We start from the raw sequence: 64,235 nt of genomic DNA on the forward strand, positions 1-64,235 counted from the left end.
AATTATACACTAGCTTATGCATCAACATGATATTTTTTGAAATCAAGTGCCCTTTGAGAAATACATTCTGGTTTTGACCAATCAAACTAGGTAAGACCCTTTTCAAATGACCAGTGAGGACCTTTGAGGAGACCTTATAGAGCACATTGCAACATGCAATGGGCCTACAAATCTTTCATTTAGAAGCTTATTAGGTCTTTGGTAACAAAGTAATAAGAGTACTATTTAGTGGTTGATATATGTAATAATTAGCAACACAGAATCTCATAGCACGACATACCTCTTCGCCCATGAGTGATCAATTCTATATGTAGAACTCTATGGTATAGCCATCTGTCCCTGGTGCAATATCACTTTTCATGCTAAATATGGTTGCTTTAATCTCATCATTTGTCATTTCCCTGCTCAGCAATTTTGCCTGACCTTTAGTAATATTTTTCTTTATAATTAGCTTCAACTTGTAAATAAGAGCATGCTGACTAGCAAACAACCTTTTGGAAAACTACATAGCTTCATATTTCACTTCTTCACCGTCAACATTGCACAGTCTTCAGTTAACAAAGAAAGCAGTCTGCTCTTTGCCTGATGTTTCACTACTTTCCTGGGGAAATATTCTTTCTTGTCACTATCATTGTTCCACCTCACCCTTGACTTATCCTTAAAGAACTATTCTTTAGAAATCAAGAAGTCTCTACAGGATAGGAGATACTTCCTTTCAAAATTCTGCAAATCACTATTATGAGGTTGTTGTTGCAAGTATGCAACAAGGACTAGGTAGCTATTGAAAGATCCATAGCTTAGTTTACTCTGACACTTAGATTATTGTAAAACGTCTTGTTAAAAGCTTTAAGATCACCTTTCAATGTTTAAAGAAAAAGTTCTCATGGGATTACTATTTTCTTGAGTCACCTATGCACAAGCTAAAGTACTCTGAAACCCTCTATGCTGCATCCAGAACCCATGAAACTTGAACGGTTTTGAACCATAATCTACTCCATCTGCAAGTTTCACTAGTGATAGGCAATGATCAGGATATGATAGTGGAAGAAATTCCACAGTCATATGTATAAAATGCTAGAATTACTTTCATTCTCCAAAACCCTGTCTAGCTTACTATATTGCATGTCCTCTCCATCATGCTTAGTGCATCATGTAAGAAAATAGCCAGATGTAGAGCAGTCTTCTACATCAATCTCCTATAGACCTATATTTAATTCATCCATGGCACCATAATCAAATGTCTCATTGCTTAGTTTTTCTAAACATTTTCTAAATTATGTTGAAATCTCCAAGAATTATCCAAGGCATGTCAACAAAGTTTGCAGTAGTCTCTCTCAAGTAACTCCATAATTCCCATCATCAACTCTTGGGAGGTAAAGATCCTACTCCGACTGTTATAAAATGAACAAATGGTGATCAAAACTTGCAAAAATGCAAGACAAAAATAGAATTAATAACAACAAATTTAATGATAACTCAAATTTTCCTAGAAATTTAATTGATTAGGTCATACTTGGAACTGAAAAAAAAAAGAAAAACCAAAAATTAAAAAATCCTCGATGAATAGAAAACAATTAGTCTCTACGAAAAAGATGTTTTGTGAAAACTTTGGTAATTGATGTTTTGTTACAGGTTGCTTCCTTTATATTCTGGTCCTTCCTTTAGTTCTGTGCACATTCTACTTGTCTTACATCCAATTTTGGCAAGGTTTTTGTTGGCGCGTTGTAGTTGTATATAGTTCTTAATTTTTTGTTTCCTTTGAATGGGCTAATTGTAGTTTTGCCTTTTATAGCTTGAGAGATGAGTGGACTAATGCTAATTTCCTTCGTAATTGTGCAGTGCTCTTTTGTTCCTTTCTTTTTATTTTTTTAAGGCCATTGAACTAGATAGTAGTAGTATGTACTGACCCCTGGTTGTACAATGGGATTAATCTCTGAAATAAAAAAGTTATTATGTATAATTATGAGAACTTAATATAGATTAATTTTACGAAATGATTAAAATTCTAAAAATACTCCAACAAATAACTACAGTAATAATTTTTTGCTATGCACTATTACAGTAAAATTTATATAAAAAAAAACTCCAAACACCTGATACATACAGAGCCGAGGCGTCATTCATTGTTGCATTTTTCAAGCATAGCATGTACTTCTTGCCTGGCTTCACCCTCAACTCAAATGTATCTGGAAAGCAAACACACTAAAAATGGATTTAATTTCAAATAAGTCATATGTCTTTAAGAAAGTAAACGGATATGGAAGAAGACAAAATGCAAAAACTTCCTAGTGTAAAGTTGAAAGAATTAGTAGAACATCAAGTTGTAAGACTTAAATTGTTCTTTAGACTCGTATGAAATTTTAAATGGTAGTCTTCCCCATTGATTTAGGTATGAGGAAGCTGTCAAACTTGATTTGATTTAATTAAGCTCTTCATCTTCCACTTTTGTTTCAACCTAGTTTTCATTGTGCTTTTAGGGGTAAAATACCAATACTAAATATAAGGGTTTAGAAATGAAGGATTAATTTTTCAATACACTGACAGTGTATACACTATTATTATTAGATGCACGATAACTAATTTCAAATTTAAATTTTGTATATATGTCATATATTCAACAACGATCCACCTTTAGTATATCCATTAAGATTAATCTTTCCAACACTGAGAGTGTATATAAGATTTACTCTATGTATTATTACCTCTAGAAATGAGATGAATTTTAGAGTTGGAGTATAACTCAAAAAAAATTTCACTAACATCTGTGACTTTTGCCAAATTTATTTGAAAAACAGCTAACATTTGTGACTTCTCTCATAATAAATGCCAATTGGTCACCTGTTAACCAAACTATTAATTAAAAACTAATTACACAACAAATGACTTTTATTCATCCATCAAACACGGATTTTCCTAACTCCATTAAACCTATGTCAAGCACTAATTTCTCTTTAACTCTATTGAACCTATTTTGCCCCCCTACGCGCCCTCCTCCCAAAACTAGCATTTTGGGTCTATCCCTGGCTACCTAGTGTTAGTCCCCTTGCCATCTCTTGACTCGTGGTTGGTGTGGATAGCATAGTGCATTAATAGTTATTTCGGAGTAGTTATTTGAAAGAATAAGCAACTGTATCCTCCTCTCTTTTCCCTTTTCTTAATTAATCTTTTTGGATTTTAATTTTTTTAATTTTTTTAGAAGAATATATTGTAGCAAAATGATGTATGTTTAGTTTAAAAAAAAGTGATTAAAAAAAGTGTCAAAAATATTCTAAATTTTTCTACCAAAACTTGCAATCCAAATAGTTTTCTTTTTCCTTAGGAGATGTATGAGAACTACAATTGCTAGAATCTCGACTCAATATTGTGGTATTTCATGAAGTGCTTCATAAATCCCTTTGTCTATGCTTGGCCACAAGTCACACTCTGCATTTACTTTTCTTTTCGACAAACCAAATGAGGCCTAGTAGAAATACTAACGTTTTGAGGGGTCAATTGGTTATTTCGTTAATCCACAACTGCCTTTGTCACGTATTCCCCCATTGCGAAGGCGGGAAATATTTCTATCAAATTCAGACACTCCCTCTGCCTCTCCTCTTTCAATGCATAAATTTCTAGGGTTTAATAATTCACACTAAGATTAATCGTCGAAGATCAGAAAACTTGGGAACAGAGCAATGGCTGCAGCCGAGTCTGAGGCCGAGGCGCAACAGCTCATTTCCCGACTTGGCAAACAACTCAAAGCATCCAAAACTTGCCCAAACAAAGACTCCCTTGTCAAATTGCTAAAAGTAATTACCTGTCCTCGAATACTCTTTATTCATTTTAGCTGTTGGGCAGATTGATTTTATTTTATTTTTTGTGGTATATTTTACATTTTGAAGTTAATTATCGCTTTTACGGTTGTGGGTTTCTCTGGGTTTTGTTGCAATTTTATTGAGGCGGTTTCATTTGGGTTAACGTTGTTGTGATTTAAGGGGTAATTAGTTGATTGTATTTAATTTTTTTGCTGTATATTTTACATTTCGAAGTCAATTATCGCTTTTACGGTTGTCGGTTTCTCTGGGTTTTGTTGAATTTTTTTGGGGCGGTTTTATTGGGTGAACTTTGTTGTGATTTAAGGGGTAATTAATTGATTTTAGGTTTCTTAGCTTCTATTTGTTTAGGGAATCATGGGAGAAAGTGAGGGAGATCATGTATAATTCTGGACTCTAGAACACTGCGCTCAACTTAAATTGGTGAAACTCAGTGTGCCTAAAACATGTTTAAGCGTATTTACTTGGGGGATGTGGGTTTTGATGTTTACCCTAATTGAATTGAATTCATTGCAGGAAGCTGTTATTGCTTTGGGAAAATTTAAACAGTTGAAATCACTGAATTCAGTAATACAACCTCTGAGTGATTCTCTTGTTAAGCATGGCATGCTTCAGCACAAGGATAAAGATATTAGAATTTTGGTGGCGACCTGCTTCTGTGAGATTATCCGGGTCTTGGCTCCAGATCCTGGTTTCAGTGATGATGTTTTCAGGGTAACAGTTACATTCCTGTGATTTGTTTACCATGTTCCCTTCACTTGTCTCCATTTTAATTTGTTAAGATCCCATGTATTTTCTTCCCATTTGATGGGAAATCTTTCATATGTTAATGGGCAACTGATTCTCGTTGCAGGATATATTTAAACTTCTTCAAAGCATATTTGCGGAGACTGGTGATTACAAAAGCCCATATTTTTCAAGAAGGGTGAAACTGCTGGAGACAGTTGCTAAGCTGAACTTTTGTGTGCTAATGCTGGATGTTGGATGCGAGGATTTAATTCTCAAAATGTTCAAAATCTTTTTCAGTGCTGTGAGGTTATATTTTCTTGTTTCATCTGTGTTTGCTCATGCCCTTCTTTTACCTGGAATCAGTGAGAACTATGTTGCTCTGCCTTTTGGGATGGGTACGAATTTTATGCTCATAATTTTTGTTTAGGCTTCAACAGTCTGTCGCTAAAGAGTTCATGGAGCACAACCAACTATATTGCACTCACAATACCACAAAGGAAAACAAATAAGTCAATAATTTCTACAAAAAATGACAAAAAAAAAAATATTTAGGCTTGCACACAAAGGTTAGAAAATAAGTTCGGTAAGACATGCTAAGATTGGATTGTGCAGGAATCAGAGAAGCCCCTTCACAAATTAGAAAAATGAAACTAACATGAAACAATCACATAACAAGTTTCGGTACCCTAAACCAAAGTTTTGTTGCTTTTATGGGTTCTGCTTCGAGATTTAAGAATTCCTTACTGAAAGAAGAGTTGGGCCATGAGGGTTGGCTGGATACGATTTCTTAAGGAAAGAATGGCCGGATGAGCTTTCTTAAGGAAAGAAAACTCAAATTGGTAGATAAGATTTAAACTTACTGACGGATACAAAGTGTGCGAGGCTCTTAATAAGCTTGGCAGATTGGGGAAAATGTTACACAACTGCAGACTAAATAAGGTGAGACAGGATTGATGTAAAGAGGGTTTCAAGTATCTGTGCAGAGTATAGCAAACTTGAAGTATGATTCTTGAAGTTGACTAGGAGACTTCAAAAAGAGTGATATCAGCTAGTCTGCATGCAGGAAACGGTTAGAGTAACCGGAATGGTAAAAATTTGAGAAGAGGATACACAGTATGTCATAGGCTATACTGTTTAAATTGATGGATTGTGCTTGTAATCAGGTGATGAAAAGACTTTTACTGGTGTATGATTGTTTACCTACCAAAAAGCTTCAAGGTGCAGTGGAAAAAATAAGATCTGAAGAACTTTTCTGTTACTATTCTTTCTTATCCCATTAGTTTCGTGTCCCAATCAAGGCCCTTTTTTGTGTTAACCAGAAAGAGAAAATCGAAAGTTATGGTGCTGTATTGAACTTGTTGATGCCATAGTTAAGTGCTATAGATTCTTTATAGCTGAAATTATTTTGGAATGTGCACCATTCAGCAGTCTTGAAAAAGGAAACATGTATCTGCTGTCATGTTTAATATATGCTTGAGATAGAGTTAGCTAAGAGAAGCATATGCTTATGGGTTTACCAAAGTGCCTTCACTTGTCATGTTTATATATATATGCTTGAGATAGAGTTAGTTAAGAGAAGCATATGCTTATGAGTTTACCAAAGTGCCTTCGCGAAAGCTTTGGTACTAGAAACCTATTTTTCAAGCTTTCTTATTGTAAAAATTTCCATTGGAAGAATATAATTCTCCAACCTATCATGACAGTTTATCTTTGTTATCATCTAATCACAATTTTGAACACTTACGCATAATATAATTATTTTTTGTTTTTGTAAAGGCTATATCTAATTATTAAGCTATTCTTTGACAATAGTTCAACTATTCCCTGCAGAGAGCAGCATCCTCAGAGTGTGATTAATGCAATGTCCTCTATAATGGCTCGCATTTTGGAAGATAAATTGGAAGAGAAAGATCTTGAGCCACTCATTTTTCAGGAAAAATTTTCTGAGCCACTTTTGGATGTGATTTTACAAAATCTGTTGAAAGAATCAAAGGCAAGTGTTAGCTACAGGCTTTGCTTGTGCAAAATAGCATGATCAATGTGTTGTTGCAGTTTTGCTTTTTATATTTATGGCAATTGATTATATTTAGCACCTAATTTCAGATGATTTTGTTATTTTTTTAGTTGTAGTTGCATGTGAAAATGGATTAAAAAATAGAGGTTTATACCAACATAATATTGGCAGTTATCATATGCTTAGCATGCTTAAAGACATAATGGATATTCTCTGCTTATCCTTGAAAACTGATACCTTTTCTGCTCATGGTTGTTTTACTTAAGCATGAGAGGACTTAAGATGATCATAGATATTATGAGGTCTGGGCACCTGCTGCAGCATATTGAGAACTTTATGAATTACTAATTGAGTCTAATATCTACTCGTGGACGAAAAGAGTAGGTGTATACCTGTATGATACGTGCAAGCTTTTTTATTAAAACATTTTGGGAGGGTTCTTGATGGTTAGACTGTTCAATCAGGTATACTGGAGGTACCTTGTGGGGTTCTTTAGTGGATTATTTCCAAATCTCTGGCATAGAGTTTCTGGATTGTCTCCCTTTTGTCCTCTTCTTTTAAGTTGTCTACTTTTATTCTTTTTAAGGACTTTCCTTTCTTGCAGTTTTAAAGTTCAGCATTTTAGCAGTCTTTGAACATTTTTTCTATTCTATCTTTGACTTTCAAATCAGGACCCTTAGTTTGACATCTCTCCCTTGGTCCAGCCAATGATGATCCTTTTGTGGACATATCAATAGCTATTAATTTGTTGAAACAGTTCTTTTTCAGAGCCATCATTAATTATTAATTAATGAAGAGCTGCTTTACCATGATTCTTCCCTTGCTCTGTGGCTGCTTTGTCATTTGTGATTGAACTTAAAAAATTTTGCTCTTGAAGCATTTGGTGACAAGTAATGTTTAATTGCTAGTTCATTGGCTCATTTGGTGTTTGAATATTAAAGGCTTATTACTAGTCTTATCAGTACTTCAGATACATGGTTAAAAAGGGATTCCTTGCTTTAGTCTTGTTGCAGTTGCTTTTTAAATCAAATGGATAAATTGTCTGATAATTTGACTAATTCTCATGTTTAGCTGTACAAAAGTTACTCAGAAGGTTATTAGATGGTCGTTACAATAACGAGTCACTGTAGAATTTGTTTATTGCAATATTTCCTGTCTTGTAGTATGGATTAATACCTTTTCTCTTTGGTGATTTATTTATGTCTCTTGCAGGGTGGATCTGGTGGCTTTGCTCGGCTTGCTGTTTCTGTCATTCAGAACTGCAATGAAAAGCTTGAACGCTGTATATGTACATTTTTAAGATCTTGTATTTTGAACAGAGAAAGTATTGGGAGTGAACTTAAAGAGTGGTACCATGACATTCTCTATGAAATTTTCCAGAGTGCTCCTCAAATGCTTGTTTCTGTAATCCCTAGCTTAAGCCATGAATTACTTGTGAGTCATTTTCCTTTCTGAGTAGCACCTTTCACTATGCAAATGGGATAGATTTTGCTGGTAACTGGTATCCTACTAGAGATTACTAAGTCATCATATTATGACTGCATCATCTTTCAGAATCATTTACCAATCTGTATATCATGATAATATCTTTTGTCATTCCTCTTGATGCTTTAATTAATCATTTGTGCAATATGATTTGCAGACAGATCAGGTTGATGTCCGGATAAAAGCTCTTAATTTACTTAGAAAATGTTTTTCTTTGCCTGGCCACAAGATTGCTGAGGAGTATCACAACCTTTTCATGGATTTTCTGAATAGATTCACGGATAAGTCTGCTGAAGTAAGGTTATGTGCTCTTTCATGTGGTAAAGCTTTGTATGCTAACAATCCATCTGGGACAGGATCATCACAAATTCTCAGTAAGCTTTGAAAATTTGATTGTTCTGCTGCATTTCATGAACATTGTTCTGCTATCTGAGATAATCTTAAACCTTTTTTTTTGGTCTTTTTTTTTTTTTATACATTCTTTGAAATGAGCAGCAGAGCTGGAGAGTCGACTCTTAGATTTTGACGATAGAGTTCGAATGCAGGCTGTGAGTATTGTGTGTGATGTATCAAGATTACAAATAGGCTCTGTTACTAATGAACTAATAAGTCAAGTGGCTGATAGGCTTCGTGATAAGAAGGTTACATCTATTCCTGCCTTTTCAGTTTCTGTTTAGGGTGGCGATTCTGATTATCAAAGAAAGAAGGAGAATAGAGCTGATGATTTCTTTTTTTTTTTGAAAAAAAAAAAAGAACAGGTATCTGTCAGAAAGAAAGCTTTGCAAAAGTTGCTGGAACTATATCAGGATTATTGTACAAAGTGTGTTGGAGATATCAAGATGCATTTTGAGCAAATACCTTGCAAAATTTTAATGCTTTGTTATGACAAAGACTGCAAGGAGTTCAGGTAAAGTCTATTCCCTCATCAATCTTTGTTAGATAAAAACTCATTGCTGTTTCAATACACATTTTTTTGACTAAATTTTTTTAACTTTCAGGCCACAAAGCCTGGAGTATGTACTAGCAGAAGATCTATTTCCTGTTTCACTTTCAGTGGAGGAAAGAACAAATCACTGGATTTTTTTGTCCTCTCTTTTTACACCATTGCATGTAAAGGCATTGAATGCCATTCTATCACAAAAAAGAAGGTATTGGTCCCAAGTTGCTGGCTTAACCTAATGAAAGAGTATTTTCTCTATTCATGTCTTTTATACTTTCAGGTTACGGAATGCACTGCAAGCTTACCTACATCTCCGGGTCAACGAGGAGGTATGATAGAATATTTAACTTTAAGCTAGCTAATTAGCAGGCTGTTAGTTCCTGTGTCATCCTGCAAAATTCCTTTAGTGGGCCCTCATGACTTGAAGATTAATTACTTTTGAAGCTGTTCTCCTTAATTTTCTTTTCATGGGTTATACGTAAGTTTGTGTGGCGATGAGGTTTATTTACTTTGCCTGGATAATTCTTGTTAATTACTTGATGACAAGCTCTGGATAATTGTTATTATTTACTAGACGACAAGCGATTAGGATTATTTTGCATGTAGAGATGAAGATCTTTCCAGTGGATAAGAGCCTCTTTGAATCTTGAGGTTGTATCTATGAATCTCACTCTGCAAGCAGCCCTCCCCTCGTGCAGGGTTCTCCAACAGACAAATTTCCATATGCATACCAATTTGTGAATGCATCATACTCACAATTTATGGCACTGATTGCACATGAGAATCTGACACTATAGTCAAAATAATAATGCTTTCAAGACTTTGACATTTCTTGTGAAATTTGTGAAAACTTATGCCTCGTTTTGGACATGAGTAGTATTGAATGTATAATCCTCCAGTGTCATAGTTTACTCCAGATTCTAGATTGAAGTATTGTAATTGTGGATTTAAATACTTCATTCCACTGCATATATTACATCTGTAAATCAGATTGACCAATTTTACAAAAGTTATAGATTGCTCAAATTTCCAATGATTTATAAGCAGAGTTAAAGTATATAAGCGCATGACAATGTAATAGTAATGTCAAAAGAGCAATGATTCTAAAACTTTGGAGATTTCAAATGAAGTATGTATGTAGCTAGTGTTTTTGGATATGAATAATAGTGGATACATAACTCCCCTGTGCCGCAGTTCACTCCAGATTCTAGATAGAGGCTACCTAGTTATGAATTTAAGCACTTCAGTCCAGTGTGTTTGTGCACCTATAAAGCAGATCTTACAGATTAATATTACATTGCTGAAATTCCCCATGATTATACTCAGAATTAGAAGTTTTCATTGGAAAATGTTTAATGATAATTTCCTTAGACCAGAAATATGCTTCACCATGTTTAGATTGATATATCATGAGTGTGTGCCTCTTGAAGGATGCAGTTTCAAATGAATTCATCAGTTTTTATTTGTTTGGATCAATGTTTCCATGTGTTAAGTTCATTTTAGTTTAGTGAGTTGGACAATTGGTCATTAATTCAACTACTGAGTGTTGATGTGAGCCTACCAGGTGATGACTTGCTTTGGAGCATACTTATATGAAGCTTAATTTTCTTTAATTCTGCAATTGCAATGTGCTGTGCATGTGATTTTGGTTACAGCTGTTTAAGAAGGGTGTATAGGTATGATTGCAATCCTGGACCACGCATTTTGAAGCCAACATTCAGTATTAGCTCTCCAGATGCTGATGCTAACTTTCAGAATATATTAAAATTCTATTTGAGATTGAATTGCTGATGTTTCTCTTAATTGTTGCTGAAATAGTTTCTCCTTTCCTAAATTGGAACGATATCTTTCAAAAGGCATTAGGAACAGTTGATCAGGGTCCATTAGTAATCTTTAAATAGTTTTAAAATCAATAAACTAAGCTGTAGACCCATTGCTCTTCTCCTGTAGCCGTCGTGTTCCACACTTGTATCTTTAGAGAATTTATTCTCCATCTATTAGTTCGGCTGATTATGAAACAAAATTTGGAAGATGACTAGAAAAAATTGCAAATAGGTTAACAGTAAAAACGTGCAAAAATCAACATAAGAAGAGGACATTATTAGTTGGTATAACTGGTCTGATAATGTTTTACTTTCTTAAATTACAATTGGCACACCAATTACATTTTCTTAATTTGACTACTGCTAATAGCAGTTAGCACTTTTATCCTTTTTTTGGCAAAATGGTACTTGTTTTTACTTCTTTTCTCTATGAATCACAAACATGAGAGCAAGGGTTTTATTGTTTGCACTATATTTTTCATATATCAACCCAATATATTCATTTTCTAATAGTTGTCTAAAATCTTATGCTTTTACAGGAGATAGGCTCTGACGAAATGGAAAGGAATACTAAAGCTCTATTTAAAAAAATGTCAGCTTTGTTTCCTGATCCTGCAGAAGCAGAAGAGTGCTTTTATGAGCTGAATCAAATCAATGATGATGATATTTTCAAAATGCTGGCAGACTTGATAAACGTCGGAGACGCTCTTTCTACTAGAGTAAGTATGTCATCCTTGCCATTGGTTTTCTACTTTGCTTCTACTTGACTCTGTTTAATAGAGATCATGTCCACTTACTCATCCATAGAGCATAAAGTCAGTGCTGTTGTGAGAATGGAGTTTTGTTTTTTAATAGGAGCTTTAGTATTCCAGAACTTGCATTGGCTTAAGAATACTCTGCTATTTTATTTTTCATTGCTATCTTTCCATAAAGTTTAAGAGAATTGGTTATTTGACCATCTTGTCGAATAATTTTTCCATGATTGCTCCTAAATTTAAGTCAGATTTTGTTGCTTTCGGAGTTCTAATTTTTGAAATGATATTTTATTGTAATTGATGTTGGAAAATGCCTTTGATTTGTGTTTTCAGGAATTGTATGAATGATGCAAATGGGTTAAACCATGAGAAAAATCAGGAGATAAGAAAATAGAATTCATTACTATTAAAATGGGATGGAAACATTGCAGACAAGTTTATTGCTGTACAGGATATCTTCTATTTCGAGCATAAATTTGATTCTTACAATACAAAGAGATGATATATCTGCTTAACTATTGCTGCTCAACATTTGCTTATCTTCTTAAGCACTGATCTTGAAACGGCTACTGTTAGCTTCTGAACATTTTTAGTCTTCCATATAACAACTATTACTGGTAGGCAAATGATGAGAGTAGTTAAAATTTTCAACTGGTCCTTATTTTTTTATTTTGTGTTAGCTTGTTTTATTTTTTTGACCTCTTTGTTTGTTTTTGTTCACTTTGTGTTCTGGAGTCTTTTTTTATCAACCTGTTCATTGGAGTAGATGTCAGGTATGGTACATAGCAGATCCGGTACAAATACCAACTGAAATGACATTCTCCTGCCATATGTTGGTTTGTTCCAGTGAAATGAATGGTCTAGGCAGAAAATGAGGATGTCTACACAGATTTCAGATGTTGCATGCTTTGTCTTACATTTACATGCTTTTCTTTTCTGTGACCAATCCTAATTTTGTTTTATTCACTGAAATTAAGAGAAGAGGACTTCCCTGTTGATTTATTACCAGACTTTAAAAGGCTTGAACTATCCAAAATCGAAGCAACATGTTGCAGTTAAAGAGCTTTTCAATAATGTGGCCATTATTTTGCCTGGACGTAGGATTTAATCTGCATTGCAATCATGAACATGGCTACTAATGTTTGTTGTTCTCAGAGCAGATCACTTTTGTCTATTAGCATTTAGAAACATGAATGTATTATTGAACAGTCTCCTGTAGCTAGTAGAGGCAAAACTGCAGTCAAGATTTTTTTGGGGATATATCAAATAGGGTAAAAGTTTATGGTTTTCTGACTTTGAGATAATTAAAGCATGAAACTTTGAAAGACTGCTTATATGCAAGGTCAAAGTCTGTTAGTATGCTGCACCATGATATCCGAGGCTAAGGCCAATCAAGCTGCTACACTTGAATCTGAATGTTTTTCAGTAATGTGTGATTGCTACTCTACAAATTAGTATAAAAGGAAAGAATTAATGTTATACACACTCTGAGTGTAAAGATTTTTTATGCTAATAGGTATAGATGTATGATACATGGACAAAAAGTGAATTTAAAATTTGAACAGTAATGATGTGGTGTTCATCTAAACCTGCTTGTGTAAAAAAATCTTTACACTGACAATGTATAAAAATTAATCCCAAAAAGAAAACAAAGAGAAACAAAAAGGAAGAAAGAGAAAATTGTAGTGGAAAATGTTTTCGTAAAAGAAGCATGCAAAAATAGATTCAAGACTCCTCGAAAAATACTGGCGTACTTTAAAGCAACCAAAGTTCCAAAGCAAACAGCAAACAAGAATATCTTATAGTTAGGATGGCATAGCTTGGCAAAACAAACCCAAAGCCAGCAATCTGCCAAACTCAGCTGAGAAGTTTGGAAGGTTTTATGGGTCTAGTTTGGCTTTGAGTTTAGTTAGGTTGGGTTGCTTATATTGGTTTGTGTTTGTGCCCACTGAATATCCAAGTTTTAAACCAATTCATTTACGCAACACAACAGAATACCATCAGCCCTAAAACGAAATAAATATATAACGTCTCAGCCTTTTCCCTCCTACAGCAGCTTTCCTTCTGTGGCTCTAGTAGCGGCTCTACGGGCATCCAGTCTTTCATTCTGATAGCACTTGAGAGAAACTAGACATACTATGTTCATCTATTGTTATAGATATATTTGACGACGACATTGATTATACAACTTGCTATGCTTCATTGGTATTTGAATGTTCAAGCCTTAGATCTTAAATGTTTTATTTAGATTTGAGCAAAAAATTACCAATGGATTCTTTCTTGGGTTTAAAAAAGCTGTGTAGAATTTGTGAGTTTTTTGCTCAGTGGCAGAGAGAAGATAATGGTGCCCAGATTATACACCCCCATTGTATGTGATTTTGGTGATTTTGCTTCATTGTGACCGCAGATTTGTTATCTATGCCCAAGACGGAGAGTGATTTTGATGTCCTGGAAGGGACGGGCAACTGTCATACTGAGCGACAGTCGAGGGTAAGGTAATTGGAGATGTTAGTTGTATTTTGAGGTTAAGCTGTGGCTGCGAGGTTTTTCTGGTGAAGAAGAAAATAGAAATGTAAAACAAAAAGTTTTGATCATTATTGGCTTTTGTGGGTTCAAATGATCCAAAGATGAGCTGACGCAATGTTAGTCCCCTAACCAGTTGGCCAAGGTGGGTTATGACCCATTTTTCCAAAACCCACTACTGGTCTGCCAAGTACAATTGGATGCACCCTATTGCCATCACAAGGATGGCAGCAGGATTTGCGGAAGAAATACTGGAAAATGTGATTAGTAACAATGTTTTGGAACAAAAAAGCAGCAGCATTATCCATGCAATGAAATAACAAAAAGCAATAAATAGTGTGGGAGGGATGTTTAGTTGTCTAGAAGAAGGGGGGTTCAGGTGGGCGGATCTGTGGGTTATTGTTACTGTTGTAATTGGAGTGCAAGAAAAAGGAGAACCGGACAGTGGGATGGATCTAACCAGTGGGATTCTGCCTGGAAAAAGAATTGGAAGAGCGGGACGAAGAGGAGAGGTATTCAGAGAGAAAAATACAGCATTCAGGTGGCCTTTTTGGGGCAGGGGGACTGTACTGTTTTGGCATTTAAGAAGCTTTTTTCAGTTATCCAATTGAATCTGATTTTTGAATCTTCAACACCCTTGATTGACAATTTAAGCAAATTGTCAGTCAACTTAGATTCTTCAGTGTTTGCTACAACTGCAAAATGGGGTGTAAGCAAATAACAGTCAGTAATGTAAGTGGCAATAACTAAAACAAGCACAATTGTCAAGAGATGTATGTCTCGTATGTTCTTCTTAAATGGTTAGACTTGTATTCACTAAAATGACACAGCATTTTTCTGTGGCCGTAGCAATTGGTTTGATTTATGCTGTCAGGAAAAGCTCTATTCATTAAGGCTTAGCTGTTTTGGAGGTTAAGAACTTCCTGATTTTATGGATTTATCCCCTGTGCTTCATCATATGCTGTGAAAGTTTTGGCAGGCAGATTTGTTCGTAAGAGATTGAGCTTTAATCCAAAAATTGTATTTTTATGAGGTTGACATGAGCTGTAGAAGGCTAATGGCTAAAATCTTTGACATCTAAGTCAACATATACTTCCCATGATCTAAAATTCTGAGTTTGCTGAGCTATTGTCTCTGGCGTTGACATGATAAAGTCCTTACGTAATTGCCTTTCGACTCAGTCAGAGATCATCTTCCCTGTATGCTTGCGTTATGAATTTGATATAAGCTTGACTCTGAATAGAGATGACTTATTATTTTTCATTAAGGATTCTCGCTATGGTTGCAATTCTTTTTTTCTTGTTGTCAAGTAGCTCTCGCCTAAGCAACCTTCCAAGATCCACTTACTTTTCCTCTTTGTGCCATCATACTGAGTGAATTTTGACATGCCTTTCAAAATTTAACAGGATTGAATGGTATTACTATTACATTTAACAGTCATGTTGAGATATCCTTCTATTGGTTTCCATTAAAATAGGGAAGGCGTGTTTACCTTCTGAGAAATTACTCTTGTTTATTCCTGTAAATCAGAAGGGTATAAACAAGAACTGAAAAAGATTGCTACTGCTTGTCGCTTTGTAAGATGTAGCCTAACAGAGATGGATTCTTTGATTTGGCCTTTCAATAGTACTGTTCTTTTTTTTTTTTTTAAAACCCTCAACTTTCTTTCTGCATGTGGTCTGATTTGATATTAAGTATCAAGTTCAGCCTTTTCATCTCTAGTATCGACCTCTTATCTTGTATTTTTTCTTCCAGGATAACCTTCTGAGGAAGATTGGAGACCAGAGTCCACTTTTTGAATTCTTGAGATTGCTGTCATCCAAGTGCTTGTTAAACATATTTAGTTCTAGGCATGTCAGCTATATCTTAGACCATCTTACTTTTGATACGAGCGTTCGCCATACAAAATTGGACTATTCTCCTCTGCTGCTTCTTTCAGTAAGTTGGATTGCTCATTATACAACTTAAGTTGATCTCTTTCTTCTTTATGTAGCTACATAGTGCTGCTCTTATTGCCTTTTTTCTATCTAAAATTTTTGTGGTGTCTCACCGGACATGAACAAGATGCGGAGGTAAAAGATATTAGGTTTTCATCCTTTCCTTCAATCAATTCTCAATCAAGCGCAAATTTGTGATTCAAGCATAAACGATTAAATTCACAGAGTACCACAGTGCCCTTGTCCAAAGAGGGGGAAAAAAGGTTGAGCCAAAAAGGAAAAAGATTGCAGTAGAATTACATTTAGTGTGTGAAAGTACCTATATCTGCCTGTGTTACCACATTGCAAACTTTTAATATCTCCTTATGTGAAACTGGTTGCAGAACCTGTCTTGATTGGTTGAGTATAAGCATGCTTTTGGAAAAAATGACCAGGATCTTGAAACACTAGTGCATTTGTGAGAAGTAAGTTTGGTGTCTGTTTTAAAGCTTAGTGTTTTGACAATTAAATTCTCCTTTAATTGAGAACTTCATAACGATATCAAAGAATGGAATTCTAGTTTAGAAAATAATGCACCTGACAATCCTCCCAATGCAGATATGCCCTACCAACTTGGTGTGTTATACAATGTTTGCAATCTTGTTGCAGCGACAAAGTCTATGTAGTATGCTGTATGGGAATTTTTTTTTCCCATATGAATGCAGAAGGTTTGGCTGTAGCTTTATATGCTTCCAGTTAACTAAGAAACCTTCTACTGAGTTTCCACTCATGTAGAATGATAAAGTAGGAAATATTATCCTGTTCCAATTAAACTTTTTTGTTGAATAAAATTGATGTAGTAAGAGGCAATGTAGAAGCACAAGCAAGACGCTTGAGTTATTGGAAGTAGTCACTCTAATTCTCATCTAGCAAGAAAAGTTTTTGCCTTTTAAGTGAAGTGACAGGCAGTAGATTATTTCTTAATTTTCCAACAATTGGACTAGCGGATGCAGTTTCCAGGGTCTAGAAGAGTTATGACGGTGGCAAATATTTCTTTTACACACTGTTTCAAGATAATTCTCAATAGGTGTTGGAATTACTCAAGCACAAGGAGTGTATCTGCAAGTAAAAAGCCTTGCTATCAGAGAGTTTTTTAATAAGCAGAAATAAGCGTCTGACTTGAATTCATAATTTTAACCACAATAGCCTCAAGATCAGCTACAAGGGAACAAGGGCTCAGATAAATGGGGAATGGATCTAATTGGTGCAGTTGCATGACAATCTCATACTTACTGCAGTCTCTCATTGGGTAAAATAGGGGAATCCTGGAACAGCAGTAGCTATATGGGATGCTTTTTTCATACTATCTTTTGCACATAGCCATGCATGCATAAGAAGTAGATGTATAAACAAAAGATGTAATTTCTATAGATTTGCCACATATACGTATTTTGGTTTATCCTTTGGTTATTAAGGATGGAAAGAAGACCTGTTTTGGTCTGTTCTGCTGGACTCATATAATGAGATTCCAGCAGTATGTCTTATGTACTAAAGTCAAATTTTCGTTTACCTTGTATAGGCTATTATCAGTGCTTTTCCCTCACTTCTTAGAAGTTCTGAAGAGAAGTTCCGGCAATTGTTAGCTGATAAAGATATCCCTTTCAATGAGCAGCTTATTCAGTTTCTAGCAAAAGAAGGATCAAATATTTCTATCAGGCTGAGGTAGGGTTTTCCAGTCTTAATGTCATTGTGCATTTGGTAAGATGTACACTGAGGTATAATGGGTTTTATAGTTATTATCTTCTGTAGTTCACTTTTCATTTGAACTCAAAAAATTTTTTTTCCAGGAAGATAGCTTGTTGAGATGCATATTCTAATAAAATTTGTTAAAAAAATAAAAATAAAACAACGTACTAACTGTTTATTATCGGAGTGCTTCTATTTGTTAAGAGTATTTTTTATTTTTAAACAGGAAGTGTATCTCCATCCATAAATGACATGTGATTATTGGCAAATTTTCTAATGCAAAATTGAGAGAGAGAGAGAGAGAGAGAGAGAGAGAGTCTACATGCATGAGTGTGGGTAAGCTATGCGTATTTGAAAAGCAGTCCTGAATTCCAGTTGAGAATTTTTGTTAATTGGCAGAAAGAAGATGTCCACATACACAAGGCTTATTACGCTTATCTATCTGTCTGTCTATCTTTTGGATGTTTATGTTACTTTAGTCTATTAGTTCTGTGTTGTCCTTTTTGTTAGTATTTTGATTAGTTATATGGAATTTATCCATGTAGTGATTGTTACAATTTTTTGGAGAGGGTGCGCTTGGAAGGGACTCAAGCAGAGGCTAAACTTGCTGTGTCTGCAATTGCAGCTTTAAGTGATTCTTCTGAGCAAGTCATTGTCCCAAATTTGTGTAAGGTTTGTCTATCTCATTTTCTGTATGTTGATGCAGTTTTAAGTCATGTAATCAGCATAGGAACTAAACTAAGGTGATTGACCTGTTTGGCCAAGAATATTCATTGCATAATAAGATATGTAGTTTTGGGGCTTTGTTTCATCAACTAAGCCTAGTTCTCTGCTGTAGTATGATTAGAAGCATGAATTTTGTTAAACATCCAGATCTGATGAAATCTCATGCATTTACTTAATACACGAATAGATGAATTAATGGATAAACTTCATGCATCATGCTTTTGCATTTTTTGTCTTTCATGCATAAATTTTCTCTTAATGACATTGTCAACGTAGGTTTTTTATTTTCTTTTTTTCCTTTTTCCTTTTTATGAGGCAATCTGGTTCTTGTATGCCGTGAACAGGCATCATATGTCAAACAGCATCAAGTTCTGTCGGTTCAAAGTGTTGCAGATAGTATATGCACTTTATCTTGTTGATGCGGTTGTCCTTGAATTTTATGTTTTATGCAACCAAGTTGTTGACTTTTGGCATGATTGCATTGTTGCAGGATATCAACCTCTTTGTTCTTAAAGAGATGATGCTATACTTGATAGTAGTGTTGAAGATGAAAAAAATAATGAAAGAATGAAATTTATGGAGGAATTAACAGGCAGTAAAATGATTTTCAAAATACTAGTATAGTAGATGGGCTTTCTTAATCTACTTCATTTAGTAAGATTATGAGAACTTGTGTTTCTGCTCTCACCTATGGTAGCATCGCGAAAGACAAAACTTTGACCCACTTGGCCTTATTAGGTCTGCTATATATGTGATGATTTTTTAAGTTTTTGTTATGGTAGTGCCTTTCTAGGTCATTCCAGTTGGTATTTGATCAGGCTTCATGTGGTTGCATGACAAGATTAACTGGGCCTCTCAGGGCTTCAATAAGGCAAGTTATTGTGCGAGTAGGGGTCATTGCATTTCGTATTAAGTTAGCATCTTTGTGGTCTTTGTTCAAGGATGGCAATGGGTGCAGGTGACCGCGGGCACCCGCCCCACGGGAGGCTAATGGGGCGGGGGTTGGGTTGGGGGATGGCACCCCCCTTTCTCCCCCCCTCCCCCCTGGGGGTTTAGAAACGAGGCAGGGAAGTGTACCCATGTGCCATCCTCCGCGCTGCCACCCGTTTAAACCCCCCGGCCCGCCACCTGCTTAAAAAAAAATAAATATATAAATATATATGTATATAATTATATATATAATATTTAATTTAATTAATTACAAACTTATGATAATTATATTATTAGTTATATGTATTATATAATGTATATTAGTATATGTAATATAATTGATATTATCAATTATACTAATAATTATATATGTCTACTAATAGAAATATTAATTAGTTATATTAAATTTATTAATACATTTATACTAAATCCCTAATTACACTTAATACAATAACATCTTTTTCTCAAAAAGAAAAGCACAAGCATAATAATGAATTAGTGATTGTATTTGTGCCAAAAGTGAAAACTTGACTACTTTAGTTGTATTTATTTCATCATGTTAGATTGTATTCAAATAACTTTTGTTTGATTGTTTTTATGAGTTTCAATTGTGAAATTACAATGAATATGGTGATGTATTGATATTTTAATACTTGATTATTTGCTAAAATTTAAATATAATAAAATTATATAACAAATTTTATTAGCCCCGCAGGGACACCCGAGGGGGAAGCGGGGGGCGAGGGAGGGTTGCCATCCTTAGTCTTTGTGGGGATTAGCAAGAACTTTCTGGGTGTCAACAAGGAAAGTTGTTAAGCTAGTGCAGAGGGTTGTCCCCCTTTAGTTTAAGCTCCTGACATGACCATTGTGTTAAAAGAAACAGTGTTTGAACTGTTTTATACACTGTTGGGTTTGTATTATGAACACTGTCAGATATATATTAAAGTCAAAAATGGAACTTTTAATACTACCTTAAATTTTGGAAATACATCAGTGAACTTTTAAAGTTTGTTGTCATTATACATCAAGATAAACTCAGGAAAAATTACAGTTTTGGAGTATTAGAACAAACTTTTAAGTTTATTGTTGTCAACATATATTAAGATAAGCTGAGGCGAGAAATCTAAATCTGGCATCTTACTGATTTTTTCATGTGAATGCTTTTTGGAATTTCATGTTAATGGTGGATTAAGGTTTACTAGTGAATGAGTTTCAGTCAGGCCTTCAGAATATTTAATCTTCTGTTTAGTACGCACAAACAGAAGTGATCTTAGTTTTCAAGAACTTTGGGTTCTTTCAGCCGTGGGCTCCACTGAAACTAGATTCAAACTGATTCAGACCCAGATTACTGGCATGGAACAAAATGAGATACCATTTCTAATTTCTTTCTCCACAGAACTTGTCATTGCACTACTGCAATCTTTTATTCTCCTCTACCCCCCCCCCCCCCCCAACAACAAAACAAACAAAATATCTGAAGCATTTTGTGTCTACCATGTCTCCCTATCTGCCTTCCAAATTTGGGGCAAATAATGCTTTTGTCTTAATACTGGGCAATAGTGGGACCCAAACCCATGATGCCTCTGCCATATCTGAATCATCAGGGAAATCATTGGGGCAAGTATTATTAGGAAGTTGACTCGTAATTTTGGAATTCAGACTTCTCAAGTAAATTAATCATGTTCTTCTCATTATTCATCTGCTGTTATACTTACAATAATTATGCATATTTGTCTTGTTCTTATTTGTCAGACTTCTTGTACTATCAAGAAACATAGTGAACAATGTTTAAAGAGTTCTTTGACTACTGATGCCAACAAATCTGCCAATTTGAACTTGACACTATCTAAGAGTGCTGATGCATCAAGAATTTGGATAGAGGGTTTGCAGAAAACGTCGCATCAGGAGGTTCATTCTGCAGGGACTGTTGAAGTGGGCAATGAGTCCTCTGTCGATAACCAGCATGAAATACATGCAAGTGTAATATCTGAATCCATCATGGGTAAAGAACGGGTTGGATCTTCTTGTGACTCTGTAGCAACAAAACCCGCATTGGGCTTGAACGAAGACTTTCCAAGCTGTTTACAAGAGAGGGACATGAATATGACATATAACAGCAATACTGATAAAGTTGCCAAATTGTCAACAGCCAACCACAAGAAAGCTAATTTAGCCAAGGTATGTGTATTATTTAACTCTAAAATGACTAGAAAAAAATTTTTTTGGCCAAGTGCCTGGAAAATTTTGTTCTTTCTACAATTGTTGATTGTCCTACTGTGATTTGTCGGACTACTATAGGAAAACAAAGACAAGGGTGAAGCATCAGATGTTGAGCACCAACAAATGCGAGCTTCAACTCATTATAGGTGAGAACCGGCAGGTGAAGTTGCTCAGTTGTGAAACACTGTCCTGTCTTTATGTAACAGACTTCTCTTGTTCTTTTACTTCTTAATTAAAATGCAGCTAGTCTGGTGAATTTGATACCACCAAATTTAGTAGGCAATCAGGATGAATTGCCTGTTGCTTGTTGGTTTAATACACAAATCAATTCTAACATCCGTTGATTTAAACCAATTAAACATATGATAGCAATAATAATCTATTCGTTGGGACAGAGATCTTAAAACCAAATATCTCCTTTGATTCGAAATTTTAGTTCATGAGTTTGAATTTAACCATTTTGGTTGACCTAAAATGACTTGTTTGACAGAAGCATTGACTTGTTCTGCATTTGCTGAAAATACGAAATATGCCAAGCACTAAACTCAACAAGACACAAAGGAAACATTGAAGCCTAAATCTAACATTGAACACTAAAAAGAACTATTTATGACCTTGGGCCAAAGCTTCTTTTGAATAATGTATATTCAGTCTTGGCCTAAAAACTTCGGTAGTGCACTAGAGGACCATTATTGGTCCTGGTTTGGATTTGGATTGGTCCAGTTCCATTAATGTAAAAAACAATATAAATTTAGCGCTAGACCTGTTCATGAGATCCAACCCATATTTGATTAATAGGTTTCACAAGTAGATTGGTTAGATAAGAACTATTTATGACCTTGGGCCAAAGCTTCTTTTGAATAATGTATATTCAGTCTTGGCCTAAAAACTTCGGTAGTGCACTAGAGGACCATTATTGGTCCTGGTTTGGATTTGGATTGGTCCAGTTCCATTAATGTAAAAAACAATATAAATTTAGCGCTAGACCTGTTCATGAGATCCAACCCATATTTGATTAATAGGTTTCACAAGTAGATTGGTTAGATCTGCTTGTTCCCCTGTGACAAGGAGCATACCTGATTATGTATGTGTGTATTAGTTATTTTATGTTTATTACGCCTTAAAAGTATTTATAACTATTAGCCATTGGATCGCACCTCTAGTATTCTCTACATTTAAATCTGTGAAACTCTATCCCCGTTTCTGGCATTTTGCAACTTCTTCACCTATGCACCACACCCCAGTGCTCTCTCTCTCTCTCTCTCTCTCTCATGCGCAGACAGACATATTCAAAAAGGACAATACACGAAGTGTGTTTCTGTGTGAGTATATAAAAAATTTGCTTATTGTGGGCTCAAGCCAACTTGCTTTAGGTGAGTTGGCCACCAAGCGAAGCATAAGGTGCAGACCTAGCTGCAGGTCTGGGGTTCAAACCTCTGCACCCTGCAGTCAAATCCGAACGGTGTACAGTAGTGCACCCCTTTGGTCCAGAGGTGGAAACCACTCCTTCTAGCCCTCCTTTGCCTAGTTGGGCCCTCCCTTAGACAGGTTAGAGTAGGAGTAGGAGCAGTAGAGTTGACGATTGACCCAAAGGAATAAAAAGCTTATTCCGGGCTCATATTTGCATATCTACTGTGGTTCTAGTAGTGCCTCTCACACAGGAATAGATTAGTAACTTTTGAAATTTTGAGGAACTTTCTTTCCTTATTGACACTTTAACTCACGCATGACTTTATGGAAAATCAGTTCTTGGTTTCCTCATGATCAATAATTCAGTATTTCACTTTTATTTTTTTCCTAATTTTGTTATTGTTTATTTTTCCAGCTTCAGTTTTGGTGTGATGGTCTGTTTGCAGTGAGATCACTTTCCTTCACTATAATGGTGTAGCAAAAATGTTAAAATAATTAAAGTGGATAATAGCCATAGTGACTCTTGATGAATATTAACTGTCAAACTTGAGAATTGAGGCAAGAGTCCGCCTAATGATGGTGCTACATCTAAATATATTGAATCCTTTGAAATGGTTTTGGAGTGAACTATGGATGAATGTGTTCCATCTATCTGGTGATTTATGTGACTCAAAATTTGTGTAATTGTGGTACTAGACTTTTCACATGTGGTGGTTGGCCAGCTTCACTGAACATCTAATACCTCAGTACCATATTTTGGGCATTACATTTCAAGCAATGTGGGTCCAGCAAGGCATCTGCATGTTTTAGGCCAGTAGGAATATGGACTGGATGATGCACATGTCAATCTTTCTGATCTGGATCCTAAAAGATGTCGTGTGGATCTGCCTGCTTATATCTCCATCCGCTTATACGAGCCCTTATTCTGTTAAACTTTAAAGTTAGATCCATTTTCCTTCTGATGGTGAATTAATGAACCAGAAGAATGTTCAATCTTCATACCTCCATTGTTTTCCTCATTGGACTTTATTGATAAAGGGTAGCAAAACTCCACAACTGTTTTGTTTTCTTTCTTTTCCTTTTTAAAAGACAAGTATTGCTAGGATTATACCTGAAACTGAAGATTAAGACATTCCTTTAATATTGTGGACCCAAGCTCTCTTTGCTATTCTCTTGCTCCATCATGTCAGGATGCAGCTGCCTCTTCCCTCAAACCTATTTAGCCTTTCGGGTCATCTTCCTTTTATTTTCAGTTCTTTAATCACATGTATCGGAATACCTGATTCGCAAAATCTTTACATTGTGGGTATCAATCTGAAATTTCCCTTGTATATGTATATGCTTCCACCTTGCTGCAAAGTAATTTTGATATATTTGGCTTTGATTCACAATTGCTTACTAGTATTTTTGGCATTACAACTGTCATGGCTATAGGATGTGTAGCTCGAATAGGTCCTATGAGAGATTATGTCTTTCCATATTATCCTTCATGGTAGATGGTTGCTTTTACCCATATATTTGCGTTCCACTGTCGAAAATATATTATTCTTAACAAGATTTGACATGGATGATTATAGCAATGATGGGGAGAACTCTTCTGTCCACAGCAAAAGGGAAACCTCTGGTGCATGTGACTCTGATTGCGAAGGAAACTCACTCAAGAAGACCAAATTTTTTGCTGAAGAGATTCCTCTGGCTGGTAATCTCTAGATATGTCTTAATTAAAATCACAATAATTCAATTTATCTTGAAAACTTATATAACATGAAAGCATCTTGTATAAAAATCAACACCTGTATCTCTTTTTTGTCAAGCCAATAACTTAACTGTTCGCTCTGTTGGCCATTATTTTGTGGTGCACCTCTACTGCTGCACTGCCTTCTGAACATTACTTATGTTTTAGTGTGCTTTAATACTATTTTCTTCTCTGTGATATATATCGGTCAATGTTCTTGGTCAACGCATGATACTTTTTGGAACTACAGTTTCCATTAGAGAGCAGCTAACAGGTTCTATTAAAAACTAAACATTACAGGGGAAGTTACATTAAGGATTTTGAATAAATTTTGAAGGGTGCAGATAACATATTATGCTGGTGATATGGATACACAGTGTGACATCTCTGACTTCTAGCTGCAGAGAATACTAAGAAGATACGAAGATCAAAAGTTGCGGCATCTAAAGCCATCAATGTGAACAAGGACATGGTAAAGGTTCTTCTGGCTTTTTTCTCTTTGTGCTTGATATGCTTCTAATATCCACAAGCTTCTTAAGATAAAGTTTTATTCCCATAAGTTAGCAATTTCTAATGACCACAGCTTCCATCTAAATAAACAATCTATATTGTTCATTTTTGCGCAACAAACAACTAATCTCTACATCATATTTTGTGATGACTTTTGTGTTGTATCATTTCAGATTGCATGGAGGACTCGAAGACAGAAAGTTTAACCTGGTTAACTGTTCTATTAAAGTTCTTGTCAGTAAATTGTTTGTCTTTGTGCCATATGACATGTTTTAGTGAATTCATACTTTCACTATTAGTGCATATGTGCGACTTTTTCATCTTGTTTATGGAGCTCTGTCACAAATATAGTATCCCTAGGTTGGGATGCTCCTTTGTTATGTATTTCGTGTACAGATGATGCAGATTGTTGGAATTACTGTTGGATTTTAGATTGATGCCCAGTCTGAGGACTGAAAAGTTTTTAGCTGATTGAACAATTAACATTCCTTGTAATTGTTCAGTTAAAATTTTGTTTATCAAGTCCGGCCTTGGAACTCTACCTTGAGTTAAATGACATGTGAACCCTCTAATTCTTTTCAATTTCATGAGGGGTAGCTCTTCTTTTTGGTTTATGGAATGGAAAAGAGTAAGCGGTAAGTGAAATGTGGGCTGGCTAAGATTAAGATTATGTAGTAATACAGAGTAAAGATTATGTAGTAACACAAGGGGGGAAAAAGCCTTTGCATTATTGGGGTATTTTTTAAAAATTGAAAAAATCATCCATCACCACCCCCTTCTTCCTCTCTCCTCCTTCCTTTTCCTCCCTCTTCCTTCCCTCCCATTTTCTCTGCTTGCAAAACCCTCCACCTCCCTTCCAGAAGCCAGTCGCGATCAGAGCTTCTCATTGTGGGATGGGGAGGATTTTCGGGGAATGGGGAGGGGAGGAAGAAGGAGGAGGAGAAAAGAAGAAGGTATTTTTTATATTGTTGAAACTGACACGGTAAACGTCAAACCGTCCGAGACCGGTATTGTTGTTATAACCCCAAGCCGGACCACCAATGTGCTTCTAAAAACCAAGCCAGCTTCTCCAACTGCCACCTTCATCATGGCTGCCGCCTGCCACACCCTACTTTACAGGGCTAGGTACCTTATTCTACTATTGCCAGGATCCTTGAATGCCAAAAACATGCTTCCCATGCAAACAAAACGGTCATAAACCCAACGTTGCCTGCACTACTGAATGCCACTGGCTTTCTTGCAAACTTCACCAGGAAATTCCATAGCTTAGCCACAGCCAAATATCCAGCAAACGTTCCACAGACCATGCAAAAGCGGTTTTTCTTCACCATAGGACTTGGATCGAGTCCTTGCCCTGCTAACAAAACTTGCCACGGACCAAATGGCACAAAATTTGCAGTTTCAGTTAACAATATTTCTTTTGCTCTCCCATCAACAGCTCTTCTGCATTCCTACTTCTTTGGGAAACCAGGTAAATCAAATGGTGTTTTCACTACTGATTTCCCAACCCCAACCCCTAAATCCATTGAACTATACTGGAACACTGCCTAATAATACACCAGTTAGCAATGCAACCCGGACTGTCGGGTTACAATTTAATACGTGTTGAGGTAGTGTTGCAAGACACTAGCATTCTGGGGCCAGAGAGCCATCCTCTTCACCTGCACGGTTTCAACTTCTTCGTTGCTGGGGAGGGGTTTGGAAACTATGATCCAAACAATGACCCTTCCAAATTCAAACTAGTGGATCCAGCTGAAAGGAATGCAGTGGGGGTTCCATCAGGTGGCTGGATCGCCATTCGGCTCTTTACAGACAATCCAGGTACCTTGCATGAAAAACAAGATGCACCTCTTACCAGAAAGAAATATAGTCAACTTTAGACCAGATCAATGGATTTTCAAGTGCTAAAAAAAAAAAACACATTGACATGTGGTCATACTGTTGTTTCTCCGTTGAGCTAACGAACTTGTACTGATTGTTTACCATGACAAACAAACAGGAGTATGGTTTTATGCACTGCCACTTTAATGTGCACAAGAGTTGGGGTTTGCGAATGGCATCATGGATTTGTACCTGCTGTAAATTAATTTAAGTTTCTGAAACAAGTATTGCTGAAGCCTTAAACATGTCTCTTATCAACTATATAGGGTGGACTGGGAACATCTCTATGTCATCTCATCTCTTCATCTTTAGGTCCTATTTCATTGGAGATGAACTATCTTCTCATCTTTAGGTCCTCTTATTAGTATTGCAGTTGAAGCTGCTCGAGAAATTCGAACATTTTATCACTCTGGTTTACGAAGTTCTGCATTAGAGTGACAATACTAACACTGATTAAATACTCTTATCTCTGCAGGTAAAGAATTGGAAGGAAAAAAAGTATTGAAATACTCTTATCTGTTCAAAGAACATCAACAACGTTTATTAGCATGGGGACCCGTGAAAAATAAAGCAGACAATTCAGCCAGAGGACAACTAGCTAGGACTCTATAGGAGGTTCGCCGTGCATATGAAATTCTAGTCTTGCCCAATTATTGCCCTCTAATGATAAATTTTCTATGAAAAAAATACATTATTGCAATTGTAAAAGATTTTAAACTATAAAAAGTTGCATTTACAATTTGTGACACTAGAAACTTTGACCTTTGTTCATAGTCAAGGAATTTAGAATAAATAGGTGAAATAATAAAATCAGTCTTGCAGAATCTTGGTTCCGATGAATACATATTTTAAGTCGACCAAAAGCAAATACTTTATTCTCCTAAAGAAAATTTGATATGCACGACCTCGTCTATTCTTGTATTTAAAAAAAAATATTGCTGATACAACCTTGTCATTATTGTAAAAATACCACATAAACTAGAACTAATTCGAAGTACTAGTTGAAACATTTGTCAGTTGTGTCCAGCTTGGGGCCACTTTTAATTAAGGTAGTAGATATAAGAATCATTATATTTGTAACTCTCACCTAGACAATAGTGATTACTAGTTTAGTAATTACTAATACTTCTTATGCCTGAAAGACAAACAAACTAATTGATATTAGAGTCGAGTTCAGTTTGATATGACCTCAACCAAACTTGAACAGTAATTTATATTTGATAAATGGTCAAGTTTTGTTCGAGTTTGGTTCGATTAGTATAGTAAATGAAATTTATATGTAAAAATATTCAAGTTACTAGAGAGAAGCTAACAAGCCAAGTTTTAATAAATTTCCAAAGTTGTCAAACTAAGTAAACAAGTTAACTAACTGGATAAATGGCTAATTTCGTCCCTAAATTTTTTATTAGTGCCGATTTAGTCCCTAACTTTTATTTCTGACTAATTTGATACTTGAACTTATTTCACAGTTCCAATTAAGGACCTTCATGGTGGTACCACTACCTAAAACTGATCTGACTCCTAATTGATTAATTAAACAAGGGTATTATCACGAGACTATAATAAAATAAATAAATCTTATAAAAAATCACCAAATAATACTTTTAAATCGTGTAAAAAATCACCAGGTAATTTTTTTTTGAAGTTTAATATTGTGATTTTTTTACACAATTTACTTGATTTAGTATAGCCCCATAAGTGATGTTCTTAAAATACCTTTGTTTAGTTTGTCAATTAAGAGTCAGATTAGTTTTAGGTGGTGAAGCCGTCACGGAAGTCCTTAATTGGAACTGCAAAATAAGTTCACATATCAAATTGGTTAAGAATAAAAGTTAGAGACTAAATCAACACTAGTGAAAAGTTTAGGGATGAAATTGGCTATTTTCCCTAACTAACTAAACAAGTTTGAAAACTAGAATGTTTTGTTTATTTAGGCTCATTTACATCCTTATTGCTACTAATTTTATTAGGCCACGGTGACCCACATCACGTCTAATGACTGCTTGTTTCATTGTTGAGAGAACTATTTCTGCCATTTTGATTTGAAATATGTTAATTAACCATCACTGAGAGGAGTTCATCAGTGTTCATGAATTATGTGAAGAAGATTGCGATAGACTAAAACGTCATGCTAATGGATCTCTCACTCTCCCCGCCCTAATAACCCCAAATTTCTGACCATATAGAACGGCACTCACTATAAACTTTTTACCATACTGGATCAAATTTTCCTCTTCCATTTTTAGGCAGTTTTCATAGAACTTCTAAGCAATTAATATTACCATTTTGTATAGGAGTAGTTGACTATCAAAAGAGTTTTTAGGCTCTATTTGGGTGTAGGTCAAGGGATCAAATCTCTTACCTGCATTCTAAAAAATCTAGGATTTTTTGAAAAAATTTCGCCAGCAGGGCGTAGACACCCATCAGTGGTGGTTTAGTTTCCTCGGAGTTCCCTTTAATCCGTTTGGATCCCTCCCTCTCCTAGTATAGAGTAGGAATAGGTGTGAAATAGAATTTATATTGTATCAAATAATAATAATAATATTACCAGTTTGTTCTTTATCATTTTTCTTTAACAGCATAAACATTTACTGAAGCAGAAAGGAGGAACTTGTAATTTCATTCTAACTGTGACTCTGGTATACGTCAAACTTGTGCTGTTCTTGCCTAGGGAGACAAAAACCCGATGCCATTTTCTTTAGCTTTCGAATTTGGAAGAGGATTCTGATTATAGGATCAAGTGAAACCACATGATTTGGGATTTTCTAGTCGATAAGCAATGAAAAGTGCAAACCCTTGGCCTTGGTATTAATGTGTTATAGGTCCTTTTTGGTTAAGGCTTTCGGATTGGAGGCAAGAGCAATTAATAGTTCAAGGAATTAATGTTGAAAATGTGAAAATTTTTGACAAATTAAAAGCTTATAAGATTTAGAATCTCCTCTTGAATTTAAAAAAAAAAGAACTTAAGTTAACCTTTTTTTTTCACTTTTTTTTTTAAAAACTCTCCTCACATCCTTCCCACCTCAATTGCTAGGATTTGAACCCTGAATCTAGTAGTGGGAATTTGACTCCTAGATTTAAGTTAACCTCTTGTGTACATAGAAAAATAAAATAGAACTTTTTGAATTAGTCTATTTCATGTCGATTTACTTATATGATTTTTAATATGTGTACAAGTAATTATCAATAATGTGCACTAATATGTTGTGTTTACGATCTAAGTTTTGATTGTCTTTTGGTGTTAAAAGCTATTTCAGCCTTTCAATCCAATTTTAATTTGAGTATCCACTGAAGTAAATTCCCAAAAAAGGGGATATTTTAAAATCATTTCCTAAAAGTCGGTGTTTTTTAAACTTCTTTTCAAAGGGTGAATGAGTTTTTTTCTCAAAAGTTACATAAAATGCATTTTTTTTTATTTGTCTACGCATTTTTTTTTTCTTAAAGAACACATTCACTCAATGCGTTTTTTAAAAGACGCATTCAGAATTCTCACCATTTGGAAACTTCTTTTGAAAATTACCACCATTTGAGAATTTACTCCTATCGACTAACTACAATAATGTCTTTGGTATTACCAAACGAAAAAAATATCTTTAGCATTATGACTGGACAGACATTCAGACAAGTCGAAGCAGGAGGAGTTGGGTAGCGGTCGATGATCTGCCGCTGCGTAACGGACAATTCAACGCAGAGGAGCCAACCCCACACATAAAATTCTACCATTACTTACCTCAATAATGAATTCAACTAAATTGAAAGTCGTTGTTTAGGTGGTCTTTCATATTGGAGTTGGCTCCAAAGTCACCAAACAAAATAGAAAGGAGGCCCACTTTTTTTTTTTTTTTTTTTTTTGCCGGTCATGAAACGCATAGAACGACCTCAATATGTACAAATTCATAGACTCGTCGATATCTCTTAGCAGCAGGGCATCCTGTGGGGTTTCTATCCCACATCGGTATTGGAGGGAAGGGTTTGGGTAGATAAGTCCCTCACAGAACTTCAAAAGTTGCCGACTTTTGAAGTTATCGTGGGGATTAAATTTATTTGCGTAAATTCTTACTTCTGTAAGAAAATGTCAGAACGATAGACTCGTCGATATCAATTGGGTCAATTGTTAAGAACGAATCATTTGTAAAGATTAATATGAGACTATACTGATGAATGACTTATAAAAAGTGTCCGTAGACTCGAATCAAAACAAAACAGGCATCCCACAGTTCCGCAGTTTTACTTTGACGACTCTCTCACGGAAGAAACCCAACACTTAATCCTCGGTTACTAACTTCTTATGAGTCACTTGTCTCTACTTTCTTTTTCCCTTTCCTACCACTCAGTCGCAGTCCAGCCAAACCAAGAAAAAAATGCAGTTTCTGGTATGGAACCAGAAGGCTGATATGTCAAGTTGATGGGTTATAATCTCTTCCCCTGTCCCCTTCTCGAGCTCATGGGTTTCTCAAACAATTGCATCCAATGAGGATTCATCTCTTTCCTTGGCTTTTCTTCACAGCCTTACTCCAAATTTTATCAGTTAGACATGTTGTCTTGGCCTCTTGGCAATGTCTTGAAGATCAGAGGTCCCTGTTGTTGGAATTCAAGAACAGTCCCACGTTCAACTCCACAAGTTCAACCAAACTGGTGCGCTGGAACAACAGCAACGACTGCTGCCTTTGGGATGGGGTAGGTTGTGATAGCTTGGGCCATGTGATCAGGCTGGAGCTTGAGAACCAAACAATTTCTGGTCAACTAGAGAGTTCGAGTAGTCTGTTCAATCTTCAGTATCTTGAGAGATTGAATTTGGCTGTCAACAGGTTCAGCTCTACTATTCCCACTGGCTTATCTAAACTTACAAAACTGACATACCTGAACTTTTCTGATGCTGGTTTTGTTGGGCAAATTCCGGGGGATTTGGCTAGTATGAGCACGTTGGTTACTCTTGATCTCTCAACCCGTTTTCCTGGATTTCAGCCACTGGAAATGGAGAATCCTAATCTACAAACGCTTATTCAGAACCTCACGGAGCTCCAAAAACTTTACCTGGATGGTGTCAAAATTTCAGCTCGGGGGGGTGAGTGGGGCAATGCTCTATCATCTTTACTAAATTTAAGAGAAATCAGCTTGTCCAACTGTCATCTTTCTGGTCCTATCAGCTCATCCCTTTCAGAGCTCCATTCACTCTCAGTCATCAACCTTGACAACAACAACCTCTCCACTGCAGTTCCAGACTTCTTTGCAAATTTCGCAAATTTGACATCACTGAGTCTCAGCTCTTGTAATCTGCTGGGAGAATTTCCTCCGAAGATACTGCAGTTGCCAATGTTGCAGAATATAGATTTGTCAGACAATAACTTCATTACAGGCACTTTGCCACCATTTCCCGAGAATGGATCTTTCAAGACAATAGCGATTAGCTATACAAATTTATTGGGTTCATTACCAGATTCCATTGGTTTCCTTGGAGCTTTGTCAAGGATAGATCTGTCACATTGCAATTTCACGGGACCTATTCCATCAACAATGGCAAATCTCACAGGACTGGTTTATGTGGATTTCTCAGTCAACAAGTTCAACGGTTCAATCCCGTCATTTGGGATGTCTAAGAACCTCATTTACCTGGACCTCTCTCATAATGATCTAACAGGCAACATTCCTTCCGGTCACTTTGAAGGCTTTGTACATCTTTCCTTGATTAACTTGGGGTGTAATTCCTTAAGGGGAAAAATTCCACCATCTCTGTTTACTCTTCCATTCTTGCAGAAACTCCAACTTCCCAATAATAATTTCATCGGCCAAGTGGATGAATTTCCCAATGCATCTGCCTCTTTCTTAGATACACTTGATTTGAGTGGCAACCAACTTAATGGTTCAATTCCAAGGTCCATTTTTGAACTGAAAAGGCTCAATGTACTCTCACTTTCTTCCAACAGCTTTAGTGGGAGTCTGCAACTTCAAATCATAAAGGGGCTCCAAAACCTCACAAAACTTGAGCTTTCTTACAATAAGTTATCAATTGATGCAAGCAGCGGCAATTCAACCACATCCGCCTTCCCTCAGCTTAGTGTATTGAAACTAGCTTCTTGCAACTTACAAAAGTTTCCAGAGCTAAGAAACCAGTCCAAGATGATCTATCTAGACCTTTCAGACAACCAAATTGCTGGAGAAATACCTAGATGGATATGGGAAGTTGGTGGCGGAACTCTTCAACATCTGAACCTTTCCTGCAATCACCTTGTGGATCTCCCCATGAATGCCACTATGTGCAGTCTGTCTGTGCTTGACTTACATACTAACCAACTTCAAGGTGAGTTTCCTAAACCACCAGAAATAGCTATATATGTGGACTACTCAAGCAATAAGTTCAGGAATTCCATCCCACAAGATATTGGGAACTCTCTTCTTTTTGCTGTTTTCTTTTCTATTTCAAATAATAGCCTTTCCGGAGTTATCCCTCAATCCATATGCAATGCAAGTTACCTCCAAGTTCTTGATTTGTCTAACAATGCTTTCAGAGGCGGCATACCAGACTGTCTATTCTACAACATGGAGAATCTCTCGGTTCTGCATCTAGGGAGAAACAACCTCAGTGGCACCATTCCAGCTAAATTTCCAATTAATTGTGTCCTCAAAAGTTTAGACCTTAGTAAAAATCATCTAACAGGACGGGTTCCAAGATCCCTGGTCAACTGTACATCGTTGGAAGTTCTCAATATTGGCGGCAATGAAGTTGAAGATACTTTCCCCTGCATGTTAAAGAACTTATCTAGTTTGCGGGTACTAGTTCTGCGATCCAACAGGTTCTACGGAAACCTTAGCTGTTCACTGGCCAATGACAGCTGGCAAAACCTTCAAATCATTGACCTAGCTTTCAACAACTTCACTGGTGCTCTGTCCCCAAAATGCTTCTCTAATTGGAAAGGAATGATCAGCCATGGAGAAAATGGGCAATCAGATCAAGACCATCTGCATTTTCTTGTCTTGAGTCTTAGTAACCTATACTATCAGGATACTTTGATGGTAACATCCAAAGGGCTCGAGCTGGAGTTTGTGAAAATTCTGAAGGTCTTCACATCCATTGATTTTTCGTGGAATAGCTTCGAAGGAAGCATCCCAGAAACAATAGGAGAACTCAATGCACTTTATCTTCTCAACTTATCACATAATGCTTTCACTGGTACAATCCCAAAATCAATTGGGAACTTGACACAGCTTGAATCACTAGACCTCTCAAAGAACCGGCTGAGTGGAATGATACCACCACAGCTTGCAAATTTGACATTCCTCTCATTCTTGAACCTATCCTTTAATCAACTCCTTGGAAGTATCCCCAGGGGCAACCAGCTTGAAACGTTTACAGAATCTTCTTATGAGGGAAACAAAGGGCTGTGCGGCCTCCCTTTGAACATCAGCTGCAAAGGCAACAACGATGATGCTCAGGTGCCTTCCTCAGTAGATGCAAATTCAGTGGCTGAGACTGGAGTTGATTGGCAGTTCATATTCACCGGTCTGGGGTTTGGGGTTGGAGCAGCAGTTATCGTTGCAACCCTATTTGTCTGCAAGGAAGGGAGGGACTGGTCCGATAAGCATTTAGAAAGAATTGTGCTGCTGATTTTTCCAGGATACAGGTTCTCTTACACCAGGTATGATCAAGGAACGGTCGAGGCAGTGGAGAATTCGGAGGACGAGTTCCTGGACGACACAGAAGATTCTGAATTCGAGGTAGAACACGAGGCGTTTGGACGCAAGTATTGTGTATTCTGCAGCAAGCTTGACGTTCACAGAACAAGAGCTGTGCACAATCCAAAATGCACCTGTCATACTTCAGCGCCTGTATATTTTACTTCTCCAACATCTTCTTCCTCTTTGTTAATTCTGTATCATCAACATTTTTGACATTTTTATTCTCCTTTCAATGTTATTGTACATAAGCCACAGAAAATAAAAAATTCTGAACACTAATTAAATCCCGCAATTCGTCGTGCACTACTTTGTGTACGTGCGTGCGCGTGTGTTTTTTTTTTTTTGAGTAATTTTGTCGAACATTTTGGACTCATCAATATGTTTCTTCTCGTCATCGTGCTCAGAAAAGTAGGAAACGTCAAGTAGTAATTCTTCCAGTTTAACATTTTTTTATTATCCCAAGAAAACGTGAAATTTTTTTTTTTTATATCAATCATCAACTTTTACACTACTCTTACTCAGTGGCCAATTCACCTAAGACGGGTTAATTTTTTCATTTCACACTCAAACTTCAAAGACTAGGCATTTTCATACGTTCGACACAAGAAAAAAGTTGGTACCTTTTGACTATTGCTGTGGATTCCCTTTAGGTAGTTGTGTGTGTTTGTTTGTTGCGAAAAGTTGAAAGAACAAGAAATTCGTGGCGAGGTTAATAGCTTGGAGAGTTTAGGCTTGTAGATGAGTGTTTCCTTACCCTCAAAAAACTTGTTCCCACATCGGTTTGTGGTAAACTGCATGTGTGGTTCTTAAGGTCCTCAGTGATAGTCAAAAGTTGGTACCTTTTGACTATTGCTGTGGATTCTCCTTAGGTAGTTGTGCGTGTGTTTGTTGCTAAAAGTTGAAAGACACAAGAAAAAAGAACCAAAAAAGAGTAGAGTAAAGTTGGAGAGGCCAATGACGACCTTAATCCCACTTTCTTAAAACAATAGGAGTATTATTGCTCCCTCCGTTGAGACTTGACCCGTATCGATTGACTGGTCCGAGGAAACAAGTCAAATAATTTTGCAGAGTACAAATTAATTTATGGGAATTTCGCCAATTCGGTCCTTAAATATTTTCACTTAAATCAATTTCGTCCTTAATGAAATATTTTAACCAATTTAGTTCTTGAACTAGTTTTTTACTTCCAATGTAGGACTTTTCACTACATTTTATTCAATTTCCGTGGACCAACGGGTATAATTGTCACATTGATTTAATCTTGTGCAATTAGCTGACAAAACAGATTAGAGATCATCACGTAAAGGTATATTTATCACCGGAGCCACACCCTTTTCCTTTTTCATTTATTCCTCCTTCCCAACTCCGAAGAGGACATCACATAATCCTGTCTGTCTGTCTTTTTCTCATCATACAAGGGGGAATAGTCAGCCACCACACACAACGACATCGCCAAAAGATGAACGGAAAGCAAAGAACATATTCCAGACCCCACTCCCAGCCAATTCAAAGCAACAATGAATATACAAAGACTACAACGGCCAAGGACCTCAAGGCAGCTTCATATATCATCCAGGAATGGGCAATCCAATTGCTAATTTGCTAGTTGGAGATGTTAAAGACAAGAAGTCCAAATCTAAACACAAACGAGCCACATCAGGTAATCAGTATAATTTCTTTTCATGCTCTCTTGCATATAAACTACTATATTGAGATTATACAGATTACAAATAAATTAGTTGATCCAAGGGTGTGGCTTCAAGTCAGACCTCAAGTAGTTGATCCATCTCAATCTGCAACTTTTCCCACATCTAAGTAGTCCTTCAAGCGATCAAAATGGACACAAAAAAGGTATTAATTCCATACTCAAGGGCAGGCCTTGTTGCTGATATGATAATAATGGAGAACTCAAATAACTATAACTTGGTGAAATTGTTTGTGAACGAAGATAGCAGTATCATGTACACGGGTACCTGCGTTCTTTGGTAGTGACCTCCAGGAACCTTCTCCGTTGGCTTGAATGTACTTGGTCAAGATTTCATCTCTTCAGCAGTCCACCTCCCTCTCTTTATGCCCACTTTCTCACAGCAAGGGGCTCTTCCCATTATTCTTCAGGTTTCAGATCAAATTAGAGATGCTGAGCTGCCGTTCTAATTGCTCGTTTCTGAAATTTTTTTTGTAGAAAAATGAGTTTTCAAACGGGGCCTGCGTTTTAAAGGAGGAGGTGGAAGAGCCTCGCAACAAACTTTGTCGCCTAGCGTAGCTGGTTTACTTTCAAAGACTTTTTATGCATGTTTTTATTGTACACTCTCAAGTCTCAAAAGTTGAGGTACTGGATTTATCAATGTATAGAGTACAGACCTTTCTGTTCCATTTCTGTGCATTCACCTTTCTTCTTCAGCTGTTTTAGCTCTCATTCTCCAGGATCCTTCCACTCGACTTCACTTTTTGTCACTTTACTTGAGAACCCCTTGCCAGCAGCCCACAAAACTACTCGTTGACCTCACTGCCTCTTTCAATTAGGAGGAATGCACCTGCAGCAACCCCTCTTCCTGTACGTACCGCTGCCACCCACTTCCCTGCACTTCTCCTCTTTGCAACTAGCTCAATTCACCTACTTGTTCAAACTGTTCTTTTGAACCCACTGATCCCATTTGCTCCGACGGCTTGTGCCATCTCTTCCTCACAAGACCAAGGAACCGGAAAAGAGTAAGGGTGCAGGCGCTAGTTGACATCAGGCTCTCTTCTCTATTTTGTCAGCTAGTGATCTCTTCCTCGTAATGATCTCTAATCTGTTTTGTCAGCTAATTGCAGAAGATTAAATCAATGTGACAATTATACCCTGCTGGTCCACGGGAATTGAGTAAAATGCAGTGAAAAGTCCTACATTGGAAGTAAAAAACTAGTTCAAGAACTAAATTTGTTAAAATATTTCATTAAGGACAAAATTGATTTAAGTGAAAATGTTTAGGGACCGAATTGGCGAAATTCCCTTAATTTATCGGTTAAACAAAAGTTTGGAATCAAATATTGCATTTAGCAGCTTACTGACAAGAGTTGCCGATGCTAAATTTTATGTTTGAAATTACTCGAGCATGTAAAATAAACTCACCCCCAAACGTAATTATGTTCTCGTAATTCTTCAATTATTACAAGGATAGAATTCAGTGGTGGAACCAGGACCCTAAATTAGAGGGTGCAATGTGGAACTATCACGTCCGATGAGATTATTTGATGGATATATCTGTTACACATATCATTGAATCTAATTTTGTGACTTTACTTTAGCAATAAGATCATTCTACTTATTTGAGTTAGGGACATAAAAAAAAATTTAATTTTTTTTAAAAAGTATTTATTATCTGTCTTAAACACACATTTTTCAACATTTTTTAATCTCACATATTTCACATAAAATTGCTATAGAAAAGAAAAATTTTCAAATAACTTTCAATCGAAATGGATCAATCATTATATAATTTGAAGTAGATTCAAAAGTCCAACAAAAGATAATCATTATAATATCTTAATAGTTAAGGAGGCAATGCAACAATAAAAGAAAAATGGACAAAATTTAGGGGAGAGCGAATATAATGTAATTTAAAAACTTCTAAAATTTTCTAAAACTATTTTATCATTTTACCAAAGCTGTAGGGGGGGGGGGAACAGTTGCCTACCATCAACCAATGTTTTAAAAACTAACCCAGACCAATCGATTGACGATTCAAACAGGCTAAACTGTCGGTCGGCCTACTTTCTGGTCTAGGTTAGTTTCAAAAACCAGTTAGTATCAATTTACATTAAACCAGTTGAATTGCCAGTTCAACCACTAAACCGTTGAATCGGAACGATTTTGTGAGAACCGATCAATTCAATATCCAATCTTAATTAAACTAACAATTTTGAATTTGGTCAACTATTCTCATTAATGACATTCCAAATTTAATTTTTTACCAATTATCCATGCATAATTATCTCCAATTAATTAGACAATAATAATTATTGCTTTATTCTACTCATTTCTCTTTCTCCTCCATAATTACATAGTAACTCTTATTTAACATTTATAACATATAGTTAACTATATTAGTTTTGTTTCGAATCTTGAAAGCATTTCATGTTTTTGTTAATGCCTTTTAATCCTTTAATTTTTATTATATAAACTAGTACTCATATAATTTAGGAAACTTAAAAACATTTGAAATAATACTAATTAAAAACATTTAACTAATACAAGCTATTTTTGAGTCTAAAATACTACTTAGAAGAATAGAATGAGAATTAAAGTAATTATATTTAACAATATGACTTAAGTTTCTACAAATATTTGTTTGTTTTTAAGATTTTAATATTTATGACATCATGAGTTAATAATGGACTTTTAAGATTTTAATATTTATGACATCATGAGTTAATAATGGACTTTTAAGATTTTAATATTTATGACATCATGAGTTAATAACGGACAACTCAACAGTTGAACCGACTCTTGACCCATTCATTTTAACGGTCTAAGTGTCAGAACCCTGCCATCAACAATATGTAGCACCGCTACCGGTAGTATTATTGTCAGAGCACATTATACAGTGCTAGAGCAACTTTGCCCACTAAGACCAAAAAAAAAAAAATGCCCTCCGACCATATGAAATGTGTAAACATGGTGAATTTGATGAAGCGATGGATGTCCAAAAAGGGGTTGGTGCGGTGTAATTACGCATACATAACGCTCTTACTGATGGTTACCGTAAGAAGAAATGTTTGCCGCTGCCTCTGATTTGTTGGAATGATGACATAAAAATTGTAGTACAATATTACAATGAACTGGTTTCTCAAGCCTAAAGGGTGCACAACTTAATGGCATCACTTGATAACATGCTTGAATGAAAGTTGTCTCTTAACTTTCATGGGAATTGACAGTGCTTTTTGGTTGCTTAGGTTGATGATTAGCTGACATATTTTGCCCCTCACCTTCCTCATATTCAAGATAAATGCTGCATGGCCGATATAACTGCCATTATAATCTAATTAATTTTGTTCCATTTTGCTGATACACTATCAGGTAATCAGGTCTATTTGACCAAATGCTGAACTACATAAATTAATGATTTGAGGGCGGAACATGTTCATACGTTAGTGGCAATATTTCCTTGCCTTCCGGTAAGGGTCATTCTCAATAAATGTGATTTGTCTCATTCTCAATAAATGTGATTTGTGACGGGACTTGTAAAGTATCAACGGTTAACTAAATTCCACGAATTTTTTGAAATTGCTAGGTTTAAAAGTAGAGTAAATCTAATATACATTGTCAGTGTATACACTATTCTGATTGGATGAATGACATATGAGTAAAATTTGAATGTAACAGTGTATACACTATCACGGTTAGATGAATGGTACGTGTAAAATTTGATAGTGTATACAAGATTAATCCTTAAAAGTTTTCAAACATCCTAAAAACATAGAGTACATTGTAAGCAAAGACACCCAAAAAAGATACCAAAGCGCATCCAACTTCACTAACCTTCCATTTTTACACCCTCGGCCTCATGAAACTAGCATACAACCAAAATCATCACTTTATGCAATCAGTTAACACGGGTTTTACAGTAGGACCAGAGGCATGGAGAAACTCAGCAGAACAAAGTATCAAGTTGGATTACGTTGCAGTGTTAAGCTCAACCTAACAGCACTGCCAACAACTACCCAAAGAACCAAAAGTTCATAAAAGACGCACGGTAGAAATGTCAGCAATATTTGAGATTTGGGGGGTGAGTTCTTTTATGTGAAAACTCACAGACACAAACGCAACTGTTGCAGATAAAAGCCAGTCAAACAATAGGCATTGATAAAGAGAGAAACAAGAAGAACGCAAATAGTAAGCAAGTGTAAAGTGAAAGTCAATCAAATTTATTCGTCTTAAAAATTGGTCTTCAATTTTGTTTTAGGAGTTGCTCCTATTTAATATTCACAGGAATTACATGGATATTGGAGTTTTTTGCAACTACTTGTTTAATCAAACTTTTGACATCTATTCCATACCCATAGAACAAGAAAACACAAGTACATGAGACTATTGAAAATCCTTGATATGGAACACAAAACTTACGGAAGGCAAATAATAAAGATGTTCCTATGATTTACTCTCAAATTTTTCTTTTTTCTTTTTTTTTTAAAATCTCAAATTTAGTCCAACGTTGGTGGTCAAAAAGTTTTCGTAGCCTCAACGTTACCAAGAACACCAGGCTTCAAAGCAGATTCATCAAGTTCACTATTCCCTGATTTTCATAGTCAACATTAGTTTGTTAATCAACATCAAGTTTGTTAATCAACATTACTTTACACAGAACACGTGGTTTGAAATTTAACTACTTCAACTATTAACAGCCAAGTTTCAAAAAAAAAAACTATTAACAGCCAAGTCTTTAAGCCCAACATTGAATAAGTTATGTACGTAGCATGCTTAGCAAAGCAAACATGACATTCCAGGCTTTAATCAAACAATATTGATCCAAATCTACAAACAGAAAAAGGCCACAAGATGGAATTTCACTCACTTGAGCTATAAAAAGTTGTCCAGAAAGTGTAATAGCTGTCTGCAAAAAGACAAAAAATGATGAAGTCATTACCAACTAACTAAAACAGTTACAGTCAACCCACACACTCTTACTTTGAATTTCCAATCATTCATACTTGGTATCAATCCCTATCTCTCAACCTGTAGCAAACATATGAAACTTATTAGAGAATAAAAGAAAGTTTAATCAAGAGAAAAATGTATACATAGAATAAGAATGGAGAAGCCAGTAATTTTCAGAGAGAGAAAGAAATATAAAGACAGAAGGGAATTTTGAGACAGAAGTTTCGAGTAGGAGGAGGTTGAGCTATGGAAAATTTTTTGTATGGGAATTGATCAGTCTTCTCAGAATTGAGCCCTACCCGCTGTTGCAGATAAAGGAATTTGAGGGAAGACCTCTGCTTTTGCAACTCCCAGTGTTTTACCCGCCAGCAAAGAGGGGAAATTTTTTTTTGCACAGACAGGGGAGAGTTTTTTTTTTTTGTTTGACGGAAAGGATTGGGAAGAGATGGCTCTGAGGTCTTTCTGTCAATTTTTCTAAGGAACACTCTGACATGAGATATTCCAGCAACACCTCTCCCCATTCATCAGATTCGGCAACAACCAATCTAACAATTTACCATTCATCCAGTATCTTGCTCAAAATAATTATTTACTTTTTAACCACGAAGACGCACACATAAAAAAGCCTTGTTCCATTTTTTCCACTTGACCAGATGTTCAAAAAAAAATTGAAGCACAAGACAAAAGAGACAAAAGAAAGAAACTTTTGAGGGCTAAGAAACAGATATTACACAAACAAACATGAAAAATGCTTTATTTCTCTAATTCTTCAAAACCCCATGGAACCATAAGGAATGCCCTTTGGGAGGAGTTCAACAAACATTTGCACAGAAGAAAAGAGACGAAATGATTACAAAGAAAAACCTGTCATTAGTTGCTGTTCATTCTTCTTCTATCACATAGCTGCCATTAAAACAAGAAGTGAGATTTAGAATACCAAAAAAGAGGAAAAAGAGAAAAAAAGGAAACTGTAAAACAAATAAAATAAAATAAAACTACTAAAAAATAATCACTTAGTCAGTAAAATACTGTCAAAACCTCCATTAAAATCACAATCACTTCCACTCAATTTTCATCATCTTCTTCCGCCTAAAAAAAGAAAACCACCAAAAAAAAAGCCATCTCTCCAAGTCCAAATTAATCTAACAAAAAAATCCTTTAAAGAGAAAGAAGCATAACTAGTTTTCTAGTACTCAGGAACAAGTATATCAAAGCAAAAAAAATAAACCGAAGTTTTCTTGCTAATCTGGGAGTATGATAGAGAAAAAATCTAAGAGCATAACATACAAAGGACGCAAGAAAGGGGAGAAAGTGATTTGTTGCTTTTAGCCAAGAAAAGATCAGCAAAAAAATGGCAGAGAAATAGAAGGAATTATTAACCATGATTACTCAAGGGAGGAGAGAGGGAAGAGGGAGATGAAGAAGAAGGGAAGAAAACAAAGAAGGGGAGGACCACCCATTCCGCCTCACAATCCCCCAATCAGCTCCGGCAACATAGGTGGACAACCAACATGAGGTGGCCTGGGGGGTGAGGTGGTCTTCACTCTTATACTATATTGGATAATATGTGTGATTGGCTCATCATGACAAAGGATGTAAACAAACAAAAAACAGAAGGTATAGGAAATACCTGGTTCAGAAGAATATTCAGTCTCTGAGAAAGCTAAATTCATAGTTGGAAAAAGAAAACACAATGTTTTAAAGCAATATCTGCAATTCACAGCCAATGCACCAGTAAGTAACTAAAAACTTGCAATTGAATCAAAAGTTGTCGACCCCAATTTTGTCTCATCTGCATTAGTTTCAATTCAACTAGAAAAAAGGCCATATGGATCTGAGAAAATCAATAGAGCATCAAATGAAGCACCACGACATAAACAATCAAGTACAAGACTGGTTCAAAGAGCATGATGAATGACAAGAATTTGAAATTTATTCACAAGATTTAAGGAGAACAGAAAAAAAAAAAAAAAAGAGAAAAAAGCCCAAAATGTTAAGTACACCTAAAAGCCCAGCAGTCAGGAAACTTTTCTGAAGACTTGGATGGCGTATCTTAGCTGAAAGCCTAAAAACTTCGTATGACAAGATTTTCATTTCTTGCCTCATTTTGGCACAACAAAACTACAAATACATGAAACAAAGGTTAACATGATCAATCAATCTAAGAAAAAGCTGAAATGACAAAAATTGACAAAAGAAAGGATTAAAATGGGAAGCTTCATTCGTCTAGTTAGTGAATGCATACAACATCAATTATTAAATAATGTACATAAAATGCTCGTGTTCAAAAGAACTGGGTCACAGCATAAGCATGGAAAAGTACTGCTCGAACTCTTTATCAATGGTTAACTTCTTGGTGCTTTGCTGAGTATCTGCATTCAGATAATGCAAAAAATTTCACAGTAAGTGCATGTTCTGTGATAAGGAAATGATTTAGGCAGAAAGGAATGAATTAAGACAGTGAAGAACTTCAAGTTACATGATAAAAAAAAACCTTGCATTCAAATAATGTTGACAAAACAGAGCATGAGAAGAATGGTCTTTCAGCTTAACATGGTTACCTTGGTTGAGAGTCCAACTTCCAGAAGAAAGAACATAATTATTCGGATTCACCCCATTAGAATAAAGCATTTCTTCAAGTTCCTTGTCTGTGTATTCTTCAAAGCCAGCTCTGCATTCTGGACAACTGCAATCGCCATGACTTCCAAATTCCAGGAGGTGCTCCTCATAATTCAGGGATGACTTCAGGCCGATATCATGATGGGGAAAATCATGCTTGTTGCCAATAGATGGTGATTCCAGAATACCGGAACTTGATTCCGTTATGAAACTGCTCTCAGAAGAATTTGAGGCATGCTTGGAACAATCGCCTCCCCAGTCAACAGAAGAATTGACAGGCTTGTCAGATGAATATTCTTTGAAATATCCATGACCAGCTCCTACTTCAGCTTCGTTAGACACAGAAATGCTCGAGTCAGCATCAGCAATAACACTGTTGCTATCTTTGCCAGACTCTTGTTCTGATTCCTCAGCTGTTGATTTTCCACTTAACTCCCCTTTATCTATTACATCTGACTCAGCATCAGCAGGAAAAATATACTCTAGAGCAAAGCCTTGACTTGGCCATTTAAGCTTTGGTGGAGGTGTGCCTAATTCTTCTGCTTGCAATTTCCGTTTCCTATCCATGAAAGAATGCTGGTTTGAGACACCTCCTCAATCAGAGCACTGGGAGAGAGAAAATTGTGAGGAAAGCTGGATATAGAAGCTTGTAACAAGGGAGAAAAAATGGAGTCAATCTCTTCCCATTTAGATTTTGTAATGCTATTTGGTCAGTACATGCGAGCATGAGAAGATCAGAGTTTGGTCAGAACATGCAAGCATGAGAAGAGAAAAGTAATGTGATTTGAACAGCTCTGTTATGAAATTGTAGCTAGGTGAACTAGAATGATCAAGGAAGATCAAAATTCAATAGTAACATCACAAGCATGGCAAGTCTCCTTTACAGTAAGACAGCATTAGTTTGAATTATATGCTTGAGAAATAAGATAAATAGAGCATTGCATTGATAGCACCTCCTAGAGACCTAAATGAACTAGCTATACCACCTTTAAAGATGGGGGGAAGAAAAAGCAAAAAAGAGGTTACCCCTACGCATTATCAAACTACAGACCTCAAGACCACTCAAATATGTAAGGCATAACAATCTTCAGCAACCACTCTGATTGAACCTTCTTCATCTGCTTGATTTACATATTAAAAAAAATTGTTGGTTTTCAAGGAACAGCACGAATTTAAAATGGTTGCACAAACCATTTTAAGGTCTAGTATATTGGTCCTTTCTTCCACTCAAGATTATGCAGCTAAATTCTAAAATTCACCAGTCAATGCCTAATGTAAATTCAAATGCAACATTGTCCATCATTCTTCTTGACGAATCTACAAAATTTTCAACCCATTTCCATTTAAGATAATGCAACAAGATGAGTAAAATTCTGATTTTATCATTAAACAAGTACGGAAACTCAGTAAATATATTATAAAGGGAATCATATTCGTTTTCGACAAACAATAAACTTCCCCAACTATTAAGGCAAGACTCAAAATCTCATGCCAGAGACGCGGAGGTTGCAGCCATGTTCAAAGCACAATGTTGAGGTGAATGAGCAATTTCAATAGGAAAGCTGATACCGCAAATGGCACTGATACGAAACACACAATGAATGCACAAGGACTAGGCAGATATCCTCGGTAAGACGCACGGTTCAAAGACTCAGCTGAGTCATCACGGAACTTCTGCTTCAGTCCGCGACCGTCCCCCATTTCCCGGGGACGGTAGACCCGGTGCAAACTCGTTCAGACTCACTCGGAAGATTCGGCCTGAGTCAACTCCGGGACTCAAAAAAGCAGCCGAGTCTACCGAGTCAACCGGTAATATCCATGAACGGAGGTTTTCACCATGATTTTCAGAGACTTTTAGTGTATAAACAACTAATTAGATAAAAAAAATTACCCGAATCCGACTTATGGGAAATTGCACAGTAAGACAGAAATAACAAATCAATCTTTAACTTAAAATTCTCTCTTTGAAGGCTCTTCACTAAACAGCAAATGGGTGGCAGAGATTCAAGAGAAGGAAAAGGAAGAATAAAAAGGCCAAGAAGACGAGGAGGCTTTCATATCATACGCACCGATGGTGGTGGTGAAATTTGGAGAGGAGAGGAGAGCGAGGAAAGAAGAATGAAAGGCAGACTCGCGAGGGAGGAGATGGCTATGGTAGGAGGACACTCCAGGCTGGAAGGAATAATTTCAGAAACCTCCACGATAGGGTAATTTGCCAAATTGATCCCTAACATTTGCCAAAAAAACTTTTTTAATCCTTAACATTTAAAATCAACCAGAATTATCCCTAACATTTAAATTATGATTCATTTTGGTCCTAATGCTCGTATTTGCTTATTTTTTTAACTGAAAATAGCACGCCCCTCTCTCACGTGAGTATATTTTCAAGGGCAAAATCGAAAAACACACTTTATTTTCGGTTAAGTAAAGCCATCTTTCCTTCATATTTCCCCATTTGTGTTCTAATTGCCTCATTGAAAGAACGAAATTGAAGAGGAAAAACATAGCTGCAACTGGATGGCTGTGTAATGGAGGAAGAATAGTAAAAAAATGTAAAGAATAAGCTGGCATATTGAAGAGTAAAATGGATCCGAACAATGAGCGATGTCTTTGTGGAAAGGAGCCCATCATTGTAACTTATTGGAAACCTGCAAATCTAGGGAGAAGATTCTATGGTTGTCCAAATTATGGAGTAAGCTTGCTAAACATTTCAGGTCAGTTTGGGTTTGGGGTGTGGGGTTAAAATTTGGTCTTGATATGTGATATTCTTTGTGCATTTTAGGTAACTCGTGCTTGTTACTACTTCAAGTGGTATGACCCGCCAATGTGTAGTAGATCTGTGTCAATAATACGTGGTCTATTAAAAAAAATTAACCGGTTGGAAGCTGATCAAGAACGGAGAATCTGAAGAGAGAAATTGCTTTGGACTAGTTTGGTTGCCTCTTGGATGTGCACTTTGCTACTGTTAATGAGTTGGAATTGAACTAAAATTAGAAGATAGTTGTTGGTAGATCTAGTATGTTAATAAACTGTTAATGAAGTGTGTTTTCTGATTTTGCCCTTGAAAATATGCCCACGTAAGAGAGACGTGCTATTTTCGTTCGAAAAAAATGAGCAAATACGAGCATTAGAACCAAAATGGTTTATAATGGGTTTGTTTGGATTATAAGTTATTTGGGATATTTTTATTGTAACACTTTTTGTGATGTGATGTATGTGAGATAAAAAGGTAATCGGGAAGATAAAAAGGTGTATTGGAAATTGTAATGATGATATAAACAAATAAAATTGGAGAAATAATGTTCAATCCAAACAAACCCAATTTAAATGTAAGGGACAATTCTAACTGATTTTAAATGTTGGGGACTAAAAAAGTTTTTTTGAAAAATGTTAGGGACCAATTTGGTAAATTTTCCTTTTGCCTATTTTGTCCCTAAACTTTTTCACTGAAACCGATTTAGCCCTTTATTGTTTTTTTTTCACCAATTTAGTCCTCAATCAAAAAAAAAATTTTTTTTGTTCCAATGCTGGCTTGCACGAGCACTACCAGATTTTGCCTGTTAGTGATGCCAAGGAAGGGGTAGGGATGCTATCGAGGTCGAGTAGTACCATACTCGAACTCGAGCTCGAGATCGAACAAACCTCAAACTTTAGACTCGAGCTCGACTCAATATAGTTAAAAACAACTCGAGCTCGAACTCGTACAAGATTCGAACTCGAGTACTTGAGCTAAACTCGTAAAATGAGCAAGAAAACCTTTGTTTTCTAGACCAGAATTCAGCAACAATTGAGTGCAAAAAACTGTACTTTCCTTCAATAAAATAGCAATTCATATAAAAACATGCATTTTGCTTCATTTCAACGCAAATGCCAATCATGTGATTCAAGCACTCTAAAATCAACAGTATCAAACTAGTTAATATGACAGATAATAAGACAGTTTCTCAATAGCCAAAATAGCTATGTATGCAAAAGACCATCAAATCTTTACCATCAAATCAATAGCAATAGAAGGAAGTTGAACTTATTTCATAGTCGTACCTTTTCACCCATGACAGCTTCCCACGAGCTCAAGCTAAGGTGGTGCTGAAAACCTCCAACTTCAAGGGAGACAGATGGGGTAAGTGGGTAATGAGCTAGCAACGGTCTTTGAAGTTTACCTGTCCTACTAAGCTACGAGCCGGCGATGGTCTTTGCTGGTGAAATTTTGCACAGAAGCTACAACGAGCCAATGAGGAGGAGACATGACTTGGGAGTTGAAAAGAGGAAAAAAGGCTCGATGGGGACTGACTGATTCAAAATAGGTATGGTGGAAAACCTCTATTAGCTAAAGTAGACTTGGCCCACTTGAGATTCCTTTTGATTACGTAAAATAGGATGTCCTAACACCCAAAAAGAAGAATGCAACTTGTGGACCATTCTTTTTAATTTAATTATCACGGTTCATTGCACCAGACAAAAATTTATTACCTAAATTGAGAGGCATCCCTCAGAATTATGAGCCAGTCTATGTTTTCAGACTCGGACTGGGTATCGACTCGACAGAGCTCAAGGATCAGAGATTAATGGGTTCGATCGGGTTTAACCAGAAGTCGAATCGGATGACGTCATAAATATATATTAATGATAAATAATTAAAATAGCATATAAAAATTCCCTTTAAATTGATGGTTTACAACTTTATATACATATCTAATGAGTTTGGATTCAGTCCAAAACGACTGCACTTAAAAAATTTAAAAGTTATAGGTAAAATTGTAGTTTAAAAAGCATAATGGGTTGATTTTATACTTATTAAAACAATATGGGGTCAAATTGATATTATTAAAAAAATTTTAAAACTACCAAACCTAATGGAATGTAAGCCGCCGCCCATTGTTCCTTTGCTTTTCACTTTTCTTAGTTTCGTCTTCTTCCTTTCTTTCACGCAGCTCCTCTTGTCTTTTTATGCTCTTCATGTCTCCTCCCATTCACCTCACCGTAACTCTTTTTTTTTTCTTTATCCCTCACAAATCAAACACACATGAAAACTCTATTATTCTTTGTTATTCTTCTTTTTCGCTCCTCTCCATTCTCTTCCCTTCTTTACTCTAATCTTTATTTTTCCTTCTATTTGATTTCAAATATTTCAAGAACTAATTCGCATGAAATCTGGATTAGAAAATTTGGGGAATGAATTTTTTCTCTTCATCTGGCTAGTTGCTTCATTTCTTTTAGAGTTGGTCAAAGATCAACGAATGGAAAAAGGGAAAGAAAAAGCCAATATTAACTCAAGATCTTGTTCAAGGCAGGCATCAAGCTTTGTATCAGATATTTGATCATAAATCTTGTCTGGACGGCCCTCATTTACAGATTTAGAGGTGAATAAGAAGGCATCTATTCTCTAAACCTTGAAGAAAGACAAGCCTAACAGCAAACGTAAGTGAGGAGAGATTTGGTTGGAAATTTTTTATGCACACTCTAGATGCTTGCAAGAAAGGAGTACAATCGGAATGGAGAAATGAAGAAAATCGGGTCCTTTTCGGTTCTAGCGGTTTCCGGTCAAACCCGAGTTTTGACCGAGTTGACCGATTCTTTGATTGACGGTTTTTTAAAGAGACTCGGACCGGATGCTTAGCCAGTTCTCGGTTCAATTGGTTGGACCGATCAGTCCGGTCCGAGTCTGAAAACACAAGAGCCAGTGCCTGTGGGGAGGTCTCTCTCTCCTAAAAGAACTTAAGAACTTTTCCTTTTTAATGTTTTCAAATTAAGTTCTCTAAAAACAAGAAATAAGAATTATGATTTATGAAATCCCTACTTTGTCCACACAAATAAATAAAGGTGGTAGAATGGTTCATTGTAAATTTCATAAATTGTTTATTTATATTAGTAATTTTATATATAATTTTTTTTTATTTTTTATGTGATACTCAATAGAGCTCGTCAAGCTCTTGAATATCAAATGTCTAAGATCGAGCTCGACTCGCTAGCTCTAACGAACATCTCGAGCTCCAGATCGAGTTCGATCAAGCGATCTCGAGCTCAAGCTTTTGACCGAGTAGCTCGCGAACTCGAGTCGAGCTACTCGGTTCAGCTCCACCCCTAGGAAGGGGTATATAGGAAGCTCATATCTGGTTCTCTAATTTTAGAGATTAGAATGAATCCCCTGATGCTTTTCTCTCAAAATCTCATAAATTGCGAAAGGCTACTGCTAGGGTTTAGAACTGGCGACTGGGTTTGATTAAATAAGAGATAAAATTTGATGACCAGAATGGCAAAGAGCAAATGAACGCAGCAACGACGTGGTTTAAGCTTTCATTAGATCCTATTTAGTTGAAATTGAACTTTGGTTTTAGTACTTGGATGTGACTATTAAGCAAGTGGGTTGATTGATTAAAGGAACGATGTGGGGTTAGGCTAATTTGTTTGAAATATATCTCCTCCGTGGATAAATTTAGGGATGGTGAAAGGTTAATTTTTTTTTTTATATAAATATAACTAAGAGTTGTTTACAGCGATGGATCCCTTTGGTTGCCAACTTTCATATGTTGTTGCTTTCATGTTCTAAAAAAAATGAGACAAAGCGATAAGGAAAGTCAATGGTGCTATTAATTATTTAATTTTTTTTTAGAAAAAAAAGGGGACGAGAGGATGATTTCTTTACTCTAAAAATCTATCATGGTGGTGACTCCTAAGTATGTGGAGGGCAATATGGAAAGTTAAAGAGGGTCACTAGTACCATGACAATAAACAAAGCAATTGTAGGTGATTATTGCTATCTACTCGGATAGGGTAGGAATGCAAAAATGATGTATAGAATTCCCCAGCAAGATGGTTCGTTTCTTTTGAAGGGTATAGACAGTGATGATGATGTAGTTGATATGGCTTTGCATTGGCAAGTAGAATGGAGAAGTTGAAGTTTACGTTGCTGATGAGTTTCGCATCGGATCCGTAGGTACTAGGTAGTAATAGGTGTAGGGGTTTAGATGGAACTAGTGGTCAGAATGGTGTAAATATAGTAGATGAAGATGACTTCTTTGTAAACATCAGTTTTGAGGATATAGACCTGGCTAACCTTGAGGATATACCAGTTTATATGGAGAAAATGAAGGAGCTTCCATGATAGTGATTATGATTTTTCTAAAGATGATGATGATGATGTGATATTTCAGTCTTCTATTGTGGCTCCTGATCAAGAGTTTGCTACTTGAGTTGGCAAATTCCCAACTGCCATTGCAAAGGCAACTTCAACAAACAGACTTACACCTTGATGAGGGAGATCATATCCCAGTCCATGAAGAAGGATCTAATTCTATAGCATGAGATGAGCTAAGGAGTTGCCATAATTCCTCAGAGGTAGATAGTGTAAGGAAGAAACCAAGAGTTGTGATGTTTAGACTAGAAATTGATATAGATGTTCCAAAATTTTATGTAGCGCAGGGACTTGATAACAAGTACATATTCAAGATGGCTTTGAGAATCATGCAATCAAGTGGGGTAAGGATATTAAGTGGATGAAACATGATAAGGGGAGAATGAGGGTGAAATGCAAGACTGAACACTGCAAGTGGATGCTTTCTGCTTCTAAAGTAGAAGCTGGTGATGCCTTGTTTGCTATCAGGACAATGGAACCAGAACACGTATGCGGTGGGACATTTTTCCACAAGAGAGCTATCTCAGACTTCTTAGCAAGGAAGTATGCTGACTTTCTAAGGCTTAACAAAAGAATAATAGTTGAAGAATTTAGAGAAAAGAATAATATGTTATTGAATTTGTTTTATGTTGCTTGATTAATTTAAGAGGCTAACTCCGGATTTTGGGTTTCTGTTTTCCTTTTCTTTTTTTTTTTCTCTAATTTTAGGGACTTGGAATTGCAATTCATGAAGTAATTCCTGATATAGAGCACAGCCAAGCCATTTGTGTTAGGCACTTGCATAATAATTTCAAGAAGTTGCATCCTAGTGAGGCCTTAAAGGAAAGATTCTAGACCTTGTGCAAGGTCCTCCTACGCGCGGATGTTTGAGAACCAAATGGAGTCCTTGAGGGAGTATGATGGAAATGCATGGAATGATAACATACTCACCTTATCACTGCTCAAGATCACACTTCTAGACCACTCAAAAGTGTGATATTCTTTTCAACTCAATGATAATGGATGCAAGAGAGAAGCCGATCCAAGGACTGCTTGAGACCATTAGAATCCACTTAATGGAAAGGCTCAGAACAAAAAGGTAATGGATGAAGAACATGACTTACAATATTTGCCCAAAAATCCAGAAAAAGCTGGAGAAAGTAAAATTTGATCACTACAACAAAAATGACCTTTAACGATATTTAAAAGTGTCAGTATAAATAATCTAAACTGATACTTTACTTTTCCTCACACCTCGGACAAGTGTTGTCCCTTCCAATGTGGGGATAGGTTCGTATTATTCAAAGGTGTCAGGAAAACTATGCAATTATAGCATCTCATCTGCCAACAAAAATCCATTTTCTTAACAATCGAAAGTATCAGAATATTGTTGAAGTTGTTGAGCTATGTTGACACTTTTAACTGCTCGGAGTTTTTTTTTTGTTTTTAAATAAAGAAGCAACCTGATTGTGCTTCCTGCTATACATTCCGTCAATCAGATACCCAAAGGACTTGTAAAATTATCCCAAAGAACAGAATGCATGTAGTAATTTAAAAGCAAAAGCTAATGCTCAAATATCATTTATTGAACTAAAAGTCAGCAACAAGTACTAACATAGCTAATCGAAACTGGGTTACAGAGATTGACACATAACAAGTACTATTATAGCATCCATAAACTGGGTTACAGAGATTGGCACAAAACTCTGAGGAATGACATGACCAGCTGCTGCAATTGGTGAACAATCAAGTATTGCATTGCCTTGTGGCATGAGCCTAAAGACGAGAGATGTCCTGCAGGGCAATGTGTATTGATCAGTAGAGAAATTTCAACCTATGACATTCTTGGGCAACTATCAAATTACACTTAAGCACCAATATCTACCTTTCGCCACTAGAAGTTCCTGGAGGGATATCTAATGCAGAGCGATGTGAAGCCGTAGGCCTCAGACCAGTTGTAGCATGGATGAGAGCCTTGCCTGTGAGAAATAAAAGGTCACCAGGAACAAAGCCACTATCAGCGGCCATTGGGGTCACAAACCTAGAAATAATAAGAAAGAACTGGTGGATAATTAATCAAGGAAAACAAAGTGTTGAAGCATTACAATTCCAAAAATGATCTAGTTGAAATGTAGAAAAAATGTATAAGCAGTTAAAAAGGAATCCAGGAAATTAGTACATATTGTTGCAACCTACCTACTGATCATAAAAAAAGAAGTCCAAATATAGGTTACAACACCTGAAGTCCAGGAACATCTGAGGAAATTAGCGTCAACAGCCCCTTCTCTACTTCACCGTTTCCACTCAGCTTTCCACCTCCTGTAGATCCTTTTCTATTTAGTGAGTGTGTACTGGAAAAGGTTGCAACAAGCACTGATGAAGAAGCCTCGTTAGTAGGCAATGGACTATCGTCAAGCAAGTGGTTGAAAACACTGCAAGCAGTGATACATTCTAAATACAGATAAGAAAACACTAAGACCACTAAAAGCAAGCATATATACTCCAAAAAACATGACTTCTATTTTAAGTTCAAAATAGAAGTCATCTCTGAGAAATTCCCACAAGCATCTTGATATGATAAAAGGGAATCAATCCAAGAAAACGATCAAGAAATGTAGGCCACTAATTCTCACTCCTCCTCGGCTATTTGCCCCTTCTCACTGACATAGATACCATCAAGAAACTTCCGGATATCTTTGTTCTTCACATGGTGTGACAGCCCCACCTCCCCCTAAGACAAATCAAAGGGTTCGGCGGACCACCCGTCCAACTCTCGCCGGGACTCAGTTGTTCACTTCAACCCTCAAACAGAACCAGAATAAAACTTATGTACATCACTATCTCAAAAGGGAGTACAAACATCGAATATACAAAGGTTCTCAATTCACCACCCATCCAGCCCGTGCCAAGCACTAGGGCGAGAACCATTACAAAATCAAAGAACTAGACTAGGCTAGTCTATACAGAGCTCTCATTCTGCTCGCCATCCCCTGTTAAGGAAAACAAAATTAAAGGAATGAGTTAAAAGTTCAGTGAGGTTCCGAACACATAATCAAATATTCAATTCAATACATTAAACATAGAGTATCAATAATTCAGGAAACATTTACAATGGAAAGCGATAGTAACACATTCATTAAAAGGATACGGGCTCACAGGAAGCCAATTGTTCGTTCGTTCGTTCATCCTCCTGCCATTTCTCTTATTCCTCCGATCATTTAAAAATACATTTTTTGTATGTAAAATCCTCAGTCGTTCATTTATTGCCACTCGTTCATTCATTTCACTTCACCCCCATTCGGACGTTGGCCGGATTCCACCCGACTACAAGATAATACTTGAGTGTACCAACGTTCACACCCAGGGTCACCATATCGCCCGACCGAGTCCGCTTCTGACTCGAGTTGATCGGTAACGAAGGGTAAGGCCCAATTCAGTCAAAAGGCTTACATCATGCACAACTAATGTATCAATCATTAAATCATTGAAAATTTCACGTTTCATTTAGGTCGAGCGCGATAAAGTACACGCTCGCCTAGAAAATTCATTTTGAAAATCATTGAAAACACTTAACACATTATCAAACAACAACAACAAGTCATGAAGTCAATGAGAATATAACAAACAAGGAACACTCACCTATTTAAGCAAAATAACGCCCAAAGTTTTCTTCCGGATACACCCTCAATCACCAAGGTATCCTAATAATCAAACGAACACATTATGTTTCAACCATCAAAGATGTAAGTGAGTCAAAGACAAGTCGAATACATACTAGTACAAAATATAAATATGATTTTAGTAGTGAAAAGAGTACATTGAAACCAAAGGACATAAGTAAAATATTTGTAAAACTTAGACTCATTTGTAAAATTTTAAAATCGCTATTTGAGTCGAAATGGCAAAGAAAACGTAAATACCCTAGATGGTTCATGTGGTATTCGCTCTCAAGTCTTACTCAAGTCGCAAGTACATTGACCTAGTTCTCGAGCGTAAATTTGGGCAGCACGCCCTTTGTATTTACCTATTTTCCAGCAATTTATGGCTTCATTCTTTTCCTCAATCAAACCCAAAATCATATACAAAATCATCTCATTTCAATAGCCATTCCATAGGCTCCAAATCACACAAGTACAAAATCAAGCTATGAGCATGTGCGGAAATGAAGGTTGGGTCAAGAAACAAAAGACAGATTTGACGTGTTTTTGCGTAACGGACACAACCGAAGCTACGCTTATTGGATTGGAATGCAATTTATACTGTTTTGAAGCTAAGACAAAGGGCTATAATTTTGATGAAGATCACTTAGTCCAAATTCCAGTGTAACCCAATCAAATTCCCAATTCCCAGAACCAAATTCCAACTAACCGGCTAGTTAACTGCACTACCTTCAAATGGTCATATCTCAAGCAACCAAAGTCCATTTAAGATGTTCTTAGAGGCGTTGAAAAGCTAAGACAAAGTACTAAAACTTTCATGTTTTGACTAAAAACTAGTTCAGCACGTATCCAGGTGAACAACCGCAACCAACTTAGTGTACGGTCAAAACTGTCCGCTGATTTTACTCCTAGGGTAGTCAGGGTATTTTCATCTTTTCATGGGTTACATTGCTCTGATTGAGCTGAAATTTTGTAGGTAGCCATAAAATCTCATTCTTTACAATTTTCATGTTTTGTGCTAAGCCTAATTCAGCCTCTAATATGATGAAATAGAACCGGATAGAACTGAAGCTAAATTTTCCAGAAATCTGGAATTTTTGTTATTTCAAACTATAATTCACATTTTCACCTTGAAACTACCACTACTATCACCTTCACAAGATCATATACCATATATATACATCATACCACACCTAACCCACAAGAAACCCTAACTCAAAAGTCATCCATCTAATCATCAAAATCATTTGAAACAAGCATCACAAACACAATACCGACATTAATACCCAACTTAATCATGATTAATAGAGAAAGAATGGTTGATCAGCCATTATACCTCAAGACACAAGCTTGCAAGGATGATCCTTCACCCCTCCTTGAAATTCTTGGTTCCTTAAGCTTCCCAATCTTCCAACTAGTGATCAATCGGTTTAGTTTTTCTTGGTTGCACTCAAAAGGTTGGATTCAAGGTTAAAATTTGAAGAACTCTCCTCACTCTTTTCCCTCTCCTTGCCCTCGGCCAAACCAGGAAAGAAATGAGGGAAAATGAGCTGAAATGAGGTATAAGAAGACAAGACAAAAAAAGGTTTGGTTAAGGCCATAGGTGGCCGACACTTGTCACCACCAAAGCCAGCCAAATTTCTCTTTCTTCTCCTTGCATTTTGGCCATAATTTTCAGCCATATGGATGAGGATGAGGAGGGATATTTTACAAAAATATCAAGGGTATGTGGTGGTCAAGTGGTGGGTTCAATCGGTAGTGATCGATACCCGTCGGTTTGAGCCGATTTTTCTTAAATCGCGTATACTAGGGTTTTTACCTTCTAATCACTAACTTATTATTATCACTTCTAATCATATAATATTTCCTCATCCAAAAGTCATTCTTACCTACCAAATTTGATCCTCACTTCGTACCGAATAGTCGTATTACGAAAAAACGTGAAAATCCTAATTCGTTCTAACTTGAAAATGGACAACGAAAACCCTTACTTCTATATTCATTTACACTTATTGTGGTGTGATTGGGTAGTAGGGCTATTATAAAATCACAAGGTCCAAATAAAAGGGGATTTTTAAGAAAAACGTGAGGGGTCTTACAATTCCATAAATTGAATTTAGAGTTTCAGTTAAAATATGAGAAATTTGAGAAAACGATCAGTCACAAGTGAAACTAGGGTTTTGATTAGACGTTTAGGGTTTCTAGTCTTTTTAAAATAAAACAAGGTTTTAAACCAAACCCAAAGAAATAACTTTAGTTTTTTCTTTAAAACAAAATAATGTTTTTAAAATAAAAATAAACTAAATAAACCGTAATATCCTCTTTAAGACTAAACAAAAGATGATCCTAAAAGTTGGGGTATCACACATGGCATTTCTGTCCACAATAAGAAAAGGTTGTATATTAGCTATTCAACCAGATGAACTACATTTTAAAGACAAGTGACAAGGAACAAAACTTGTAGATTCAAATGTCATAAATATGGCACAGAGTGACTCTTACTTGGTTTATCAGGGCAGCAGATCGGGAAACAAGCTCAATGTTATTGCCATCCAACACCAATTCGTCCTTAACCTTCTCAGACCGGATAACAGTGACTTCTTCAAGCATATACACCTTTCTCACCTGATGCAGAAAACATCACACATTACAAAATGTTCCCTATCAGAAATTTCAAGCAATCTCATCATGCATAATGGGGGCAACCCAATGGAAGCAATTCCATAATAGAAGTTGTCGAAGTTCAAAGTTATAAACTTGTACATCAGATCAAAGCACTTCTTCAAAATTAGATTAAGGGATCATGCAAAATCAGGTCAGAACCTCACCAAAGGCAACCACAACAAGGAGACAAATTAAAGTTTCAACATTTTGTCTATATACTCTCTCACACGAAAAGATAATTTTTAACTGCTATCCAAACAGCATGATAAACTAGTGCTGATTGTATCACCAATTCAACATCACATATGCATCAGAAGCTACAATCCCCATGACTCAAGCCTCTCAAATATCCATGTAAGACTCATTATTAATACACCCCTATGCTGCCAAAGCCTATATTTTGTATGAAGCGAAAAAGGAAAATTTAGTATACATCTCATGAAAAGCATCAAAATATAAAATCCTATTGAATCACCAAAGGAATGCAGCTCAACTGATGATACAACAGAATCATGACCTCACTATCAGAGCAAGTCCAATGAAAGATCTAAAGAGCTTACTTCTGCATTCCTAAATGATACATCTTCTTAGCTGCCTCAAACTTTTTCATCTTCTCAAAGTAGAGTGCATAAGCCTGGTAAAACAGTGACTTTTCCATCCCAATGCGATTTTCCTCCATTGTTCTCAAAACACTTTTTGGATCGTCAACAAAGTCCATCTACATAAAACACGTGAAAAATGCCCAATTTAGCTATACACTAACGTTAATCAGATAATCAATATCAGTAAAGGAATCTCTTTAAATTTGAATAAAAATCTGATAGACACAATATATCCAAGCCAATTCTTTTATAGATAGCTTCTCGAGGTGAAGCAGTTTTTCCCATTTACAATACCACCAATGACAGCTCAAATATTGCCAAAATTTCAAGAGGAGTCGAAAATAATGTACTTCTTTGATGCAAAATGGAATCCCTTCTCATAACATATGGATAGGTATCTTGAACCTTCAATACACTACTTGAAATTTGAACAAAGTCCAGCGGTAAATCATCTTTTGTTCCTTGTCTTAAACACTACTACTATATTGAAGTGGACATTTTAATACTTCAAGTTACCCTAATTAAATGAATCAAAGAGCAGAACTAATCAAACATAATAGTCTAAGTATTCATATATATATATATATATATGTATACACACACATAAATCAACAGCCACAAGAAGAATCAAAAAGGAAAAATGAGGAAGAGCAGCCCAGAATAAGATTGATAAAAGGAAAATTAGAAAATAGAAATTCAATAGTAATGATTCTAAAAAAGTTACCAATTGCAACCAAACACGAAGGTACCGCAAATCATTACTATAACGGCGGGTGTTCGTCCCTAAATCTAAGGTCTCTCTCAGACTCAGAGCCCTAATTTTCGTTGGACACTAGTTTGGAAATTAGAAATGTTGGGGAGATCGGCCAGGGCTTCCCTTAGCTTCTGCATTATTCAGTAAGGAAAAGGTCCAAAAAGGTAACTCTTTTTGTAGGAAACCACCAACCAAAATTTACATATAGAAAAATTTCAGAGTATAACCTGTTCATCGACGACATCGATATCTGCGAGCTTGTGGCCGGATTTCTTACTGGAATTGCCTAATTCTTTTGCTAAGAAATAATTTATGGAGAATCCGAACTTGTCCTCTTCGATGTCATGTTCTTCCATTTTCTGGTTTTGATGAACCTAAACCTGATGATGAGAGGGAAGGAGTAGGGGCGACGGGACGGCGGAGATAGGGGGTAGAGGAGAGGAGAGGAGAGGAGAGTGGCCGAGAGAGGCGGAGGGCATAAATTGGTAAGAAAATTCTGCGGGGAAAGCAAAATTTTGGCCAAGAGTTTTGAGAGATAGTTTGCCGAGAGAAAGAGAGTTTGTGGAGAGATAAGAAAAAGCAAAATTTCACGAGGAGGCAAAATGAAATTTTGAGATTTCATTAAGTGTTTTGGCAAAGAATCTTCCGCCAAAATTAAACCACGTCATTTTGTGTTTTATTTTTTTTTTATGTATCTCACATTTTCACAAGTGTTACTAGAGAGAGTCTAAAGATACATTATTATTTTCATATCAGATAAAATAAAAAAAATTAGAGCATATATTATTAAGTTGATAACAAGTGTCATGATAGAAATGCTATAATGACATAAACCAGTAAGTGTCCTTATAGACATGTCCGAAAATGCCATTTTTGTTGTAGTGGATACTGCTGCCAATATTGCAAGCTACTGCAAGGATGATAAACTTGAAATCTCTCACATGTATGGAGGCAAATACATGGTGAACTTGGAGATGCTTGTTATCAGATACCTGGTTTGGCTACTATCCACGTTATCACAATTCAACATGCTTCACGGCAGTGACAAAATATAGCCTTATCCCTATTGTAGAATTTCATCCTTCCTCCTGGCATCCCTAACTATTGGTTCCTTGATCAACAATGATTACTCGAGTGTTCAATGTTGCATGTACTTCTAGTGCCACTGACGAAGTTCCTTTTTTAGTGTATTTTACTTGGAGTTGAGGGTTAGCAACAAGGATCCTTAGTTCCCAGTTCCTTCCTCTCGCAATTTGTGAGATTTTGAGAGAAAAGCAATGGGGAATTCGCTCAAATCCCTAAAATTAGAAAATCAAATGTGAGCTAACTATTCTACCCCTTCTCCAGCATCCCTAACACGCAAGATCTAGTGGCACCGTCGTGGGTGGCCAACATTGGAATGAAAAAAAATTGTTTGAGAACTAAATTGGGAGGAAAAAAAATAAAGGACTAAATCGGTTTTAGTGAAAAAGTTTAGGAACAAAATAGGCGAAGTTTTCTTCACAATATTGCTTGGAGCTTTAGGATTTTCAAAAATCTCACTTGTCTCCCTCTCTTTGGTTTTTTTTCCCCTAACTTTTGCAACCCACTTCGAAGTATAATATTAAAAAGGAACTCATTTTGTTAAAAAAGAATATAATCTCATTCTAAATTTACCTTTGTCTCGTCGACTCTAAATTGTTGTTATACATCAATTTTATTTCTTAGTTTTTATAAAATTAGTCAATATGGTTCTTTAATTGAACTTAAAAAGTTAATAATAGGGTCCAAAGACCCTTTAATAAAATTTTATGTCATGAGTTTGGACAAAAAATTAAGAAATTTAAAATCAAAAATAATTTACAATTCTTACAAAAATAATTTGAAATATTTTATAACAATGAAAATAACTTTTTGTACCAACTCGAAAACATCACAAAGCAAGTTTATATATAATTTTCAGCAGTTTCTATTTTTCTAGTTTTCAAACTATCGATATGGACCAAAAATAAAAAATTTTAAAAAAAGTAAACAATTTATATGACTCCTTAAATTAACTAAAAACACTTTTCAGTAAAAAGAAAACTTTTGTGGCTTGCAGAAACTTCAAATAAACTTTGAAATATTAACTCTTCGTATTTCAAAAGCACACTATATTTTGTCCCATTAAAATTAAACCTTCATGCTTTTGGATTTTATTTTTAAATTATTATTAATATACTCAAAATTTTTAAATTATGATATATGTTAGGGAGTAGTACTCCCCTTTTATTTGTTAATTTTTTATCACCATATATTGGAGGTTTTTGACTTTTCGTGTAGTCCCCCTCCTTCCTTTATTTTTACATATTAATAAAATAAAGGGCTAGCATAAAAAAAAGTTATATACGGAAGAGTAAGACACCAAGAGAGTAAATGTGGAATGAGATTATACTCTGTCACAAGATGAGTTTCTTAAAATAATATTTTGAAATGGATTTTTCAAATAAGGGGGCTAGTGAGATTTTTCAAATTTGGTGCCAAGCAATACTCTCAAAAACAAAACCTTATTGGAGGTTTTTGAAATTATTCTAAAGATATAACTATATGTCTCTAATTTGCAAGTATTGGATACATTGAGTCAAGTAAACAATAGAAATAATAAACTAACTAGGCCTTTCTTCCATACATATCGCGAGGTTCCTCAATTGGATGATAATTGCTTTGATGTTGATATATATGAAGCGACAACCAAAAAAGAGAAAAACAATTATAAACCAAAAAAAGGAGAAAAAATTATAAACAAAAAAAACCTATTTATAGCACAACACAAAATCAAGTATTGAATTAATTTTATTTTCTTCCTTTATAATTTGGCTAAATTACCAATACACCCTCGATATTCATAAAATAACGGTCACTCCCTTTGACTTAACAGAAGGTGGATGGTGCTAAACTTTTTCATGAATGGACAAAAGACTCAACTAAAACAAAAGGCTTAGCACCTCAAAAAACAAAAGTCCAAAAAAGCCACCCATCAGTACCTTGTCTTCCTCCTCTAAATCTCCCTAACTAGTGCTGTTAATTGAGTCGAGTCGAGTTGAGTTTTGGATTCTCGAACTCGACTCGTACCTCTGTCAAGTCAAGCTCAAGCTCACTTCACTAATTAAATGACCATTGAAGTGTGCTCGAGATCGACTCGATGAATGGGGTAGGTATGTTACTGGAGTTTGACCTCGAGTTCGAGCTTGACTTGTTTATCACAAACGAGTCAAGCTCGCATGAGCTTGAGCTCGAGTTCGAAATCCCTATCAAACAATTGCATCAATTTTGACGATATTCAAACAAATGCCACACTTCAATCATACAAGATTGATCAAACAAATGCCACACCCTATCCAAAAAATACCAAACTTGCCAAGTTGCCATTCACAATCACAAATTAATTGCACAAAAAATATGTCATCTTTGACTTCACAAGCAATAAGCCAGTTTGTAAGCCAATAACAAACACCCAAAACAATGTCAAAGTTAAACCTGCAAATTCGCATTTTTGCAAAACAACATGCCTCACAAATTCCAAGTTCCAATAGGCAATAGTCAACAGATTTGATCAAATTCTTTTCAAGTCAATAAAGACACAAAGTCCAGCCAAATAATTAAACAAGACAATGGCAGATAACTAAAAATTTGACCAAGTCCAGTTTCACAAATCATAAATTTCAGAAAATCCTCCATACAAAGTCAACTGCAGTCACAAATTTGAGCAACCAATAAACCAAAAAACAACTTCAGATAGGTCTAACTTCGCAAATTGAACTTCAACAAGGTCTAGAATCACATATTTCAGAAAACAGCCTTCACATGTGAGGGAGATCAATTGCTTCAATTGTAGATGATTTGGCAACATCTAGTGGTTTCTACAGAACGAAAACAAGAAAGTTACAACTTAACAAGGTAAAATGAGGTACCAAAATAAACTAGTAGTAGAAGATATACTTTACTTACATGAGACTTGTTTTTTAACCCATGAAGACTATGGATCTAATCATTGCCACAAAGTAGTATTTGCACCATTTCAACTGACATAGAAGCATATCCATCATCGATTATTCTACCACTAACACTGAAAGTAGATACTGGAGGCCACGATTGTAACTAGAATAGTAATTACATCACTTGCCATCCTTGACAATATAGGAAACCTCTATCTTTCCCCTTTCCACCAAGTCAAGACATCAAGATTTGTATTTGCATCACAAACATACCTACCTTCTTCCAAATAAACATCTAAATCTGATTTTCAGGGGAGCCTTATCAATTTCACTAACAACTATCTGAAATTTTTCTTTCCTAGTTAGGATATTAACTCCAACCTTTTTAGCGGCCCCTTGGGTAAATTGACTTGTAATTTCTGTATGTTTTTGTTTCACTGCTTGCCTTTGTGGTTCTTCACCATGAGATGAGATGTATCCACATATTCATTATAGAGTTCATAAAGAATATATCTAATCTCATCAATATACCCAGAAAAAATACCCAAAAATTTATACACTTCTTCAACTTTTATCTACTCATACTCACTTGTGACATAGTGAAACCCAAGATTAATGACCCCATATCTTGGAAATACATCCCTAAACTCTAGAGTTGAAACCAACATCAGATAGGTGTTGTTCCACTTAGTTGGACAGTCTAAAATGAGCTTCTCAGAAGGCAACTAAAGCTGTTTTTTTTTTTTTTGGCAAAGTCATTGAGGTGAGACTCTTTTCAAATGCTTAGCCCCTTTTAGACAACATCAATTACATCAACAGTTTGATTAAGCCCATATTAAACAAGCAAATTAAGTATATGTGTACAATACCTAACATGAAGAATTTTTTCTCCAGTACTTAACCCTTTTTCTTAGAGAAGAATCTTTTTTAAGTCTCCCAATGCATACATCATTATAAGAAGCATTGTCTACATTTATAGTAGAAACCTTATTCTCAGTCCCCCACTTAAGAAAACACATACTTAGAGCATTGACAATAATTATTCCTGTGTAAGGAGGTAGGAAATTACAAAAATTCAGTACCACGTTTTTGCAACACTCAATCACTACCGACAAAATGTCTTGTCATAACCATGTATTGAATTTTTTGCCCAAATTTTCATAAATCTGTAGTTATACTAACCCTATTAGCACCTTTTAATATATTTTTCAGCTTTCTCTTTTCAAGTATGTAAGCAGTCACATAATCTTCCTTTCCTGTGTGCCAGTTAATCTATTTATAAAACGGAGCTGCAGCTTTCATGAATTTGTTAAAAACTACATCATCCAGTATAGAGAAGGGATACTAATGTAGAAGAACCATATGAGCTGCTAACTCTTGTGCCTTAGCATGATCATAAAACAAAAT

The 64,235-nt window shown here is 36.0% G+C and overlaps 3 protein-coding genes, 1 long non-coding RNA gene and 1 pseudogene across 15 annotated transcripts; 3 read left to right on the forward strand and 2 right to left on the reverse strand.

Moving 5' to 3' along the window:
• Window positions 1-3,531: 3,531 nt before the first annotated feature.
• Window positions 3,532-25,813, forward strand: LOC113713627 (sister chromatid cohesion protein PDS5 homolog B-like). 11 transcript variants are annotated; one of them, XR_011822513.1, is made up of 19 exons: window positions 3,532-3,788; window positions 4,329-4,526; window positions 4,666-4,847; window positions 6,372-6,534; window positions 7,768-7,989; window positions 8,198-8,414; window positions 8,536-8,681; window positions 8,799-8,947; window positions 9,039-9,188; window positions 9,261-9,309; window positions 11,343-11,522; window positions 15,837-16,019; window positions 17,577-17,719; window positions 18,289-18,415; window positions 21,152-21,577; window positions 21,698-21,779; window positions 24,637-24,728; window positions 25,102-25,236; window positions 25,448-25,813. XR_011822513.1 is itself a non-coding variant. In XM_027237388.2 (19 exons), the coding sequence occupies exons 1-19, from the start codon at window positions 3,675-3,677 to the stop codon at window positions 25,478-25,480; spliced, it is 2,946 nt and encodes a 981-aa protein (XP_027093189.1). In that variant the 5' UTR covers window positions 3,532-3,674; the 3' UTR covers window positions 25,481-25,813. The 11 variants fall into 11 exon arrangements, 6 of the variants coding, with proteins under 6 accessions (XP_027093189.1, XP_027093192.1, XP_027093193.1 ...); XR_003453594.2 differs by having other exon boundaries at window positions 21,698-21,765; window positions 24,607-24,728; window positions 25,065-25,236; XR_003453595.2 differs by having other exon boundaries at window positions 21,698-21,765; window positions 24,607-24,728.
• Window positions 25,814-26,187: 374 nt separating this feature from the next.
• On the forward strand, window positions 26,188-27,544 carry LOC113714141 (laccase-2-like; annotated as a pseudogene).
• Window positions 27,545-31,235: 3,691 nt separating this feature from the next.
• Window positions 31,236-35,121, forward strand: LOC140016246 (receptor-like protein 40). The gene has a single exon (XM_072069736.1). It carries the CDS (start codon window positions 31,626-31,628, stop codon window positions 35,040-35,042), a length of 3,417 nt encoding a protein of 1,138 aa, XP_071925837.1. The 5' UTR covers window positions 31,236-31,625; the 3' UTR covers window positions 35,043-35,121.
• A 1,245-nt stretch (window positions 35,122-36,366) lies between these two features.
• On the reverse strand, window positions 36,367-37,796 carry LOC113713791 (uncharacterized). Its single transcript, XR_003453637.2, has 2 exons — window positions 36,803-37,796; window positions 36,367-36,650 (listed from the first exon to the last, which is right to left on the reverse strand). It is a non-coding gene; the product is annotated as an uncharacterized lncRNA (long non-coding RNA).
• A 5,857-nt stretch (window positions 37,797-43,653) lies between these two features.
• LOC113714893 (uncharacterized) lies at window positions 43,654-46,256 on the reverse strand. Of its 2 annotated transcripts, none has more exons than XM_027239027.2 (3): window positions 46,155-46,256; window positions 44,028-44,691; window positions 43,654-43,838 (listed from the first exon to the last, which is right to left on the reverse strand). In XM_027239027.2, exons 2-3 carry the CDS (start codon window positions 44,650-44,652, stop codon window positions 43,765-43,767), a joined length of 699 nt encoding a protein of 232 aa, XP_027094828.1. In that variant the 5' UTR covers window positions 44,653-44,691; window positions 46,155-46,256; the 3' UTR covers window positions 43,654-43,764. The 2 variants fall into 2 exon arrangements, with proteins under 2 accessions (XP_027094828.1, XP_027094827.1); XM_027239026.2 differs by having other exon boundaries at window positions 45,977-46,248.
• Between the last annotated feature and the right edge of the window lie 17,979 nt (window positions 46,257-64,235).

The sequence above is a fragment of the Coffea arabica genome, chromosome 10c (assembly GCF_036785885.1).
Source record: "Coffea arabica cultivar ET-39 chromosome 10c, Coffea Arabica ET-39 HiFi, whole genome shotgun sequence".
NCBI lineage: Eukaryota > Viridiplantae > Streptophyta > Magnoliopsida > Gentianales > Rubiaceae > Coffea > Coffea arabica.

Coding starts and splice junctions, on each gene's coding strand:
- LOC113713627 (XM_027237388.2), top strand. CDS start 3,675: ATGGCTGCAGCCGAGTCTGAGGCCGAGGCGCAACAGCTCATTTCCCGA. Junction 6,535..7,767: donor ATCTGTTGAAAGAATCAAAG/GCAAGTGTTAGC, acceptor TGTCTCTTGCAG/GGTGGATCTGGTGGCTTTGC. Junction 24,729..25,162: donor TGAAGAGATTCCTCTGGCTG/GTAATCTCTAGA, acceptor TCTGACTTCTAG/CTGCAGAGAATACTAAGAAG.
- LOC113714893 (XM_027239027.2), bottom strand. CDS start 44,652: ATGGATAGGAAACGGAAATTGCAAGCAGAAGAATTAGGCACACCTCCA. Junction 43,839..44,027: donor AAGTTGGACTCTCAACCAAG/GTAACCATGTTA, acceptor ATCTGAATGCAG/ATACTCAGCAAAGCACCAAG.
- LOC140016246 (XM_072069736.1), top strand. CDS start 31,626: ATGAGGATTCATCTCTTTCCTTGGCTTTTCTTCACAGCCTTACTCCAA.